This window comes from Canis lupus, chromosome 33 (assembly GCF_003254725.2).
Source record: "Canis lupus dingo isolate Sandy chromosome 33, ASM325472v2, whole genome shotgun sequence".
Taxonomy (NCBI): domain Eukaryota; kingdom Metazoa; phylum Chordata; class Mammalia; order Carnivora; family Canidae; genus Canis; species Canis lupus.
The window spans coordinates 1,666,674-1,737,627 of NC_064275.1; the positions used below are offsets into that span (position 1 = coordinate 1,666,674).

At 41.3% G+C, this 70,954-nt stretch overlaps 1 long non-coding RNA gene across 3 annotated transcripts; it reads right to left on the reverse strand.

Annotated features, from left to right (window-relative positions):
• Positions 1-30,604: 30,604 nt before the first annotated feature.
• On the reverse strand, positions 30,605-60,196 carry LOC112640944 (uncharacterized). 3 transcript variants are annotated; one of them, XR_007407992.1, is made up of 6 exons: positions 59,734-60,196; positions 59,160-59,356; positions 39,550-39,756; positions 34,800-34,896; positions 33,427-33,528; positions 30,605-31,277 (listed from the first exon to the last, which is right to left on the reverse strand). It is a non-coding gene; the product is annotated as an uncharacterized LOC112640944 (long non-coding RNA). The 3 variants fall into 3 exon arrangements; XR_007407993.1 differs by having other exon boundaries at positions 59,738-60,195; XR_003124370.3 differs by lacking the exons at positions 59,160-59,356; positions 59,734-60,196 and adding an exon at positions 42,731-42,838.
• Between the last annotated feature and the right edge of the window lie 10,758 nt (positions 60,197-70,954).

The following is a 70,954-nucleotide window of genomic DNA, read 5'->3' on the forward strand; positions in this document are numbered from 1 at the left end:
TGTAATTTAGTATAATATATATGCACATATTATATAAAGGAGTGACTGAGGTCACCACCCTTGTTAACCAACTTTGGTATTCACTCTGCTTAAAAGTAAAAAGTATTCTGCAAACCACAATCATGCACGCAAGATGAACAATGAATAGTTCCTTCCCAATTCTGAAAGCCAGATTCAGTTATTTTAAACTAAATTTCTAATGCGGTCACTGTGGTGTTAAACTTAACATGAAGTAGAAGAAATAGGAAAGATGTTTATTATGAGAAATATGCATTGGTGTCTTCAAGCTAATGGAAATACCCTCCTCATGGAAAGACATAGAATGTTTCTTTGAGTTTTGTCTGAAAATTAGAGGCATTTTTCTTGACTCAGAACAATTATTCCCTTGATAAGAGGTCCAAATTGTCCCAGTGATTTACAAATCATATGCATTCTCCTTTTTTTATATATATAAAGAAAAAAAAGACAATGGTTCATTATATTTTTGGGTATGCCTACAAAAGTATGTCCATTGGTGTTGAATATTTCTCCAACAAAAATTACTCTGCAGTAAGTCATTCTGGGATATTAGTATTTACTGAGCCCTATTCAGATGAGCTCAAAAACACAATTAGTGTCAACTATACGTGAAGCCTTGTGCTCAGTCCTGGAAAAATAAAGATAGTTAAGACACAGGCCCTGCCTAAGAAGAACTTATGGTACAGTTTGGGGGGAGGGGGGACGTGGGGACAGTGCAGGGAGACCTCACTATCTCCCAGAAGCCAAAGGAAACATGAAAAAACATTGAAACTGGTGTTTGATAAGCCATCCTGGTTATGACGTCACTCTCATTTGGCTCCCAAATCCAGTCATTCCACGAGCAATTGTCATCTTCCATCCCATTCATAAAGGTTTTGGGAAGACCCTGACCTAAGATTCTGCTGTTGTCAGCCATCCTCTTGCTCCTGCACATGGAACTAGATGAAGGCTCTGAATTCACATCAGACACAAGAGAAAGGAGACAGCTAAGGGAAAAGAACAGGCAAGCCATAGGCTGAAATCCTTTGAGAAATGTCCTGTCAAGACTGTAGCTAGAAAATTCAAGCTGCAAGACACTGTATATCACCGTGTGAGTGCCCGAGGAGAGTCTTCGTCCCCCGTGAAAAAGCACTGCATGGAATCAAATCATAACAGGGGCCTAAGACTGGACACGGAGTGATGCACAGACATCTGTTCATGTAGACTGCCCCCGGCCGCAGGAACTGACTGCTGCGGGGAGGACGGTCTCAGGTGAGACTCCCTTTAAAAAAGAGTTCACTCTTCTCCAAAACGTACTGAGACAGACTTTCATAAACATGGGCATTCTAGCTGAGACATGAGGCCTTACTGTCCTCTCTAAAAACTAAATGAACATAATCTACAGAATTTATAACGAAGGAGGAAACAATTTAACAAAGAACAGACCATCTAGAATCACGGGGACTCTTTCCTTTATCAGTAGGTATGTTATTCCACGTCACCTCTGGTATCGTCACCACATGTGTGTCTCTATGAGACAATATTCTCAAAGTCTTCGCGTTTGGTTGTAAATGATTTATAACAGATATTCTTTTCAATTTCCTAATCTTCTTTCTATGCATTTTGACATACCCCAAAACAACCTAGCCAACAATTATGAGCACATTGTTTAAAAAGTAATTTGTAATTTCTTAGTAATAAAAAACTAAAACACATATCATTAACATGTTAACTAAATAAAAATGTAGGGGATCTCTGGGTGGCTCAGGGCACGATCCTGGAGTCCCGGGATCGAGTTCTGCATTGGGCTCCCGGCATGGAGCTTGCTTCTCCCTCTGCCTGTGTCTCTGCCTCTCTCTCTCTATCATGAATAAATAAATAAATAAATCTTTAAAAAATAAATAAATAAATAAAAATGTAAAATCATCCAACAGCACAAGTTAAAATGAAGAGTGACTTATTTCATGTATATTATGTGTTCTTTTTTATAATGAAACAAAAAATTGCATATCAAAATCAAAATTATATTTAGGTTTAAGGAAAGATGAGGAAAAAAGTAAGTAAATGGTCCTATGCATATAAAAGTAGACATGAATGGCCTTTTCTCTACCATCAATATTGAACATAGATTAATTTAGATAATTCTTGTTATAAGTAAGGAATTTGGAAACAAAAGCCACCCTCAGAGGCCAACTAAAAAGTCCCGTATGTATTTTCTTTTTCTTCTAGGTGCTCTTTCTTACATTTCTTTTCATTGGGATCCCATGGGAAAGCTGCAAGAACTTCTCTATGTTGGACAGTTTTTTTTTTTTTCTTTTTGCTTCTCAAAGAGAACTATTTCTATTTTTGGCTTTTCTACTACCCCTGCTAGATAAGTCTTTAAGTTACCTTCGAGGTGGCAGGATGGAGTAGTTACCCAAAGCATGAGTGCCTAAAGACATGCTTGTTGTGTATTCCCACCTTCTTTTAAAAATGGATTTTGCTAACAAATAATCCAGTCAAGAAGTGAGCAGAAGACATGAACAGACATTTCTCCAAAGAAGACCTACACATGGCCAAGAGACACATGGAAAAATGTTCAACATCACTCGGCCTCAGGGAGATACAAATGAAAACCACCATGAGGTCCCACCTTCACCTGTCAGAATGGCTAAAATTAACAGGTCAGGAAATGACAGATGTTGACGAGGATACAGAGAAAGGGGGACTCTCGTGCCCCGTGGGTGGGAACACAAGCTGGTGCAGCCACTCTAGAGAACAGTATGGAAGTTCCTCAAAAGGTTGAAGACAGAAGAGCTACCCTATGACCCAGCAATTGCATTACTGGGGATTTACCCCAAAGATACAGATATAATGATCTGAAGGGGCACCCGCACCCCAATGTTTAAAGCAGCAATGTCCACAATAGCCACACTATGGAAAGAGCCCAGATGTCCATCGACAGACGGATAAAGAAGATATGGGGTATGTATACACACACACACACACACACACACACACACACACACACCCCACATATATATATATATGAATGAATATATGGTATATATATATCATATATATATATGAATATTACTCAGCCATCAATAAAAGAAATCTTGCCATTTGCAATGATGTGGATGGAACTAGAGGGTATCATGCTGAGGGAAATACGTCAATCAGAGAAAGATAATTATCATATGATGTCACTCATGTGGAATTTAAAAAACAAAACAAAACAGAGGATCATAAGGGAAGGGAGGGAAACATAAAACAAGACAAAATCAGAGAAGGAGACAAACCGTAAGAGACTCTTAATCATAGGAAACAGAGTCACTGGAGGGGAGGAGAGGTGGGATAACTAGGTGATGGGCATTAAGGAGGTCACATGATGTCATGAGCACTGGGTCTTATAGAAGACTGAACAATCACCGACCTCTACCTCTGAAACTAATAATACACTATATGTTACCTAATTGAATTTAAATTTTTTAAAAAATGGTTCTTGCTAACCTCATATTAGAAAAAAAAATACCAATGTCATAAATGACAATTTACAGGCCTTGTGGAAATTGTCCCACCATGAGAAACATAGACTATCATGCACTGTAGTTCGTGTAAATAGTAAAGAAACTGTGAACTATATGAAGTATATACCACTGAAAATTTAAATTTAGAAAGTGAGATAAATGTATGCAAATCATTTCTAGAATAGGGAAGTTTACTTAAACTGAATCGGTAAATTCAGGAAATCTTAAGGTCAACCCATCAGGACTTTCCTAAATGATGTGGTTTCTTCTAAACTGTTGATGTCCTGGCAGAGTCATCATCCGTCTTTAGGTTTTCCCTCTTTCTCTACAACCAAAGCCCAGTAACTAAAGAAAGCTAACAAACAGGAAGAGACAAAGTTTTCCTAAAGAAAATAAGGAATTTGGTCAACAATACGTAGACCAAGCAGACAACTACTTGTTCATGGCGCCCCATATCCTTTCCAGAACACCCAGAACATTGTAGAAACTCCAGCTCTGAGGCGTAGCAGTTGTGAGCCTCCCTGTTATTATTTACATGTGAGTAGAGAACCAATTATAGTAAATCTGGGGAGAATGACCCTAACTTGTCTCAGAAGTTGGGGAATTAGTTTCAGATAAATATATATTTTCAGAAAACAGTTTACCACAGACTATGATTTCCAGGTCATTTACACTAAATTGAAATTCATATTCAGACCTTTTTATGCAGCCTGTGTTCTTCTTAAATAACTCTCATCTTCAAATATGCTTTAAAATCTATCCTCCTGGGGCACCTGGTGGCTCAGTCGGTTAAGCATCTGTCTTCAGCTCCAGTCATGATCCTGGGGTCCTTGACCCTGAGGTCCTGGGATCGAGCCCCAAGGCAGGCTCCCAGCTCAGCAGAAAGTCAGCCTCTCCCTCTCCCTTGGCCCCTCCCCTCTGCTTGTGCTCTCTCTCCCTCTGTCTCCAGTAAATAAGTAAAATCTCTTTAAAAGCCTATCTCACTTCAATCCCATGCATACATTTTCCAAGTTTCCTCAAGTTATTGTCAACAACTCGTCCCCTGAACAGTAGGAGCCAACGAGCAAGGAATGGAACTCAACAACCAAAGCCTCTTTATCTTTGAAACTGCTTAGTGACGATCTCGTCTGTTTATCAAAGAAATTTTTTCTCACCCTTCCTGCTCTTCAGCTCTTACACCAGTGTTTTGAGAAGTTCTCAGCACATAAATCTCTACAAATAAATCTGTAATTCAGTTGCAAACACACAAGAGCTAGAGATCATCAATCAAAGAAAAAACACACAAAAGCAAGCGCAAATTCCCGAGTCAGCACAAAAGTAAAATCTTCAGATGCAACAAAGGAGAAGCACTAAAAAGAAGAGGGACTCTAACTCCCATGTCTCAACTGCTGACCTCACTTCAGTATTCTTTTTTGGTTGTTGTCTTAAAAAAAAAAAAAAAAAAAAAAACATGTTTTTCCCTTGTATTCAAGTCATGTCAATGATCGATCACAACAAACAGATCCAGATGGAAAAACCAAAGTTGTTCTCCAATTCACACTACAGCCCGGACCAAAGGTCCGAGGTTTAATATCCACGCCTGCATAAACAAGTCTCCTCGGTACCCTTGCGTTCTCCAGTTTAAAAAAATCTTCAATTTCAACATGTGGAAGATTTAGCCACGTTGGGCTGTTCTTTGTAACAGGTCTTGCCCTTTGTCCCTCCTCGACACTCCACAGGGTGATGAGCAAATGAATTCCCCTTACAGCTACAGAGTTTGGAAATTAAAACGATCTACCCAGAGGTAGGTAAGTAAAATCTCCCTTTATGAAAGCTTTCCAGATGTCTTTACATCCGCTTCTTTCCCTCGAGGTGAAGAGGAAGAACCAAGGAGAGAAACCCCGATACTTGAAATCATTCCTTTTCCCCCGGCGGGCCCCCCGCACACGCCGGGCGTGCGTGTGATGCTGCGCGTGGCCGCCCTGGCCTCCTGTCCCGCGTGGCGCGCACACCGCGGGGACTCCAGCAGCTTGCTTCTTCCCAGCTCACCAACCACCGCGGAATAGAAACACGGTGGCAGGGACGGCGACATCATAACAGGCGGAGAAATTTCCATTAAACAAACCAACGCTCTTTTCCAAACACTCCCGAGGGCCAGGGCCTCAGGATGCGTCAAACATAAACGTCGTTTCAGTCACTCGCAGTGCACGGCTAACACACGCGGCTTGCTCACGTGGTCTTTCTTCCAAGCTGCGTGGCCTGCCCGTAGTACTTGGAGTCCGCAAACACCGTCTGCAAGAGTTGCAGTTTGTTTTATCCACCCTGCGCCGCGCAAGCTTAGGTGGGACACAGGCCGAGGTCACCTTGGGTCACTTTAGGCAACAGCGCTTGGACATCGAGTGGCAACCAGGCCGTGGAGGCAGGAGGGGCTGCAGGACTGCAGGAGAGGGAGAGGGGGCGTGTGAGGTGCTCAGGGGAGAAGGAAGGCGAAGGGGGCCGGAGCCGCACGCTGGAGCGCAAGGAGGGGTGGACAGGCCCACTGCAGCCCCTTTCCCCGAGGACGCTGGTGGCCCGTTGCCCACATGGTGACCCAGACCACCTCAGCAGCAGTCGAAGCTTTGGGGCATGACAACGAGCAATAAATTTAAATCCGACCCTTATTTCCTCTTCACCAAGACTCAGCATGAGGTCTTTCTTAAGGCGCAGAACAAATCCATGTTGTGATCTCCTTTGAACACACCGGCGACTCTTGGGTGCAAAAATCATAGTGACAAACACAATTTACCCAACTTTAAAGCAACCCAGGCCATTGGAGCATACTTTCCCCAGTCCTTCGGTTCCTATAAAGAAAACCGAGACCCAAATGGGGGGCTTGACTTGCTCCAGACGGTTTGAAGAGTAAGAGACAGAATTAAGACTAGAACCTAGGTCCCCCCGTTTTATGTTCTTCCAACTGCTCCACACCGTCACTCATAAACAAAGCCTGCCTCTTGGGGGTTATTATTTCCTCCTTTGTGATATCAGACAGTGAAGAATCAAGGAATAATTAAAAGTGAAACATTTAGAAAGGGGAAAATATCAATAAACACATCCTGACTTTCTGAATACGCTGGAGAAATTCATTCCAATATTTAGGGGCGTTGCTAGTTAGCAGCCCACTACTCTTTATTATAAAACATCACTCCTCCTGATTCTGAAATTTAGACAAGTACAACATTCCACAGACATGAGAGTTGTTACTGGAAACAAAACTTTCTAGGTCATGCTAATTTTGTTTTTTAACTCCTCTATGTCATGTAAGAAATTAGAGACTTTAACCAAATGTTTTGTTTCCAAAGCACAAGTTTCTTCTCATTTTTTTTTTTTTTTAATTTAAGATCTTTGCTAACAGGTGCTTGCATTTGGTTGACTTTCTGGGGGGAAAAACAAGTTGTAAATTTTTATTACAAATTAAGAGTGAGGATTAAAAATATATATATTTGGGACTCGAGCAGACATGAAACAACTTAAAACGTCGGCCGCCCAGCTCGGCCTCTGGAGCTCAGGCTCGTCACCGAGGCTGCCGGCTCCTGTCTCCCCCCGGGGCTCCGGCCTTCTCGGCACCTGCTGCGATCAGAGGGGGGTGCGTGGTGACCTGGGGTGGGGGAGGGGTGCGTGGTGACCTGGGGTCAGAGTGGGGGTGCGTGGTGACCTGGGGGGTGCATGGTGACCGGGACCGCGGCGCCGCTGCCCCCGCCCCTGGACCAGGGCCTTTCCCTGCGCCCCCCTCCTCCTCTTCATCGCCCGGGGCGTCACAGGCTCTGGTGAGGGCCGCGGACCCCGCTAGGCGCTCAGTGCTCCCGGGGCGCCCCTGCCTTCCCCGCACCCTGCGCCCAGGGCTGCAGCACCGTGCGGGGCCCACACGGCCTCGGAGGTCCTGGCCTCGGAGGACACAGGGGGCTGCTGGGGGTCACCCACCTGGGGACACAGGGGGCTGCTCCAGGGGGGTCACCCGGCCCGCGGACACCCCCTCCAGCACCCCCACCCCGCCCCCGGCCTTCCGGTCGTTCCGGGGTACCTGGGGCAGTCCTCGCGTCCGTGGGCCCTGCCAGGCGGCCCGCGTCTCCACTGGTCCTGGCGGGCCGCGGGTTTGCCGCCGGCCCCGGGGCTGCGCCTGCAGGGTGGCCGCCCCCGCCTCCCCCCCCCCCCCCCCGGCCCGGGGCCACCACCCGCAGGTCCCAGGTGCCCCCCCCCCCCGTGCTCTCCCTGACCCCATCCGCTCGCCAGCGCCCCTTCCCTGGTGTCACTGCGGGGGATGACACCGTGTCCCCTGGTCACGTGCCACCATTTTACGGCTCCCAGCCTGTCCTCGAGGTAGCGCCGTCGTTCCCGCCACGGCTCCTGCCCCACGCCCTGTGGTGACCGCGGTGGTGCCCATGGGGGGGGCACTGGGTCTCCGCCTCGCTGGAGACCGCCTCGTGGCGGCCACGGCGGGGGGGGGGGTCACCCAGGCCCGTGGACACAGGGGGCTGCTGGGGGGTCACCCACCTGGGGACACAGGGGGTTGCTGGGGGGGCGTCACCTGGTCCGCGGACACAGGGGGCTGCTGGCGGGGGTCACCCGCCTGCGGACACAGGGGGCTGCCCAGAGCTCGCCGCTGCGTGGCCCCTGCTCCCGCCCAGGCTACCAGGACTCGGCACCGAGGGTCTTAAAAGGCTGTGGGAACAGGGGCGCCTGGTGGCTGCGTGGTTTAGCGCCGCCTTCTGCCCAGGGCGTGACGCCGGGGTCCCTGCATGGAGCCTGCTTCTCCCTGGTCCTGTGTCTCTGTCTCTCTCTGTGTCTCTCCTGAGTAAATAAATAAAATCTTTTAAAAAAAGAAAAGAAAGAAAGATCTGGTTAAATATGAAGTTTTCCGACGGTGACCGTGAGTGTCTGGCCTTGCAATAGATGTTGAATTTAAAATCACATTCAGTACTTGAGCCTTCTAGGTACAGTAGGTGAATTTTATTTTTCAAGAAAACTTGGACTGGTTGTTCCAACATTCATGAATCAAATGCAAATTTTTCTGTTGAGAATACATATGTGAATTTTAGAGACATTATGGTTTCCCTGAGGTACATTTATTATAGCTTTTGAGGCCTAGAAATTTGCAGTGTCTTACATTACAGGGGAAAAGGAGACATCACTGGTTTTATTTCTTACTACTGTGTAAAATAGTTTATTGAGCTCTGTGTAAACACAGGGTATCTTTCTAACACCATATTTTACTTTGACTGATGATGTATTTTGCAAACAAAGCCTTTAAGGATAATAGGTTCTCCAGACTGAGAATGGAAAGCAGGCTTGATATCTAACTTAAAAGTAGCTACGATAAAAGGTCAGCAGACATCATCAATATCTGATGATTTCTCATCAGTGCTTCACAAGGCAATTTCAATCCAACAAATATATATTGACAGCTTACTCCACGGAGTCAAACCCAATTCTGGGTTATTACCAGTTTCTGCTCATATATCCTAATAAACAAATTCCAAAATAGCCCAGTTGCAGAGATACAGAGGAGGGCAGGGTCATGGTAACTCAATCTGACTCCCCACACCAAAATAGGGAGAACGATATAGGCTCTTCCATTTGTAAAGTGTCCTACAGAACAAAGTTGGTTGACTGTCAAAATGCAGGATTATATTATGCTAGTTGGCCAAAAAGTAAAAGATTTTGTTGCGGATTTTTGGCTTCATGTGTTCTTTTGGATGATTGGAAATCACTCACGGTGATAGTGCTTATGAAAAAAACAAAGGTTTCCCTTTCTTCTTAAAAGATTTTACCATGTTCTATATTCTTAAAAAACTCCATTAACACATCAGCAAAAATCCTGCTGTATCCATTGAAAAGACATAAAGGGCTAGTGAGAGTTTCCCTTGTGTGCTCAAAGGTTTTAAAACAAGAATGAGTTTCACAAATGGAAAGAAGAGTGAACAAGAAGAAAGAAACAAAAATGAAACCCAGGAGAGCCTACTCACTCATCTCATGTCAAGTTCTTATTAAGTGAACAATTCATGGAAATGAGAGGTTGGTGGTGGCCAAATTCTCATTGCATAGCAGCTTTTACATGGATACAATGCTGGGTTAATGAAGAGCCTGCTGATAAAAATCATTTGAGCATGAGGCCAACAATGTATTTTGTTGAAATACATTGACTGAACAAATATTAACTAAGATCCTCTCTATGCATGCAGCTGTTAGATACTATTACTAGATGCCCATTTATTAAGGAAATTACCTTAAAAATGGGAGTGAAAACAGTTGAACATGGAACTCAAATTGTAAGTACTGTATAAATATCTCTATGCTTCTGACCTTTTTCTATCAGAAAAAGCCCACAGGAAACAGGATGGAATAAGTAACATGAGCTCATGTTCAAAATTAAACATCAGTTGACCTGTAGGTTCCAGAGATGAAGTACATAACATACTACTTTAGTTTTATACTTATGTGAAGTATTCCTATATTGTCCAATGGCCAATGGTAAGTCAGTTATTTAACATATGATTATTTTTCTAAAAATAATTGCCATCTTACATATTAGATTTTAAAGTGTTTACAGTGAGAATGACTGTCTCTGACATATGAGTCTCTGCTCTGAGTAACAAGCCATAGCTTGGAAAACATGTGAAAGGTAAATAAAATTCTACGTATAATATTCTAATATTTAAATGAATGTTAAAAGAAATAATTTTTTTCCCTTACTTTAATTCTAATCCCAGGCCTTTGGAAATTCCCAATATAGGGCAAATAAATACATTGAATGTAATAAAAAATACATTCTTTTTAATTGTTTCCAAGAAATTTTCTTGAATCTCACCGCCTCACACTATACCACACAAGACCACATTTGATTGAGTGGAACTATAATATTGGAAATCATCATTAAGCCAAATCATAGTCACAAATCAATGAGCCAGATGTGGAATTGTCTCAGTGTGAGATGCCAGAGAAGTTTATCATATGCTCAGTTTTTAAAAAAATATCTGTGGAATACCAATCCTGTGCAAGCCTTTGATTTATGTTCTTTATAAAGTACATAAAAATCAAAGAGAAAAGCTTTGACCTTGAGGACCTTCTGGTTTAATGAGAGGGGTGTGCATAACTGTTAGGAGAACTATATGCTCTGTCATAGAGACAGCTATCACCTGCCCTAGAAGAGGCTGGCCCTTTGTAGAGTATGAAGATCTTGAGATGAATGGTTACAGGAATTGGGGTAAAATTAGCCCAAATGTGGAGGAACCAGAGGCAAAACCTGCATCCCTTGAATGGAACCAGCTTTCAGAGACTACATGTAAATACACGGAGAACATAATGAATGGCAAGTGTGGCCACAGGACAGACACAGTAATAGTTGTGTATGAGCTGGGACATTAAAAAATGTGTTCAGAGATTACATGAAGAAAAGAAAGAGAACCCATCTGATGCCTGCACTCTTCACAGCAAATGGGAAGGCAAGTAGCCAGTATCGATCTCCCAAAGATCTGCCGCCCTGAGGAGAGGTACAAATGGTAGGAAGGAGCTGCTCCCACTTGGAGACTCTGAAAGGGCTTCAAGAGGAAGGTATCATTTTTAACGGAGACTTGATTTAGAGTTTCAGACTGTTGATCATTTTGAGAAGAATATGCAAGTGCCCATAAAAATCAGGTGTGTCAGAAATATATTCTCAGGACAGTGGGTCCGTCGCTGTAGGCCAGTGAAGGGGCAAGGGTGCTGCACAGACTCCTCAGCTGGGAGCTGGAAGCCAAGGAGCTACGTGAGTTGCAGTGTACTAGAGCCGGCAGGTGTAGAGGCTGCCCGTGTGGCTGGGAGATTTATTGTTACAAACTAAATAGTAAATTGAGCAAATAACTGTGTGTGTGTGTGTGTGTGTGTGTGTGTGTGTGTGTGTCTGTGTCTATGGGTGCACAAGTGCATGTGTCTGCAGAAGAGAAACAGAAGGGATCAGGCTTCTCACTGTCAGAGAAGGAATTACACACATGGCCAGAGAAGAAGAGAAAGAATCTTCAGAAGAGTTTAAGTAAGAGGTATTGGGGGCACCTGCACGACTCAGTCTGTTAAGCATCCAACTCTTGATTTTGGCTCAATGATGATGTCAGGTTGTGGGATCGAGCCTCCCATTGGGCTCCATTCTGGGTGTGGAGCCTGCTTAGGATTCTCTCTCAGCCTCCCTCTGCTCCTCCCCTCCACCATGTGCACTCACTCTTTCCCTGTCTCTCTCAAAATAAAATAAGAGATATTCATATGAACTCTTCTTTTTTCTTTTTCTTTTTTTTCAATAATCAGATTCATAAAGATTATACAGAGATGGGTACATATAGGTATACGTGTATATGTACGTGTATTCCCTAGTTCTGTTTTCTGAGAGGCACCCAAGAGAATGCCATCCTGAAAGCTATGACCACAGTAAGTACTCAGACATTGGTTTCTGAATACCATCCTTAGTTAAAAAGAATCAGAGCCTTTTGGGACAATGGCTGATTCCAAGGCTGAGGTGAGGCAAAAACAAGATAAGCCTGAGACATCTTATTACGCCAAATAGTAAGAATATACAAAAAGACATGAGTTAGCTTGAAGGGACCAAATCTATAACAATTTACATGAAAATAAATAACAAGAGGAATGGATTACTAACTCATTGAGTAAAATAGGAATTTGTAAGTCTATGTATGATAAACTAAAAAAATAATAAAGTAAAAATAAAGTCCGTATAATACAAATAATAAATGACTTATAAATAAATAAAAAGGAAAAGCTCTCTCTTACAATGGAATGACAACTAAGAAATGAAGACAATTAGACTATTATTCATTTTGACAACCATTATAGGCTGCTGGCTAATTCAGGAGGAGAAAGTCACCAATAGATGCTAAAGCTGATTGGAGGTTTGATAAGTATCAAGAGAGTCATGTAAGAGAAGAACTTCTCCTAAGAGAAAACTAAAAAATGAGAAAGAGGAAAATAGAGATGCTAAGTACACATGAGTTTACCAGGTGATAAAATGAACCTCACCCATGGGAGGACAACTCTATGTGCCTACATCACCATGAACTGAGAGGAGCACAGCATCGTTTCTATGTTATTCCTTCCCAGAATGCATGGCCTGAGTATGGTTTAGGAGAAAGCATGATTTGGACTCACGTTGAGGATCAGATTATCAAAGTCTTAAGAGACACAGAAACACTGAGGAATTGTTCGAACTGAACAAAACTGCAAGGACATGGCCACTAAATGAAACATGGGTTTGTGGATCAGTGAGGGAAAAGCAACATGGTTGGAAACATTGGTGGAATGCAGGTACTGGCTGTAGACTGGGTGACAGTATCATGTGGTTAATTTCCCAATTTGGAGCTCAGCATGGAAACTATGACAGAGTATCCGTGTTTTGGAGAGGTAGAGCCTGGAATATTCAGGGGTGAGAGGGCATCACAACTGCAACTTGCTCTCAATCGGTTAGATGAATGGCAGTGGGTACGCACCTACAGCAGGAAAGGCTGGCAGATCACAGACTGAATATGGGCAAATCGGATGAGGGACTTCTCTGTACTATTACTGCAACTTTTCTGTAGGTTTGAAATAACTTCAAAACAAAGTTTAAAAAAGAAAGGTGACTTTCTATTCTATGACTCGATTTCACTTCTATGTCGAGCCACATTCTACCAAAATGACAGAAAATGACCCACGGTAACTTCTAGGTTTTCCCTTCTCCAGGGATGTGTGTAACCTGCTGAGAGTGGAAGGGGAGGCAGACATGGGGCCAGGGCATGACCTCTGGGTCTTTGAGTTTTCTCACCAGGCTTGTCTGGACTGAGGAGGCTTTCATCCCCCTCGCTCCCTCAGCTGCCCAGGTGGTGACTGCCTTTGGATGTGCCCCCTGCTGTCTACACATGCCATTCATCTTCTCTGGTTACCCTTCCCTCTCTTTACTATACTCAGTGGACAAGAATCTCTATTCTCCTTCCAAGCTATGGAAGTGAACTCTGTGAGGCTAGACCCTCTCAATACTTTTCCTTTCAGGGTCTACTCTTGTCACTTCCCACAGGTCCCTCCTCACTTTGTTTTCCCTCACCCAGCCCTGATTCCAGGAAAATAATGTTTTCTGAGGGGAGAGAGAAGGTTCAGTCTGGACTCTTACTGTACGTGTTAAGTTTTCCTCAGAAGTAACTGTAGTCTAACTCTCATGGTTTCAGATCTGGGGAGAGATGCATTCCCTTCTATTTTAAGTTATTTCTCATTCATTATAGTAAACACAAAGTCAAGTATCTACTGTGTAAGGTGAGAGAGTAAAGGATATAAGTGGAGAACGTTAGGTAAGTTAACATGTGGGAGTTAGAGTTAACCAAGTGATACTCATTTCAGGACCTCACTTTGAAAACCACTGGCCTAAAGTAGGCCAGAAATCAATTTTCTGGGTTTACTGGTAATGTACAGAAAGTCCATGGTTTTAGAGATTGACTGGATCCAGGCCTTAACTCTTGGCATTGTTTCTTACCAGCTATGTTAACCTAATCAAGTCACATTCCAATAATCCCCTACTTGTACCAAAATTGCCAAAATATAGTTACATAATATGGTGCAATTTTCCTGAGGAATCGAATTTCAGTGTTGTTATGAACTGAGTGTTTGTGTCCCCCAAAATTTATCTGTTGAAATTCTGAACCCTTGTGATGCTGGTGGGGCCCATGAGAGATAATTAGGGTGGAGCCCTTATGAATAAAATTATGCCTTTATCCAAAGACACAAGAGAGCTCACTTCCTCTCTGTGCCCTCCACCCCATGAGGATACAATGAGAAGTTGGCATCTTGAAAGAAGATTCTCACCAGAAACCAACCATGCTGGCACCCCAATCTCATTTTTCCAGGCTTTAGATCTGTGAGAAATACACTTCTATTGTTGATATAAGCCACCCAGTCTAAGATACTTTGTTATAACAGCCTGAACCAACTTACACAAATGTCATGTTTAATAGATTAAACTGAAGTGTTTTATTTTTCATAGTTTTATCATAACAGTGTAGTTTGCTTACTTTGTGATTTTTCAAGATTAGAAAAATAATAAAAGAAATTTCTAACTTACTAGTATATAGATTGAAGCCATAGTGAGAAGTTTACTGGGGAGAAAGTTCATAGTTTCAGTGGACGATGAACTGTGTGAGGCTGTGAGGAGCAGAGGGGTGGTCTGTCCAGTTACCTAGATAGAGCGTCTTACCCAGCAGCCACCTCATTTTCAAATACAGATGTACTGAAACCCAACCTCAAACCACACGGCTGAGCTGTGGATATTAGACACACATCACAGCAGTCAGCCAGGCTGTTTGAAAGTTCTCTGTAAAGGTGCATTTCCCTTCAAGGGAAGGGTTTTTCTGAATCACAAGTCTAGCTATAGCTTCCTTCCTGGAAAAGCAAGAAACCCTAGAAAAAGTCAGTTCAATGAAATAGTCAATTTTAATAAAAAACCCTAGGATATTATGATGTATGCCTTCAGGTTCTCACAGAACCAATTATACATTTATTATACACAAATAGAGTCAGAGAGACAGAGATATAAGGAAAAGAGGACAGAAAGAGACAGATGGACAGATTTCGTTTAAGAAATTTAATTATGTGATTAAATTTAATTATGTGATTTTGAAGCTTGTTAAGTCCAAAATCTAAGGCGGGCAAGCAGATTGAGAACTCAGGCTAGAGTCCTGTGCTACAATCTTGAGGCAGAATTCATTCTTCCCTGGGAAACCGAAATTTCCACTCTTAAAAACTGATTGGAGAGGCTCATCCACATTAGCAATGGCAATCTCCTTTCCTAAAGGCAGCTGATTGTAAATGTCAGTCATATCTGAAAAAGACCTGGATAGCAAGATCCAGACTAATGTTTGACCAAGCAACTGGGCATCATAGCGTAGCCATGTTGACCCATAAGGTAAACTGTCACACTCAGGATCTTTCAAATTTTTTAAATTCTCAAAAACTTATTTTTGAAAAGAGCATGTGAAAACACAAAGACGGTGATACACAAAATTACTACCCAATGATTGCACCTCAGACATGTACAAACATACATTCATGCAAGAATCTAAAACATACCTGAAATTATGCTAAAAAGTTTATTACTTGCTGATGGGACCTGTTCAAATACATATGTATGACTGAGGTTTGCCCAGTTCTGAACTCTGATCCTAGAAGGCTGAAAGGGAGAAGAACGATGATGAGAGGGTTTACAAAAAAGATAGCAAGAGAGATGAAAAGAAAGAAAAGATAAAACAGGCATAAAAATAAAAGCAGACTTTATTCAAATCTGTACAAATAATGACTCCAGCTATATTTGAAAAAAATGGCCAGTTTGGCATAGCTAAAATTAGAGGGAATTCAGCCACAGTATCACAGACAATTAGAACGTGTCCAGACACACTGTTTAAAAATGAAACACCAGGGGATCCCTGGGTGGTGCAGCGTTTTGGCGCCTGCCTTTGGCCCAGGGCGCGATCCTGGAGACCTGGGATCGAGTCCCACGTCAGGCTCCGGGTGCATGGAGCCTGTTTCTCTCTCTGCCTGTGTCTCTACCTCTCTCTCTCTCTCTCTCTATCATAAATAAATAAAAAATTTTTAAAAATTGCATTTAAAAAAAAAATGAAACACCAATTTCACAGGCAATAACAGGAAGAGACCTCATTTGAGTGCCTGGGTGGCCCAGTTGGTTAAGCAACTGACTCTTAGTGTCACTCAGGTCATGGTTTCCAGGTCATGGGGTTGAGCCCTACGTCAGGTTCTACACATTCAGCCCAGCATCTGCTTGGGCTTCTCTCCCTCTGTTTCTACACCCCCCCTTCACATTCTCTCTCTCTCTCTCTCTCTCAAATAAATAAATCTAAAAAAATAATAATAAAAAAAAACATTGCAGGGAACCACCTAATCTAAAAGATCTTATGTATAGAAAAATAAAGGACCCAAACATAATATAAAATTCAAAGAATTTCCCAAAATGGACATAACCTCTTTGTAGAGAAGCACCAATGTAAGTACTGTCACCTTGCAGACCTGCCTCTCTCCTCTCAATCCTTGGTCTTCCTCTAACCCTGTTTATCTCCTTTATATGTGGCATTCACTTTAAAGTTAATGAGGTTGGAAAGAAATCATGCAGTGAGCATTTGAGGAGAAGAAGGTGGGAAGTTTCAGATTAATTCGCCATGAAGATCAGCCATTTTCTCTCCAGAGCCTTATACCTTCCATTCTGGCAAATGGAAAAACATCTTCACTATGTTTTCCACAAATTAATTGGTTTGGCTTAATCCCAGCACAGCACTTGTTCCTTTTAAGTAGGTTCAAGTACTTGAAATTTTAAGCTTTTACAGAATAATTTAAATATTTGACTTGTGGAAATGGCTTTCTCTACAGGTTCACATAATTACATTTTACTAGCAAAAAAGTAAAACAAACAAAACAAAAAAAACCCACAAATATTCCTTGAGATTTTTTCTCCTCAGAATTTAACTTTAAAAGCCAGAAACTGAAGTGTTAAAAAAAGAAATCCTAACAAATTTAGTAATTATTCAAAGAAAAGTTGTAAATGAAAGAGGAGAATAAGGTTATCAGGCATAAATCCAAGCATGATGACTTCCATGGTTTGTCCTCTGGATCTGGTGGTTATGCGATCGAGGGCCCGTGTGATTCAGAGTTTAAAACAGGGCGTAATTGTTTAATAAGCTATTTCCCTATAACATTGGCAGATTATAAATAAAGATAACACTGTCTTGGATGATAACATTGCTCAAAATATGTTTGTCGTCTGACTTACATAACCTCATTATGTTTGTCCCTGTGCAATAGGCTGGACAGGTAGATATTAGCTTCTAGTTTATAAAATTAGGTTAATATTAGTTAGCAAACTAATCACTTCGATTTAGAAACTTATCAGGTATAAGGGTGAGACCAAGATTTTGACTTTTGACTTAAAAATGTTGCTCTTTGCTATACTCTAGGTGCCTCTTGTTTTATGTTGTGCTCACATTCCTGAGGCCATTATGCTGCACAATAATCAGACCAAGACGAACACCGCATGGTACCTCTTCTGTGTGGAGCCTAAAGCAAGACAAGACACAGTGACAAAAGCAGAGACTAAAATGGTGGTTGCGGGGGTGGGGGGATAAGGAATAATGCTTAAGGACGCACACTTACAACCAGGAGGTAACCATGTCCTGGAGACACACACACACAGCACAGTGATTATAGACAATCCAACTGCATTATAAACATTAAACTTGCTAAGATTAGATCTTAATTGTCCCCAACGTTAGAAGAAATGAACGTCACGTGATGTGAAAGAGGTGTGAGCCAACACTGCAATGCAATCATCCCGCAGTATAAATGCATCGAATCGTGTTGTTATGTCAAATATATCTCAATAAAACAATATTATCAAAGTAAAATATTAGAAAAGGGATTACTATGTTCCAGATGCTCTAAATTTAATTCATAGGATTCTCATATCCAGTCCATGAAGGAGACGATATTTGATAGACTAGAGCCCCCCGTCCCTCAGCTCACTAACGTCAGAGCTGAGCTTTGCAAAGCCTCCAAAGGGAGATCAGCGCTACCCAGTTAGGTGTATAGGCTCATTCTTATATTCTTTTCTGAAAAAGCATGCAATCCATAGAAATTGTAGCACAAGCAGAGAGATGTGAAGGAACAGAGTCTAACATGAATTGTCCATATTTTTGGACTAGACGTAGGGCTTTACATTTATTCATCTGATGCATTCAGCATTCAATACTCCACTGGGAGTATTGCACTATTGCACTATTCCGTCTCCTCCTCATGCGTACTCTGTGGGGCAGGCCCTATTCCATTTGACAAGTGAGAAGACTGAGACCCAGGGTTGGTGAATAATTTGCCTAGAACCAGGATTGAACACTAGTTAAATCTGACCCCAAAGTCATACTATTTTCACTTTGGCTTTCCCGCCTAACAGTCCATTCGACTTGGTGGAGTAAATGCAGATGTGAGAGTGTCTGGCACTCCCTGGGCCGCAGATAACTCACAGATAGCTCTGATCATTACAGCAAAATTTGAGGTCGGCCTCAAGGCATTTCATAGCACTTTTTGAAGAGTCAACTTTTATTGAGACTTTTTCCCTGGCCTGGTCTACAGCATTCATACAGATTTTCACCCAATGCTTCTTCGTCTTTCTTTTTCAAAAATTATTCCCTTTGCAATACTGGGACAGATTTTCTCGTATGCCTAACACAGATGAACTCACATTATCTGTTTTTGCCGGCGACCTCTCCTCAGGCCTGTAACTCCAGCTCTGGCAGTAAGCAGAAGCACTTTTAATAAAGAAAGCTGTCTACTACAAGCTTGAAAAAATAGGTCTTGCCAGAGCCCTCCCAGCAGCTCACTGGTCATAGTCTGTCTATAGGATCTGAGGTCACTGGGAGGAGATTCTAATGAAATAGCTGGACATTTCTCACTTACCATCTCTCCCTCTGCATGGTAAGATACCCCTGTATAATAACCGTCAGTTATGTAGGATCCACCTCTGATGCAAGCATCTATCACCGAAAAGGCATTCAATAAACATATATTGAATGAATGTAAAGTAATCCTTAAAATGTCAAATTGGTATTATAATGACTTCACCAGGCTATCGATTTTTCTTGTTAAACTAATATTGATTCTTCTTGTAAATTTATATTTATCACCAAGGGATCAAGGTTCATGTGAGAAGTAGGTTTTCAATTATTGCACAACACAATTAAATATCCAAACCTATGATGAATCAGGCTTACAAGTGGATCTTAAAATGTGAAATATTGGTGTTTCCTGATTGCCAGAACCATAGCATCTCTACTGGGAGTTCGCTGTCTCATTTGTTACATGCAGAATAAAATCACTTGCATAGTTTCCATGTATTACGTATTGAGGAAATCATTTTTGACGCAGGAACCACTCAGTTTCCATGTCTTGAGTCTCATTCAGTTGTTTACTCAAAGCTCTCGATAGGGATAGATCACTCTCATGACTAAATAAGATGTTATATTGACAGCAAGGAAAAACAAGTAGAACCTTCTGTAAGAAACAAGTAGGTCTGCAACAATATTTCTTCAATAATATGTTTTCCTTTTCTGTACCTCAACCCTACATCTTCCTCCACAATGGAGGCTGTATTAACCAATAATATAGCAGGTAACTACAGGGTGAAAAAAGCCCCTAAAAAATACTAAAGCTAAATCATAACACACTTAACCAAAAATATTTCCCAACTCTAATGAATAAATAGAAAGATAAGGAAAATTCCAATCTGCTAGTCCGAGTCTGAGGTTAGCCTAATGTAAATTAATGTGTGTGTTAATTCTATAGTCATATGATAATCAGCATGGTTTGCCAAGTTGAGAGTCTTGGACTTTTAACTATAGCAATTACTTTAAGATGTTTCATTTTTTTGACATCAAATTTTCAGGAAATTGAACTATGATATAGAAAACCACAAAAGGGACAAATCAATGTATTAAATAAAAATAAAATGGTATCTTGAATCTATCGTAATTGTTTTTAAAAACTCTGAGTTGTTCATAGCTGGCAGTTTTGTAGCAGTTGGGAATGAATATATTAAATGAATAATTCTTAAACCTAAACTCCCTTAAAAGTAATTTGCTTAGAAAGAAAGCAAACTATGAACTGAGTGCAAAGAGGATGAAAGAGGATCAGTGGGGCAAGGAAGGACTGACTACCAAGTCTAGCCCTCCCTATTTTCACATGGTGGTGGCAGCAAAGGCAAAAGGGTTCATCTAAGAGGCAGCAACCCTGCATTACCTTTAATGGAGGTAAAAATCAATAGGCTTACTGGTGGAGGGGAAAGGAACGGGAAGAGAGTAAACACGAATTTAATGAGTCTACTATGATCAAGCCCCCATTTCACAACCTGAAAGCTCTGCCACCTTAGGGTGCACAAGAACAGAGGTTCAATAACACTGATCTAGTCCCATTCCTTTATTCTATAGATAAAGATCCTTAACAGTCTTGGAAAGTTCATTATCCAAGAGACAAAGCCACTTAGTAGCTGAATGGGCATTTAAACCCAGGTCTCTTGGTTCCCATATTGTACCTCCTACATCATAATGCTTCAGAGAACAGTTTTCTTAATGTGTCTACAAAATTGAATGAATTTTGCGAAACTGGGTATTTATACTTTCTATTGCTAAATAACTTCCAAATGCTAGTGTCTTTTGTTAGCCATTTTGCTAAACTGATTGGGAGAAAAAGAAAAAAAAGAAAAAAAGAAAAAGAAAAAAAAAGGAAGGAAAGGAAAAAAGGAAAAACAGAAAACCATGAAATGAAAACTGTAGTTCTTCTAGACAATGCTTATTAACTGGAGATAGCATTCTTTAAAGTGGATGGAGACTTTTTATTCTTAAATTTAGAACAATAGCCAATATAAGTCTTTGCCCATATCTAAAACATTTTCTCTTTAAAGTAAAATGTTCTTGTGATCTTTTTTCTTATATATCACCTCCAGCATTTCAGAGACAGCACCTGTACTGTATCTAATGTGATATAATCAGATTTTCACTAATTTGGCCCATTTCAACTTGGTTTTAATGAATAAACAACAGCTTTCTGGGCAAGGAATGAGGATAGAAAGAGTATTCCCTGGAGAAGAAATAACCCAACCAAGTTATGAATGTGGTGAATGGGAGTAAAGATTTATGGAAATTTTGTAAGTCTCATCATATGATGGTCCCGGTAAAAGATGATCTGTAGAGAACAATGACAGTTGGGTAGACCAGAGAGATTAAAGAAATTTCTGGTCTAAACACCTACTGACTTAGGGATGAACTGGATGTGTGTAGTAAGAGAAAATAGAGAGCTACTGAGCATGACATCAAATGTCTACCATGGGAATCTGAGTGGTTAGTGATGCCTTAACTAAAATTTAAAGACTGGAAGAGAAGTGGATTGGGATATATTTGGGCTGTGGTTCTTGAGTGAATCCACATGTGTTTGTTTGGTTCAGCTGAAGACTTAGATTTTAAGGGTCCTTAGCATGTTGTGGTTTTGGTGGGCAGACTTCTAAGATGGCCCCCAGTGATTTCTATCTGCTGGAATTCATATCCTGTGTAATCATCCTTCCCCTTGAGAGTGAGCTGAACCAAGGATTTTCTCCTAACCACTAAGCTATAGCGAAGGTGATAGGATGGCACTTCCATAATTAGGTTAGAAAAATTTCGACTTTGACTTCCACTTAGCTAGTAGATTCCCTCTTTTGCTGGCTTTGATGAAGCATGCTGCCATGTTGGAAAAGCTACATGGCACAAACCGAGGACAGCCTCCAGCCAACGGCTGGTGAGGAACTGAGGCCCTATGTCTAACAACTCTAGAAGAACTGAATCCTGCCAGCAACCATGTGTAATGAGCTTCAAGGAGGATTCTTCTCCAGGAAGCCTCAGGTGAGACCCCAACCCTGGCTGACACCTTAGTTATATTCTTAGGAGATGGTAAAGCCAAAGGCCCAACTAAAATGGAGCCAGATTTCTAACCCACAAAAACTGAGATGGTAAATGTGATGTGCTATTTTAAGCCACCAAGTGCTGAGGCAATTTGTGTCACAGCAGTAGATAATACAATGGTAGTTATAATGACGTGAGCAAATGAGATTTAAAAAAGAGTTGTCCCAGACAAACCTTTGAAGGAAATTGAGAATATCTAATCTATGGGCTCCTGCTCTCTCTTCATTACCATTTCTGGGTTTCCAGATTCTCAGTTCTTCTGTCACCTATTTTCTTGTCAAAAAGAAAATCAATCTGGCAAATTTATTCCCAGTAAAGTGTTATTTCATCATAATGTGCTAATTGGGAGTGCAGAATATTTGTATTTTAAGAGAGAAATCGAGGGGAACTACTGTAATGCTACAATACCAGGCACGGATATTCACAGGGAAGAACTTTGCCCTGACCACACAGCCTCTAAGTCACTCCACGGGGGTGACTGCCTGTCATTCCTGACTTTCCATACAAACTTTTATCTGCCCATGGAAATATTTAAATATAATTTCTGTTTGATTCCAAGTTTAATATTATGGCTTAAGATTCTCAAGGGTGAGCAGAGTTTAAGTTCATATCAAAACAAGGCCTTGAGTAAAACACTTGTGTGAATTATCTTTTACTTTCCAGATTGATTTGGAAACTCGACGTTGAAACTGCCCAAATCATCATAGCAGTGTCAAGTGGCTTCTGCATTCTATCCAAAGGCAGGATGGCATAAATGAATCAGCAGAACAAATGCTTTTTTTTTTTTTTTTGATAAATTTTATTTGGCTGCCTGAAGTGTTTAATCATAATTCTTAGACTATCATATACTATATTTTTTTCATACTATACATTTGGGGGTAGACTTTCCTGGAAATTTTTATTTCTCTGGAAGTAAATCAAAACATATTTCAATATTATGACTCTGTTTAGGGGAATATAAGCCCCAGAAAAGCATCTGAATTGAAAAAGTGAGAACTATGGTTTCCCCACTAACATTACCCTCTTTAGCAATGACACACACTGAGGAATTATGGATACATGTGATACATATTTGATTATCTGCTAAATGACTGCAGTAAAAGGAAATTAAAAGGAAAATCCAAATTACCTAAAGGCATAATGCTTCATTGATTAATAATTTCTCACCAAAATATTGTTAAGAATTTGCCACATTTTTATACATAGAAATATAAAATATTAGGGTAAAACTCTACAGAATAGTTTATTAAAACATCTTTCACAATATTTATGACCTTTCCACCAAATAGGCCCAAATAGTAATGAGTATCACATTATTTATGCTTCCTTGAATGTACCTAGCAATGAAGTAAACCCCTAACAGCTTTCAGGATTATCTGCTGGGCCCTCAAAATTTGGATTTTTAGTGTCTGGACCACAGAGTTTGTGATTTGTAGTATGAGAAGATGTTCTAGGCCTGTGCGTTCTAGGATACCTTTTATGTGATTTTTGTGCACATCCAACGTTGAAAGACTACAGATTATTAGAATTTTCGAATACAATTCTTTGTATGTCAGGAATCAAGGTGTCAGTACTGGAGAGAACAAACACCACAGGAGGTGTGAGAGGATTACACATACACAGATTCTAACAGCTTCTCTGTGACTCTTGAATCTTCTCAATAAATCATGGACCAATGAAAAAGTCCAGAGCAAAGGGCCCACTGGGTGGCTCAGTGGTTGAGCATCTGCCTTTAGCTCAGGTCATGATCCTGGGGTCCTGGGATTGAGTCCTGCATCAGGCTCCCCGCAGGGAGCCTGCTTCTCCCTCTGCCTGTGTCTCTGACTCTCTGTGTGTGGAAAGAAAGAAAGAAAGAAAGAAGAAGGAAGAAGAAGAAGGAAGGAAGGAAAGAAGGAAGGAAGGAAGGAAGGAAGGAAGGAAGGAAGGAAGGAAGGAAGGAAGGAAGGAAGGAAGGAAGGAAGAAGGAAGGAAGGAAGGAAGGAAGGAAGGAAGGAAGGAAGGAGGAAGGAAGGAAGGAAGGAAGGAAGGAAGGAAGGAAGGAAGGAAGGAATCAGAGCATAGAGAAAGAGTAAAGATGTCACACGGAGAATATTGTTGGGAAAAGCTGTTTTCACTCACCCTGATGGAAGATTGTCATTCTCCTCATCTCAAACCTTTCAAGGGGCAACAGGTTTCAAGAGGAGCATTCTGACAGATTTGAAATGTGTGCTCTGTAGTTGAGTAACATAGAGAACAGGTGACATATCATGCCTGAGATTGTTGAACAGATGGCCGCTAGGTTTAACTCCCAGACAACAGAGGGATACAGACAACTGCCTTCGCACAGAATCAGCAGACTGCTGCTATGTGGCCAGTGGACTGCTCTCTCAGTGGTGGTCAAGGCAAAAGGGTCAGCTCGGGTCCTCTCCTACACAGAAATTCTAGGGACAAAAAGACCCCGCCAGATAAGGCTGGATGTGGTAAGCTGGATGCTGGTTTGAGTCTTGATGTCTGCTCAGAAGAGATTAGTGATTCATCTGCTGATGTCAAGGGAAACAAAGGAGGGCACAGAAACCCTCCAAAAGCCCATGAAAGTACACTATGAAGAAAGAATCATCTGCAAGGGGCACCTGGGTGGCTCAGGGGTTGGCCATCTGCCTTCAGCTCAGGTCGTGATCCTAGGATCCTGGGATTGAGTCCTTCATCGGGCTCCCTGCATGGAGCTTGCTTTTCCCTCTGCCTATGTCTCTGCCTCTCTCTGTGTCTCTCATGAATAAATAAATAAAATATTTTTAAAAATCATCTTAGACCAGAAAGCACAGACAGCTAATGATGGTACAATTTCAAGTCAGAACTCTCCAAATCCTTTGCTACCTTTTCTTTGAACCTGCAGGTTAAGAATCAGCAGGTAGTAAATGGAGGGAGCTAACAAATGAGAATGGGTTGATGTTATGGCTCAGTCTTGGAGAAGGAAAGGAGGAAAAACCAGGCATGGCCCCCTTTCTACTCCAGATTTCCATATCTAAGGCTGGCTCAACTTGGAGATGAAGATTTTGACAGTAAATCAAGTTCACACTTTTTATTAATAAGGACCAGACATCCTATTTACCATTTGAGACAATGTTCAACACTTCGTCCATTAACTTTTTAGATTATTTATTTAGTGTGCATATACTTTCTTGAACTGGAAAGAATTTTAAGATGACTCTTATGAGAGACTTTCATAATAAAATAGTAAAACCAAAATAGAAATGTGAGTTCAGTCGAGAGAAAAATAAAGAGAATATAAAGAGAAATTCAACCTGATAGAAAAGGGAAGCTCTCATACAGAGCCCATAACCACATACAGATGGTTAAGAGGCAAACCATTTATATCTCACATTCAGTTTCCTGGAGATGAAGGCCCAAGTAAAACTTACTGTATGATCTTCATTATCAAAAGTAAATGTCACACCATACCATCATGAGCACTAGGTTTTCCTAAGACTGCTCTAAAAGAAAAAGAAAGAAAGAAAGAAAATCTCATTAAATGGGATCTGTAAGTAATGAGATACCAATAGAAGTGAAATAGAAACAAAGGTGCCTGTGGCCCAGCTGTTTACCATCAAAACTTGCATTGTACATGCTCTTAGATAATGAGAGAAATAATATGTATATTGGCTTATGTATTAGTTTCCTGTGGCTGCTGTAACAAATGACCACAGTCTTGGTGGCTAACAATAATGTAAATTTACTCTTTCACACCTCTGGAGGCCAGAAGGCTGAAATCAGTTTCATTGAGCTGAAATCAGGTGTTATCAGGGCCCTCCAGCTTCTGGAAGATCTAGGGAAGAACCCACTCCTTGCTTCGTCCAGCTTTAGGTGGCAGCCCATATTCCTGGGCTTGAGACCACATCACTCTGCCTTTGTTGTCACATTGCATTATTCTCTTCTATCTGTGTAAAATCTCTATCTGCCTTCCTCTTACAAATACACATGTGATTTAGGGCCCACCTGGATGATCTAAAATGATCTCCCCATTTCAATATCCTTAATCACATCTACAAAGACCCTTTTCTCCCCCCCCCCCCCAACATAGAGTAACATGAACAGGTTCCAGTGATTATCTTTTGGGGGATCATTTTGGAGCATATCACAGCACAGAAGCAACAATAGACATAGTATATAACAAGCAGAATAAGATTTGGTTTGCACTCGTACGCGTTAGATAATTAACTCACATTCAAGATCCAGAAGTCACATTGGATTTCAATAACATCTTCATTAATATAATTAATTCTCACATCACTGCTATATGTAGAATTTTAGGTCTTAGCAGTGCGAATAAAGTAGATTTCTGGAAGCAAAAATGTGTTGGCGAAATGGCCTGTGTAAACGTGGGACCAGATTATTGTAAAATTCCATTACTCAAAATGCCTCTAAGAGCTCTACATAAGGAAAGTAAATTTATTGCTATCCCTTTAGGATAGTAAAATCTAAAACAGCTCAATGTGGGCCTTAGCTCACCACAGAATTTTACTCCTAGACAGGATCTCAGCCCATCATCCTTACTTTTTAGATAAGGAAAGTGCCTCAGCCAAGAGCCGGCCCTTTGGCCCTTCCAAGGTTCCCAGAGCTCCCCAGTGGCAGGGATCAGGGCTAAAACCTCCTCATTCCTGCCCCAGGCTCTTTCCTTTGAGCTCTGCAACTGTCTTTTCTGTTTGGTCATTTCCTGAAATAAAGTTGGGCTTTTGCCCCTCTTCTATTCAGGTATCTTCAATCCTCAACACTGAAGCACATTGATTCCAATTTCAGTTTTTACTTAAGTCTTCAGTTCTGGATTTAATAACATAAATACTGCTGCTGACCCCCTAGCAAGGAAAGGCTCATCTGCAAAAGAGGACTTTTAGGGGGACGGCCCTCACTACTTAACAGCCATTAGGTTCATTCAAAGGAGTTGATCTGGTTAAGACTTAATGTAAACAGAAGGAGACAAAACCTGCAAATGCCCACAGTCCAGAACCGTCTACAAGAAGCAGTGAGCAGGACTTGTGACAGCTGGGAAGGCTTCTATCTGCAGAGTAACTTAAAGATGTAGTGAATCACACCGAATAAGTTGGTTTGTGGTTTCCTAAAACTCGCTGGCTCTGTACCACCGTTTCGGGGGGGGGGGGGGGGGGCTCCCTAAAAGGGCGCAGTGTCCTGCTGCTTGATAGTCCTCGCAAATCACCTGCTTTCGAGGTGACCAGGCCAGTTTCCCAAGGAGACGGTTGATTACACGACCTGCCCCGTGTCTCCAACAGGTGCCAGGATGCCCTCTGACAAATCCAGCTTTCAAAACCAGCCCGGGTAGGTGATTTTGAACGGATTTTCTTCCTGTGGTTGTCCCTAACGCAGAACACGGCGACATTACAGCGTGGTCCACCTTTTTTCTCAGAGCGTGAAATGCCGGGCTTGGCGCGCCGCTGTGGTTTGGCCATCACGCCCAGGGAGCTCCGCGCTTCAGGTGAGCCGAGTCACATGCACCCTGGCTTCCCCGAACCCGAGCATGCTCCCTCTCGGAGAGATGTGAAGTTTACCTTATTCCTGGAAGATTGAAAAATCAAATAACAAACAACCTTAGTTAGTGTCTGCAATCCATACCTAGTTCAGTAACCCCTGGAGACTGCTCGGCTCCAGTGCGACTTGCAGTGTTGGGAGCTTTCGGGACTTGAAATCCTTTTTTGCTATCAACTCCCAAGCCGAGATGAGCTGCAGTGGGAGTTGCCTTTATTACTGGCAACTGGGGTCTGAAGAAGTTCTCTGGTTTGTTTTATTTATTTTAAAGCCACGAGCCAATTCAAGGATGATGAATGGTGTCAGTTTGACAGCACCAAAGACTGAAATTCTTCATTTCTTCCAAGGCTTAGCAGGGCAACGGCTGCTATTTCTTTTACAGTTTACCGGGCGAAGTGCATTAACTCTTACCTGGATAAGCTGATTCTGAAAATGTGGTATTGGGATCATGATCTAGCCCGACAATCCTTTTCTCCTGGAAGCCCTTGTATGTGGAAGGGTAGATGTATAAAAAGAGATTCTTTTTACTTTTTAAGAGATTTTTTTTTTCAATTGGAATTGAATAAAGCCTTCTGATTGAATTTATTCAGGTCAGCCCAGTGATTGAAGGATAGAGCTGAGGTGAACCCGACCCCAACAATGACGGCTCCACGGGCCCAATCTCAGATGGGGTTCAGATTTATTGACCTGAATTTGTCCGGATTGAAAGGAAGTCTCTGGGAAAGCTGACCCTTGCATCGTCTACCTTCCTACTTCAACAGAAACGTACTCCGCTCCGTGCTTGGCACCCGCAGTGGCAACACGGGGGAGTGGACATTTGCTGCTGAGGCACAAGGAGAGAAAAAGCTCTGTCCAGGTGGTCATTGCCATCCAGGTAGTAACGACTCTGGCTGCTGATGTACAATCTAGTTTCCAATGAGGATCATTTTGTCTGAAGCAGTTTGTTTGTCACTTATTCTTTCCCATAAGTAATTGGTTAACAGCACTTAAATATTTTCACTGAAATGATTATAGAAATTCAATAAAAGGATAGAAGACGTTATTTCATTATTTCTTATGCATTCTTTTCTTCAACTTTTTAAATATAATATATATGTTTTAAAAGAAAATTATTGATAGGGATTAAGTCTACAAACATAATAGTAAGGACGTTTGAAAAACCAGTATAACAATAAAATTTTGCTGAAATCATGATGCTACTTAAATTCATGCAATAACTTCGATATAACAGTGGTTACTAAAAGCTTTGGCTTAATAATGAAAACATATCCTGTTTCAAGGTATTTACAATCATCCTGAAAAAGCAATATTAATACACTGGAAAAAAAAACAGGTTACAATGTGCAACAAAACCTGAATGTTACCATCAAATACTGCAAATCTTATGAAAATTAACTTCCTTTTATAGTGAATCATTTTAATACATAATTGTTAAATAAGGTGGCATAACTCCAAATACTGATGGAATTCAGATAAAGAAGAAATTAAATGAAATATAGGGTATTCGAATTATGAACTAGTATTTGGTGAACAGAAAGTATATTTTTAAAATAGGATTAAAAATAAAATAAAAATAGGATTGGAGGAGGACATTGCCAATTAGAAAAAAATGCTATCAGATGTTATGAGCAGGGATTATCCTGGACCAATGAGGCCTCATTTCTCTGGTGGATGAAACACACTTTTAAATTACTTTAATGAATATTGTTTTCCCTTCACCCCAAATTTTTAAGAAGTTGAAAGCTGAGTGATTGTTAGGATAATTTCAACTCATGTCAAAAAATAAATTATAGAAAACTAAGTTGGAGAAAAAAATAGACAAAACACAATTTCTTTTCTGAAAGGATTGAATTTTTGTGTTCAGATTTGCTGCTCACAAGCTCGACAGATTTTTGAAAAGTCTCTTTCTTGATTTAAAATGAAAGCTGAGTGAGAAATGTTCTTGAATTCATTAGACTAATATAACACTTCATAGTTTACAAGTATAATGATTTACGTTACTTATTTTATCCTGGACTGGAGAGAGGATAACTGCTTCCAGGGTCACCCCTGTCCATCTGTGTGACTTTGGCCTTTTGTTTTTCTATTTCAAACTTCTTTCGAAGTTTAGTTTTCCGCTATATGGAATGACTTACCACATAGAGTTGTTGTAAATCCTTTGTGCTTGCTATAGAGCTGGCGCTCCAGCTTTAGCCCCCCCCCCCCATGCAGACTAAGCAGGGCCTCCATTTAAATAATGACAAAATTTGGAAAAACTCGAGTAACTTCTTAAAGTCTTCACAGATTGACAACAGACACATAACAGTAGTTTTCAGATTTACCGTCTTGTGATCTTTCTGTTGTGTCGTATAGCTTCAAATACAAATAATTTTTCATATGCTTATATGGATAGATGGGAGAGTCTCTAGGTACATTTTTACCTATATCTAACAAAGCCAATTTGGCTTCTGTATTTTAGTGGTGTACACTTAAATATGCTTCTTAAACTGTGTCCAGGGGGTATGTGTCCCTGTGCCCTTGTTATTCAAAACCACAGACTAAACTTGGAGCATTTTAAAGATGGAGGAAAGGGCAATATTTTATGTCAAAATAAAAAACCACATATAAACCATATGCAATGAGGTAGGCTATTTTTTAATATAAAGCAAGAACTGTGCTTCAGAAGTTTGTTTTAGATCATATCCCAGTCTCTGGTTCATCGGGTCATGTTTTGTGCTGTGCCTGATAGGTTGAAAGGAAGGTTTGACGAGCACTGAACTACCATGTTAAAGATCACAGAGGCACCTGTGTTCACGGAAGTCTACATTTTGCAGAATATAGGTTAGAGATTGGCTGGTCTCTAACCCTGTCCGTACTGGAGTCTCTAAATATTCTTGTATCTACTCTCCAGCATTTCTCCTCCTCCAACTGGAGCGAAGGAGCGCTCAGCAGAGCACAGCCAAGGCAGCCCGAGGGAGGGAACACGGAAGGCCTGCTCTAAACGACGCACAGTGCCTTCCGTATTCTAAAGGGCAGGATTTTTCTGGAGGTGAAATTTAAAAGCCTTTTTTTTTTTTTTTTTTAAGATTTTATTTTTTTATTCATGAGAGACACAGAAAGAGGCAGAGACACAGGCAGAGGGAGAAGCAGGCTCCATGCGGGGACTCGATCCCGGGACCCCGGAGTCACGACCTGGGCCACAGGCAGACGCTCTACCGCTGAGCCACCCAGGCGTCCCTGAAATTTAAATTCTTAATTATATTATATTAAACGCCGTCGTGTCGGGGGCATGCGTGCGTGGTAGTAAATTGTGAATCCAATTTTCTACAGGGCTCTTCGGGGTGCTGCGGCCGAGATTCGTCAAGTCACTGCTGCCGCGTGCCGCTGGCATCCTGGGCCTGTGCCAGCTGGGGTGCTGGAGGGAGGCCGCAGCGCCTCGGGGTGCAGAGACCCGGCCCGCCCCTGCTTCCTGCCCGTGCCCCAGCGGCCGCAGCACACCTCCCTGCCAGTGACACTTGCTCAGTAAGCACGCTTAATTCCTATTTGCAGTTTTTCCCACATTCCCAAAAGTCTGCGTTAAATCGCTGATTTAGGCATTATTTCTTTTAAAATCATTTCCTTAGTGGCATGGTTACTATCACAAACAACAGTGACAGATTTTTGCTTGCTTTCATTTTTTTCTCCAACTTGATCTCTTCCAGAAATCTCCAGAGCAATCATACTATCTCTCATCTCTCCCCCAAGAATTCTAGATGGCTTGGATAATCTCCTTTTGTGATTACTGGAAGGAAAATATTCAAATAATTAAAATTTGTCTCAACACTACAAGCCATGAGACCATGAGATCTTGTTTCAAACCCTGTTTCAATGTGTCCATATAAAATATTATTGAATGAAGTAATTAATTTGGACTTGCAATTAAAAAAAATTCTCTTGAGAGTTTCTGTGGGATTAGGAACCATTTTTTTCATTTCCTTCACAGATGCAGCATAAAAATGCACCAGAAAACTAAACCACTATACTTCTCACATCTGTTTTTCCTACTTTATATATCAAAAGTCTTAATTTTTTTCCCTTTTTTTCCTCTTCTTTGTGTAATGCTCTATAGGGCCTTGTGAAGCAAATATTTTCAGCTTTCTACCATTTCATAGGAAATAAATACCCATAAGAAGATTTTTAAAATAGTTTTAAAGCTTTTATTTTGAAGATTTTTAATCTTTCAGAAAAGTAGAAAGAGTTCAATAATAATTTCTCATATGCCCGTTGTTATGGCTAATTTTATGTGTCTACCTGGCTAGGCCAGAGTGCCCAGATATTTAATCAGTGCTATTCTGGATTTTTCTGTGAAGGTGTATTTGGATGAGATTACCATTTAAAATTGTTGGACTTTGAGTAAAACAGATTACCCTATAAAATGTGGATAAGCCTCATCTAATCAGTTGAAGGCCTAAATAGAATAAGAGACTGATCTCCCCTGAGCAGAAGAGAATTCTCTCAACGGACAGTCTTCACACCTGAACTCCAACAGGGGCTTTTCTCTGATTTTCAGCCCACTGACCCACTCTACAGATTTGGGACTTGCCAGCCTTCATAATCATGGAAACACATTTCTTAAACTATATATATTAATAATTATATAAATATATAAATATTTTATATATATAATTTAAAATAAATTTACTCACACACATACTCACATACATACAATACACACACACATACACACCTTATTGGTTCTACTTCTCTGGAAAACCTTGAAAAATACACCCATTATCGCTGTTAGCAATTGGCAGTTTCTCTATTTTCTTAATCTATTTTTGTTTGCAATTATTTAGAATAAACTCAGACATCATGACATTTCATCCTTAAGTAACCAATACACTACCATTGGTAATCTCTGAAAATAATATTTTCCCACAAAAGATAATACTATTATCACACTTAACAAATTTAATAATTCTTTATATCAGTTAATACTTACTCCATCTTGAAATCCTCCCAACGGTCCAAAAAATGTCTTATTCAAACAAGAAGCCAATTAAGAACCAATCATTGTCTTGGGGTGTGATTAGACATAATACTTTATAGGTGATGCTGTGTAGGGTATAATAAGAAGCACGTAATGTCGGCACTATTAGTGATGCGAACTTTAAACTCTGGTTCTGGAGGATCTGAAAGGAGCCTGACCTCTCCTTTGTAAAATTACATCTTTTTCTTTTTGTTACCTGCAAATAATCTTTGTAACAATATTTTGACATCCCATAAAAATATGTAACAACCTTTTATCTCATGATTTTATCATCCATTAATGATCCTTACATAAAATTACATCAAATATTTTATTACAGTTGCAAAAAAAATGTTAGCAAAATATCCAATGATAATTTATTATAAGATTACAGGAAAGCCAGTTCTATCTTCCATCTCCTAATTTGTTCAACTCTGAAACACACTAGATAGAATTTTGGGTTGTCATGATTGCAATCAGTAAAAGCAAGTAAAAGAATTGCTCGGGATAGACGAAAGCCTACTTTAGGATCTAATTTGTGTAAGATGAGGGGAGTCTAAAAGACTAGTAATGCAAATATTGATCTTCAGGAGTCCCAGCCCCTATATCACTTTTAAAAATTAGTTGGGATATATTATATGAAATATTCTGATAGAATGAGGAGCAGATAATGTATGAGTTATGCTCGACAGTGCAAACCAAGGAGTTATTAGCTTGGAATTTCACACACACATCCCCCAGGTTTATTGAATTATTTTTATAAAGATCTAATCAAATAACTGTATATATAACCTGCTAATTTAACACCGTTGTTACCAATTGTCATGTATTTCCAAATGGTTTCGGCAATTCTTAACCTTTTTTCTTCCCATTTTTTTACATATTCACTTTGAATCATAGGTTCTTAGACTTTGAGTCTTACCTCTTTGGTATCTGATTTTCACCGTTCTTCCTACTACTGTATATCTTCTGCATATATCAATTTTCCTTCAACTTTACTAAGTCAGCAGCAAAGGAACATCCACTGAGGATAAATGGAAAAGATATTAAATTTAAGGGCTATGGGAATTTAGAAATTAACTTTCTGATAGGAACAAGAAGATGCTGAGACAATCCTGGAAAAAAGCCAGTTCTCTCTAAGTTTGTGGTCTGTTCTAGGAGATTGTAGACATTTAATTAAGATCCCCAAAGACTTTGAACACCGAATAGTTATTCAAACTCATTGTAAACCCTTTGAGGTTGACTCATTACTAATATTTTACATTTTAGGGTAAGTTTTTCCCACTGACACTAACCAACACAACCTTAATGTGGGTAAGTGGAATAGGAAGTTCAAGATCACTGAACTCTTGTAAAGTGACCTATCTATTGTTTTTACTTAATTCTTCAGACATGCTTTGTGGCTTTTTAAAGTTATGACTATTAGATTTTTAAGTTCTATTTTCCATCCAGTGGCCCTAATCTTCCTTGGAAAATCTTGAACAACAGGGACAGCTGTTAAAAGAATGAGCTCACCAATTAGTTTCATACTGGAATAATAAATAGTGTAACAAGTAACTCATCTTATTGTTTATTTCTTAAGGGATGGTGTGGAAAATGTCCACTCATGACTCAATTGCAATAAAATAAATAGGATTCGATCTGTATGCTTTGGTTGACAAATTTTCTAAGCGTAGAGCTGTGCCAAATTAAAATGAGAACCTGTCTTCACAAGCTTGGTTGTTATTTGTCAAAGTATTTATTCATCTTTTTAGTCTAAGAAAAAATCAACGATGAACAAATTATTCTCTTAAATCCAGGTGGTGTGCAACAGTTTTCTCCTTAAATTAACTCAGCATTTAGTCTGCATGGTAGTCCATCATGGGAAGTAGTACATGGAACAGTATCTACGGAGAGATGATAGGTTTCTGTAGGTTCTAAATAAGTATCTATACACTGACATCTACTTGTTCTATTTCAGTGATGGGGTTTACTCATTTTACCTACTCTGAGGTGACGCATTACTTTCTTTAAATGTAGATGTCTTTTTTTTTCCTTTATATTTCAATGTCTCCTTTTCCTTCCTTCACCCAAGGACTTATTGGTCTGTTGTGAACTGAATGTTGGTGTCCTCTCAAAATTCATATATGAAGTCCCTACTCCTCCCCCTACCCCTATCCCCAGGGTGCTAGTAATAGGATGTAGGGCTTTTAGAAAACAATCAGGTTAGATGAGATCCCAAGGGCAGATCCCTCACAAATGAATTAGTGACCTTATAGGAGTCGCCAGAGAACTTGCCTCTCTCTGCTCCCTAACCTGTGAAGATACAGCAAGAAGACAGCTATATACACCAGGATGTAGGTTCTACTAGGCACTGGATCTTCAGTCACCATGATCTTGGACTTCTGAGCCTCTGGAATGATGAGAAATAAACAGATGTTTTTTAATCCACCCAGTCAAGGATAATTTGTTACAGCAGCCAGAACTAAAATCGTCTAAACTAAATAATTGCATGTCACATACAAAAATAAAAATATGTTTGAAAAATAATGCTGGTCAACTCCAACATTGCATATGAAACCATTTCACCTCATTTTACGTTTTTACTTCTTACTCAAAAGACAGTGTTCTGCAGTTCACAAACACATCTTTCTGGACAAGCTTAAAATTGAATGTCCATTGGAATTATTATGTGGTCCAACACAACTTTGCTTCTCATTTTTGCCTTCACAAAGCTTGTGAAGTGAAGACAAGCCCAAAGACAGTTCCTATGGGGATGCAAAATGCCGACATTCGTTTCTGTGTGACCACCACAGGCTAAATGGCATCTAACCTGGAGGTCCTCAAGAACACCCAAACTGGGATCCCTGGATGGCTCAGGGATTTAGCACCATGCCTTTGGCCCAGGGCATGATCCTGGAGTCCCGGGATCGAGTCCCATATTGGGCTCCCTGCATGGAGCCTGCTTCTCCCTCTGCCTGTGTCTCTGCCTCTCTTTCTCTCTCTGTGTTTCTCATGAATAAATAAATAAAATCTTTAAAAAAAAAAAAAAAGAACACCCAAACTTTTTTTTTTAAGATTTTATTTATTTATTCATGAGAGACAGAGAGAAAGAGAGAAAGACAGAGACAGAGACACAGGCAGAGGGAGAAGCTGACTTCTCACAGGGAGCCCAATGTGGGACTCGATCCTGGGTCTCCAGGATCACGCCCTGGGCTAAAGGCAGCGCTAAACCACTGAGCCACCTAGGCTGCCCAAGAACACCTAAACACATAGGAATGCCTTCCTATGTATGTCACTTCAATCAGAAAAAAAATTGAGGAGGAAAGTGATATTAGGGGAATTAGTAAGTAAGGGAGAGGTTGGGGAAAAAAAGAAAAAGACAATAGGAAGCATTTATAGTGGCTTTCTGATTTTCTTTGAATGTTCTCTAACAAAGTTCTGGAATAAAAGACCATTATAACATGATGTACAACTGGTAAACTGCAAAAATGGAGAGTTTGACAGAGGCCATTATTAAAGTCATCAAACTGAACAAATCAAAACCAAGTAAAAATAAAATATTTTTATTGAATTTATTATTGTATTAAATGTATTATTAAATTTTAACAAATACTAGAGACACTAACTTCAAGCAGTTAAGTAATATTAACACATTAACTTGAGAAAATGTTTACCTCTGCCTATAATGCTTAATTATAGAATAATTCAGGGGCATTCATTTGCTTTAAGATATTTTCCAAAGCGGTTTATTATACTGTTCCGTTTTCCTCCTGTTTCTTACCAACAACCCCTGTGCAGTTAAAAATAAGTTTTAAAAATTGTCTGTGATAAAACTCTTGCCTTTCTTTATGAGTAGGTACATTATATTAAATATAAATGGCATCAAATAAACCTGCAAATTTCTAAGCCATGCATGAACTCCTGTGGGCTTCTGCCCTGGTCTTTTGGCGATTCTGAAGTTGAGAAACTCTCTCTTTATGGTTAATTACTTGCCCTGACACAGAACTACAGGAGAAGGTAGGACTAGAGGTAAACCCAAGAGAAGATTCCAAATGGCACTCCTCAAAGCTTGTTAACCACATACAGTGCAGCAGAATGTATTTTCAAACAATGATCACAGAAGCATTTCTTGTTCGACAGAATATTTTCAGATCCTTATCATTTCCTCATCAGGAAAGAGAGTCTGTTTTTCCTCCACTTGTCACCGAGTGGAACTTTATGGGTGAAATATACCTCAAGTGACACTGTGTGACTTTGAGGCAGGGTTGTCAGGAAGGTGTGGCTTCTGCTTGGCTCTGTTTCAATCTCTCAGGACACTCACCCTGAGAACCTGACCACCACATAGAACTTTGTAGGTGTTCAACTGACAGCTCCTGCTAAAACCTTAGGTGACTGCCACACGGGTTGCTAGTTACACATATGACTCAATGACTCCAGCTGCCAGGTTGCTGGTTGCCCCTGTTGACGCTGGATGGAGCAGGGACAAGCTGACTGCTGGGCCTTGCCCAGTGGAAAACTTGTCAGCAAAATCAACGTCGTCTTGTTTTTAAGCCACTGAGTGTTGTGGGTTTGTTACTGTTATGGACTGGACGTGGCCCCTCCCCCATCCATAATTTTAAGCTCTAACTCCTAATATGACTGTATTTGGAGGTAGGGCCTTTAAATAAATAATAATGGCTAAATGAGGTCCTACAAGTGGTACTTTAATTCAGTGGGACTGGGGTCCTTATAAGAAGATGGAGAGACACCAGGGCTCACTCTCTCTCTCTCCACTGACACACAAAGACTATGTGTAGACACAGTGAGAAAGTGACCTTCTCTATGCCAGGAGGAAAGGCTTCATGAGAAACTGACCTGCTGGCAACTTGGTCTTGACCTTCTAGCCTCAGAATTGTGAGAAAATAAATTTGCTGGTGTGTAAGCCACTTCCTCGGAGGTATTTTGTTATGGCAATCTGCGTAGATTTTGGAAGCATGAAGTAGAGTACTGCTATGAAAAATATCTAAAAATGGGACAGAAACACTGCCAGCTGGGACTGAAGGGGACCGAGAAAATAGGACAGAATGAAGCAAGGCTGTTGGAATTCAGGTGTTGTATAGGATGGGGCGCCACAGCTCTCCAACTTTGAACAGGCCTTCTCCCTCAAGAAAAGCTAACAATGACTCTGAAGGCAATTCAGACACCATGGAGGATGCCACTCCCACCTCACAGCCAGGGGGCAAGGATGTTTCAGGAAGGTTGCAGAGGGCAAGGCTACCCACAGAGCTGAGGGGGTGGGGCTCCCAGGTGGGACTGAGGAGGGACAACACTACCCTGGGCCTCAGAGGCAGAGCCTCCAGCCAGAGATTATTCTCAAGCTTTAAGACCTAGTAGCATTTTTCCCTCCTTGGGATCTGTCCCTCCTTTTGTATTTCCATTTTCTCCTTTGGGAACAGGAATGTCTATCCTCTGCCTGTCCCATCGTTGTACTTTGGAAGCACATAACTTGTCCAGTTTCACCGGTCCTCAGCTGGTGAGGAATTTTGAGTCTGGAAAAATCATAGCTCAAGTCTCACCCATACTCAATTTAGATGAAATTTAGATGAGACTTTGGAGCGGATGGTGGAATGGGTTATGATTTGGGAAGGGCTTCTGGCATGGGGTGAATTCTGCACAGGAGAAGGACAGGCGTTTGGGGGGCGAGAGGGTGGAATGTTAATGACTGAATTGTGTTCCTCTCCATTCACTTGTTGAGGCCCTAACCCCCCGTGGGACTATATTTGGAGATAGGGCATTTACAGGAGGTATTTCAGATTAAATGAGGTCATAAGGGTGGGACCCTAATCCAATATCCTTAGAAGAAGGTGTCCTTAGAAGAAGAAGAAAAAGAACATGCCCACACACAAGAAAGGCTCCAGGAGAACACAGAAGCAGCTCAGTGTTAAAATCTTCAAATATAATTGCATATTTGTCTATTTATCCTTTTATTTTTGCCAGTTTGGGGTTTCATGATTTGAAGCTCTGTCATTAAGAGCATACATATTCAGAATTCATGAATTTTCTGGATGAAAAGACCCCTTGACCATTATGCAATAGCTTTCTATATCCCTGAAAATAGTCCTTATCTGAGGTTTACTTATCCTGACATTAATATCATCACACCCATTTCCTTATGGTTAATGTTTACCTTGTTCATCTTTTTTCCATCATGTAACTTCTAACACAGCTATATTTTTATGTTTATAATGAGTTCCTTGTAGACAACATATAAATGGGTTTGCTTTTTCATCCTGATAATTATTTTTTTTAAGATTTTATTTATTGATTTTAGAGATCAAGAAAAAGCAAGCAGGGAGAAGAGCAGAGAGGGAAGGAGAAAGAATCTCAAGTGGGGACTCTGAGCTCAGCTCCATCTCATGACCCTGCTATCATGACCTGAGCTGAAACCAAAAGTTGGTGCTTGACCAGGCCCACTGAGCCTCCCTGGTGCCCACACACACACACAAAACTCTATCTTTAATTAGGGTGCTTATACTATTTACACATAGTACAGATTTCTTGCGTATTGTTCCGAATGTTGGCTTTGCAAGCAAGTATAACAAATAGGAAATTAATTGTAAAGTAAATTTATACAAATAGAATCTCACTTCTATCTGTTGAGTAGTTGGGAATTCTGACCAAGATAGTTTTGAAGGCAAAAAAAAAAAAAAAAAAAAAAATTGGGGGATCCCTGGGTGGTTCAGTCGTTGAGCATCTGCCTTCGGCCCAGGGCGTGATCATGGAGCCCCGGGATCGAGTCCCACTTCGGGCTCCCTGCATGGAGCCTGCTTCTCCTTCTGCCTGTGTCTCTGCCTCTCTCTGTGTCTCTCAGGAATAAATAAATAAAATCTTAAAAAAAAATATTCTGACACCAAAATTATCTTCAAGCTATAGATGATCTTGCATTGATTGATTATTAGCTTTTGGTCAAGTGCTTTTGTTTTGAGTGATCTAAACTAAGCGTCTTAGCACATGCCCAGTGGACTTTCATTTCCATAATTTCATATCTGTAATGATATGGGTCACTGTTTATCACTCATGTTACCGGTACCACAGTGCAGTGCAACTGCAGAGCTGATTCTGTCGCCGTCTGCTAGTTCTTCCATGATCATACACCTTTGAAACTTTGAGTTTTGCTAAAATAAAAAATCAAAGGAAAGGAACTGTTTTCTCATAAACTTTGCACTTTGCTTCTCTCCAGAGGTATGTATTGACTTTGCCACCTTATCAGTCGAGGCTTCCATCCTAATACCTAGAATATGAAAATAATAATATCATTAATATTAATATTAATTATTAATATCATAATAATATTTTCTCCAAAAGAATTTAGAAAATATGGTCACATTCTCTTACACCATACACAAAGATAAACTCAAAATGGATGAAAGATCTAAATGTGAGACAAGATTCCATCAAAATCCTAGAGAAGAACACAGGCAACACCCTTTTTGAACTCGGCCACAGTAACTTCTTGCAAGATACATCCACGAAGGCAAAAGAAACAAAAGCAAAAATGAACTATTGGGACTTCATCAAGATAAGAAGCTTTTGCACAGCAAAGGATACAGTCAACAAAACTCAAAGACAACCTACAGATGGGAGAAGATATTTGCAAATGACGTATCAGATAAAGGGCTAGTTTCCAAGATCTATAAAGAACTTATTAAACTCAACACCAAAGAAACAAACAATCCAATCATGAAATGGGCAAAAGACATGAAGAGAAATCTCACAGAGGAAGACATAGACATGGCCAACACGCACATGAGAAAATGCTCTGGATCACTTGCCATCAGGGAAATACAAATCAAAACCACAATGAGATACCACCTCACACCAGTGAGCATGGGGAACATTAACAAGGCAGGAAACAACAAATGTTGGAGAGGATGTGGAGAAAAGGGAACCCTCTTGCACTGTTGGTGGGAATGTGAACTGGTGCAGTCGCTCCGGAAAACTGTGTGGAGGTTCCTCAAAGAGTTAAAAATAGACCTGCCCTACGACCCAGCAATTGCACTGCTGGGGATTTACCCCAAAGATACAGATGCAGTGAAACGCCGGGACACCTGCACCCCGATGTTTCTAGCAGCAATGGCCACAATAGCCAAACTGTGGAAGGAGCCTTGGTGTCCATCGAAAGATGATGGATAGAGAAGCTGTGGTCTGTGTATACAGTGGGATATTACTCAGCCCTTAGAAACGACAAATACCCACCATTTGCTTCGATGTGGATGGAACTGGAGGGTATTATGTTGAGTGAAATAAGTCAATTGGAAAAGGACACATTATATGGTCTCATTCATTTGGGGAATATAAAAATTAGTGAAAGGGAATAAAGGGAAAGGAGAGAAAATGAGTGAAAATATCGGTGAGGGTGACAAAACATGAGACACCTAACTCTGGGAAATGAACAAGGGGTAGTGGAAGGGGAGGTGGGCAGGCGGTTGGGGTGACTGAGTGATGGGCATTGAGGGGGGCACTTGGCAGGATGAGCACTGGGTGTTATGCTAAATGTTGGCAAATTGAACTCCAATTTAAAAAATTTAAAAAAAAAAGAAAAGAAAATATGGTCACAAGAGAAAAAGCGGTATTTCCAAAGATTTCCCTTATGTCTGTGTCTCTGGATGCAAATCTTTCCTTTTTATTGCTCCCTCTCCTGAAAAGGCATCCATAGTATAGATAAGACAGTCTTCTCTCTTCTCTTTTGCTTAGTACATTTAACTGATGAAAAGCAGAATGCTGATATTATCCAGAGACAGCCAAATTGCCCTTAAGGGAAGGTGTCTGAATCACTTGCTGGGCTATAAAAGGGATTGCTAAAAATTCAAATGATAACAAACTGTTGTAACAAAAACCATCATTTTTAAGGATTCTATCTCATTTTTCAACTTGGTGTTAGCTAGAAAAGAACAAGTAGAAGGAAATAATGCATGGAAAATAACAGAAGTTCACTTGCCTTTAATTGAATGAATGTGACTCAAATTTGAACTCCTGGTGTGCCCTGAAAAATTCCCTTATTTAGTTATATATTAAAAATGGAGAACTTCAGTGGAAGATTTCAGTATACCAAATCATAAGCTAACTCCACAGAGAATACCATAAATACTGATTTTTCTCAAACTGTATAAAAGAAAAAAAGATAAAATTCTGTTATAGCTATCAGAAATTTCTTTGGGACAATTATGAGTCTAGAGAAATCATATCAACTCTATAAAATCTAGTTATGTCTACTAAGTCTGTATTTTACATTGAATATGTTCTGCTATATAACAATAAAGAGAAATATTATAAAGTTGAGAAGTAAAACCTTCACTACTTTAGAAACTTAATCTTGTTTCCTTAATCTCTAAAATTAAATAACCTGGGATCCCTGGGTGGCTCAGCGGTTTGGCGCCTGCCTTTGGCCCAGGGAGCGATCCTGGAGTCCTGGGATCGAGTCCCCTGTCGGGCTCCCAGCATGGAGCCTGCTTCTCCCTCCTCCTGTGTCTCTGCCTCTCTCTCTCTATGTCTATCATAAATAAATAAATAAATCTTTAAAAAAAATAAAATAAATTAAATTAAATTAAATAACCTAACCTTAAAAATGTAGATGGCAAATCGCTTACACATAACTGCTTTGTTTTTTTGTTTTTGTTTTTTTTTTTTTTTAGAGAGTGAGCACAAGTGGGGAAGGGGCAGCAGGAGAGAAAGAGAGAGAATCCTATGGAGGTTCCATGCTCAGTACGAAGCCTGATGCAGAGCTCAATCTCAGGACACTTAAATCATGACCTGAACCAAAATCAAGAGCTGGACACTTAACCAACTGAGCCACCCAGGCACCCCACACAGATCCACATTAAAAAAAAAAAAATCAGCTTGCATAAAAAGCTGAACCTAAATTTACAGAAGAGCTGAAAAAAATGTTAACATTTAGAGATCATTTTAAATGGATCTGAATCTAGAGCTCTTAATTTACATAATTAATTATAGAGTTTTTAACACATCTAAGCTGCTACTTTTTTAAGATTTTATTTATCTATTTGAGAGAGAGAGCACAAGCAAGGGGAGGGGGAGAGGGAGAGGGAGAGGGAGAAGCAGACTCCCCACTGAGTACGGAGCCCAACTTGAGCCAAAGGCAGATGCTGCACCCACTGAGCCACCTGGGAGCCCCTATGATGCAGCATGTTTATTTGAACTTTAAAAAAAAATAGCATTTTGAAATATGAAGAGACAGTAGAGATTACCTAGTGTAATTATATTCCTTTTAGAATGGAGAAGATTTGGGTTAAGAAAAGATGAAACACTTGCCCCAAATCTCCCTGCTAGTTAGTTTGCCACAGGGGAATTAGAACTCACATCTAATGACTTAGAATAGTAACAATACTAAGTTAGAACAGGAAATTACATCACAGTTAGAAAATCTTTACTTCCAAGTAAATATCATTTTACCTAACTCTCTTTCTACCACATCCACTATTTTTGTCCTTCGATTTGGTTTCTACTGTTCATTCTATGTACCTGTATGATTTTGCTTGGGAATAACAAACTATCTCACTTTTCCTTTTACTTAGTGTAGAACAGCTCATCTTCTAAAAATGAAAGCCATTCTTCTATCTTAAGCAAGACGATTTCTTCCATGGCGACTAGTAGCATTCAGATTTACTGACCCTGACAAATGAGAAGAGTAAGTTTTTAAGTGAATATTCTACCACTGAAATGTTTCTTGACTAACAAATGATTTCCTCTGCTCGTTTGGCCTACGCTGAAGTTCAACCACTCATCTGTATGAAATCCCTCAATGTGTATAATTACTTTTTTCCCTTAAGTACTTATCATTGGGTATGAAATGATCTTAGAAATGTTTTCTAACATACTACAATGGCAGAAAATAGAAGGCTAAATCACTTTATTCTATTTTATGAATTGTTCGCTATTCTGCTTTCTTAAGCATCTTCTTCTAAGCTTCTATTATGTAAAATGTTGACAGTCATATCTTGAGAGAAAATAGAATTGAAATTGTAATGAATGTCTCTAATGGAGATCAGGGTATAAAAAAAGAAATGTGTTATTTTTGAATAACAGGTGGAATGTGGTGACACTCAAACCCATAATTTAAACATTTGAGGGGAACTACCAAAGAGAGATAGATATGCTGAAAATAGAAAAAAGAGCACATTATTCAGAAGCACAATATTAAATTGTTTTATACATTTGTTTCTATCTATAAGGTGCCACAATATTGGACTATATCCTCAAATCTGATCGATCTGCAAATAAATTTGAGTTTATGTATATAAGCATAAAATGTGGATATAAAGAAAACTCCCAGGGCATCTGGGTGGCTTGGTCAGTTAAGTGTCTGCCTTGGGCTGGGATCATCCCCGTGTCAGTCTCACCTCTCACTCTTCTTCTGCCCATCCCCCTGCCATGCTCTCTCTCTCTCTCTCTCTGTCTCTCTCTATCTCTCCCTTTCTCTTTCTTTCAAGTAAACAAATAAAAAAAAACACTTAAAAAAAAACACTCCCTATATTGGACTTATATTTATGTTTGTCTATGTTTATTTACTTCCTCTTCACATTAAAACTGTGATCTTTGAAGTTTCTGTATTAATAAGATAAGCAGAATAATTTAATTCCATATCTCAGGTATGATTTATTTCTCTTCCCTTTTGGGGAAATGAGCTAATTCCCATGGATTATCCAGCATTATATATGGTTTCATTATCTTTGTTTATTCAGATAGCATTCAGTTGCCAACTTGATGGTGACTGTAAGACACAAGCTAACAAAAAAAGAGTTTTTCATTTTGATACCAAGAAGTCATTAGGATTAACAAGTTAATGTTTATCAAATTACCCTAAACACTCAAGTGCTTGTTTTTGCATTAGTACAAAGGATTATCTGGTAAACCAGATTAATAGCAGTGAACAGTGTGATAAAACAAGAATCATCTGCTTTAAGGAATTAAGTAATTATATATAATTAATGGAAAGGAATAATAATTAGTGAATACATAATACTTATACAATAATCAGTTAACACTTAGAAAATAATTAACTTTCCTAATGACCATTTTCAACAAAATTAATGTATTTTGCATGAGTAACTAGTGACAAGTAAAATACTAATAGCTCCTCATTACAGCACCGCCAGAGGGGGTAGAAAGAATATGGTGAGAGCAAACCTTCATGTTTTTCATTAGTATACTCATGGTTCTTTTCCTGAAAAGTAACAACCAGATCCTAATATTGTGCTTCTTAATCTCCATTCAAAGAATAACAATGGTTCCCCACTACTTACAAGATTAAACCTCAGTACTACAGCCTGACACTTAATCTGATTAAAATCCAACCCAGGTTCTTCCCCAAATTTTACTTCACTCTTCTATTTCTGCTTTTTAAATAGTTCTTGAATGTATAAAATGACTACCCTTATTTTCTTGAAGTTAAGAATTTGGATAATTGATGGCAAGGTGATCAAAATTCAAAGTACTTTAGCTTGGCAGATATTATAATGATCTTTCAAATGATGCTGAACTTCCTCATTAAGATCAGTATTCAGAAAAATAATAACCAGTCATCACCAGAAAAAGAACTAAGTCCTGCTTAACGAAATAATGAAATAAAACTTCCATTGGGACTACACCTGCTTCCAAATGCTCTGCAGTTATTGTCAACTCTTCTAGGACATGGTATATGCTGTAGGAATTTCCCTTATTTTTCCATCCTTGACTTTTGAACATTTGCCTCGGTATCTAATCAGTTGGGCGGCCCAAGATTTGCCCATCTTAGACACCTACCTGCTGTTCTTGGCAAAATATCCACTGGGAGTCTTTTTGAAACATGAAGCTGAACTACAGGGGGAAAAAAGATACACAAGAGACTAACTTAGCCCACAATATTGTTTAAAGGCTAGCAGGAGCATGACGGAAGGAGATCACATTAAGAAGAGACGGAAACAAAAAAATAAGAAGAGACAGGTCTTCTGAGAAGGCAAAAAAGACACAAAGACATAGGGAATTCAACATCATGTGGCCTTATCCGAGAGATGTGTAAAGATTATTCAGTCTGGACACCTTATTTTGGGAACAAGGACCAAAGATACGGAGTGGTTGATACAGTAATCTCCAGTCAGTAAGTGCGATATAATTTAAAAATGAGTCTTCTGATTGATAGCTGGTGTACAATTTTTCTGCTCATCTATGCTCTAGATCAGGGAGTGCACCCAAAGTGGAGTGCACCTACCTTAGAAGATGAATAAGCCAAACCACTGTACCGGGTATAGAAAATGTTAGCATTTCTGATTATATTGACTTTTTACATTTCAGAGAGAAAAAGAGATATGTAATTATGCTTTCCAAGATTTTAATGTATAGATTGACACTAGTCGCCACATTAGGGTGATATATATGTAGATGTTCATGTCACCTACAGTGCGCAGCCCTGAGAAAAGAGTGAGACATCTACAATTAGGAAAAAATGGGATACAAGTTCGTTTACTTATGCATTTGCTTTCATCTATTGATACATATCATAGTCTATATTTACATTGCCCCAGAAAGTGAATTTATAGATTACATTTCCCAGTTCTTTTTCTGGTTTTTTTTTTAAGACTTTAAAAATTTATTTATTATGAGACACACAGAGATTGACAGAGACACAGGCAGAGGAAGAAGCAGTTTCCCTGCGGTGAGCCTGATGAGGGACTCAACCCAGTACCCAAAGGTGGATGCTCAACCACTGAGCCACCCAGTTTCCCAACATTCTTCAGTTTTAATCAACAAGTGAATTTACAAATTGCATTATCTAGTTTCAATGAAATGAAACCTGCATAAAAAGGGGAAGTGGCTAAAATTAAATTGTTGCTAATCCTAATAGGACAGCTTTACTGGCTGCATTACAAAATAAAATCAATGAAAGTCTAATCAGATCTGATACAATATCAGCAAAAATATTAAAATCATCAAGAAAGTGACCAAAAATATGAATAATATATATATACACACACACACATTGTCAGTAATGGCAACTCTCACTCTAAATGTATATTTTGTGTTGAGGTATCAGTTAATGAAAATTATATTTGTATAATGAACAAGTAAATAAATAAATGGCCAGTGTATAACCAAAAATATTTTGAGACCGCTGCTCAAAGGGACCAGATATCAAATAACAATAGATGAGCCCAAAACTGGAGACACCCCATTTGTCCATCAGCAGAAGAGTGGATGAGCAGGCTGTGGTCTGTTGACACCAGGGCAGGACGCTGCAACGGAAAGGAGGGGGTCATGGAGATAACCAACAGCTCGAATGAATCCTCAAAGCACGTGCTGAGAGCAAGAAGCGAGACCAAACAAGAGAAAAGGGACGTACCAAGGGATTTCATTAGTATGCAGCTCAAGTTGAAACTCTACAGTGAGTGCCAAAAATTAAAACAATGTCCCCAGGGATGGAAGACAAATGACATGGGGCGCGCGGACCTCCCGGGATGCGGAGAGTGTCCCTCCCGGTTTGGGAGCCCGGGCACCTCCCGTGTGCGCACGAACCAGGTGACACGTGCGTCCCATCTGAGCACGCGGCACTTACGACGTCCGTCCCTCCCCGGGCCCCGCGGCCACCTCCCTGAAGGAAACGCCGAGCTCGCTCTCGTTCGGGTCCTGGTGTCTCCACTGTGCGCCGCGGGGCCCCCTCCCCCCTGCTGGACCCCCTCCCCCCCCCCGCAGGGCCCTCCACCCGCAGGGCCCCCATCCTCCCCGGTAGGGACCCCCCCTCCCCTCCTCCCTGCAGGGCACCCCTCCCCCCGCAGGGCACCCCTCCTCCCGCAAGGCCCCCTCCTCCCCCAGGCCCTCCCCCCCCCGCAGGGCCCCCTCCTCCCCAGGGCCCCCCTCCCCCCGCAGGGGCCCCTCCTCCCCCCAGGGCCCCCCGCCCCGCAGGGCCGCCCCCCCCGCAGGGCCCCATCCCTCCCACAGGGCCCCCCTCCTCCCCGCAGGGCCCTCCCCCTTCCCCCCTCCCACCCACCCCCCCCCCCCGGCCGGCGCTGTCCAAGGCGGGGGCTGCTGAGCAAAGGAGAGGCGCCCCTCTCGTGCAAGCCGTTTGCTCTCCCCTGAACTCCCGAGCAGTTCTCCTGTCAGCCCTGGAGGAAGCTTCTCCTTGTTCCTGGACCAGCAGTGGATAAAACGTTCCAAGTCCCCGCAGGCCTCGGGCTTCAAACCCGTGGGTTCGGAACCAGCTGCGGGCGGACCCGCGCTCCCCGCGGGCTCCTGGGCGGCCCAGGCAGCTCCCCCGGGCCTGGGGCTGGGCGCTCGGCGACCTACGCACCCGCACGCGCTCGGCCAAGGCCCACCCCGAGGCTGAGAGCGCGGCCGGCAGCAGGGCCCCGCGCCCGGGGGCAGCCTCATCCCCACTCGTGGGACCAACAGGCCGAGTCTCCCGGGGCCTCTGCTCCGCTCCGCCTCGCGACCCGCGTTGGGCGCCTCGCCCTGTGCCCGCCCGGCCCAGGCCGCCAGGCCCTGCTGCCCCCTCTGCAGGGCGGCGGGCTGGGTCGCCGGAATTGCTCAGCGCCACACCTCTGGGGGCTGGGGTGGCAGAAACCTCTTTTAAACCCACTAGAGGGATCCCTGGGTGGCGCAGCGGTTTGGCGCCTGCCTTTGGCCCAGGGCGCGATCCTGGAGACCCGGGATCGAATCCCACGTCGGGCTCCCGGTGCGTGGAGCCTGCTTCTCCCTCTGCCTGTGTCTCTGAGCCTCTCTCTCTCTCTGTGACTATCATGAATAAATAAATAAAATCTTTAAAAAAAAAAAAATAAAAAAATAAACCCACTAGAAACTTCCTCCCAGAGCACACCAAAACGCTTTTAGGATGTGACAACTGAATTCAACAGCTCCTTGTAGAATTCCGTTTTATGAGCCTGCTGAACCGTCGAAGGAGCTTCTTTTTCCTTCCACTTACTGTTTTACTGCCAGCCTCACCCTAGCCTGTCAGTTGTTTCCTGCTAACTGCCTCATAAGGCATCCCCTTAAAAAAGCAAAAACCTGTGGGGGGGAAGCCAGCAGTTATATTTGTTCTATTTACAGCAATAAAACTGAACTCTAAACTTCGGGAGGGTTTCTCTGGACTCACAACCCAGGAGCTAGCATTTGAAGTTCACAAGCCTCTGACAAGTCCTGGTCTCCGTACTCCAGGCATTTCACAGCTAAGCCTGCAGATCATGGTTGTAATAAGCCCTGAAATTTTAACTTTATGAAACAATACCTCCCAGCTCCTTCACAAATGCAATACACTCAAATTTAATGTATGTGATTTCAAGGAAGAAAGGTATGAAATTGGAAACTAGTCTCTTGATAAGACATTTAGATGTTAGCACTTTAACACAGAATAATTTTTTTTCTGAAAACTTCCATTCTCACCACATCTTCTAACTAATTTAAATAAGAAAACAATTATTTTAATAATTAAGTTACCTAATTTAATTAGGAGAGATAATCTTTATTTCACAGAATGGTACTTTTACTAGACCTGCTGGAGGGAGATCCATGTAACCTCAGGTGACAGCCAAGCCCACAGCATCCTCCTAAGGAAAGTGGCCAGAACTGGTTCTTTCTTGAATATTATGCTTTCAAATGTATAGTGAGTGACATCAACCTCAGTCCTTTGATCACAACTGATTGCAAAAATAATCAGGGCACGAGTCAAAGACAACTACAGTGGAGCAGGTCAAAAGTGAGGCCAACCATCTCTGAAAAGCTTTGGCCGGAAACTCTACTCAAGGAACTTGCCCCATATTGAAAGATGATAAAACAAGCCAATCAAAGATTCATTTTTAGAAATGTTAAATGAAAAGATATCTCATATTCCTATTAGATCCTTGGTGATAGTGTCACAGTTTCAGTTCTCCAAAGGGGGTAGTACTCGCTTAGAAGAACTTTCAACCCAGTATTTCTATAAAAGCTTAATTAGTTCCCTTCGCCAAAGGTAATTCCTATGTGCCTCTCTCCCTCAGTATTAAAGAATCTGACTAAATAACAAACACCAGCGCTGGGAATAATGCATTTGTTTTTATGTGCATGACAGAGTAAGTCAATAAAACAAAGCCTCATCATTGACATCATAGATCATATTTCTTACTTGCAGCTTTCCTCACCACTGGGAACATGTTTAAAGGGAATATAATTTGGAGGAACAAAAGGAATTAATTTAGCCAAGCAGTTGACTGTGAAAATTGTATTATTGAGAGAAGAATACTAATTGCAAATAAATAGGTGGACTGGTTCATTGTACTAAATTCCCACTTTCCTCAGGCCGTGCCTCGGTTAAAAGTAGAGCTTCTGTTTTAAAATAAAAAGTTGGCAAATACCAAGTATATAATGAAAATTCTCCCCAGTTTATACTGCAAACCAACTTCAATCATCACTGACTTTCCACTGACAAAAGCGGCCAACCAAAAATAAGGTCAGCACAAATGTTACCCAACCAAAAATTTTTAAAAACACCAAATTATAGCTAAACATATAAAAAATTCTTACACTACAGTTTGGATCTTATCAATACTTCAGGTGGGTGGTAATTAGATATAGAGGGGTCTTTATTTTAGCATGGTTAATCATTATTCCTCCCATAATTTTGCCTTCTCAATAATATAAACCCTGATGCAGTTTGCACAAATTTTGCATATTTTCCATAATATATACATTCTTATTTATAATGCAAATCTAATTATAGTCGGTCATAAAAAGGTAAATGATATTTTGCTACTCATAATTGGTTTTAGGAGCAACAAAGCTATTATCACTCAATTTCTGCTAAGGGCACTCTATCTTCATATGTGCCAGGTACCAGTGAAACTAAGCATTTTTCCACGTTTTAGTCCATTTTTTTTAAGATATTATTTACCGAAGAGAAATGGGGAGAGAGAGTACACATGAGGGCAGGGAGGGGCAGAGAGAGAGGGAGAAACAGGCCTCTGCTGAGCAGAGAGCCCCATGACATGACCTGGGGCTCCATCCCAAGACCCCATGATCACAACCTGAGCCGAAGGCAGACACTTAACTGAGCCCTCCAGGTGCCCTTCCATGTTTTAGTCTTATCTTTCTGAATTTAACCTTCCTTTTTTTTCCCAATAATTTGAAGGCATTAATGTGCTTCACTACTCCAACCTTCATATTCCATCTTCTATAAACCTCTTTTTTTTTTTTTTTTTTATAAACCTCTTTTTTTTGTACTTCTCTTGAACGATGACCCCCAACCAGATTTCTTTGGTGACTTCCTTCCCCCCTTTTCTAGTGACTTCCTTGTCCATATCCAATCACTGTCCTACTTTGTCTTCCATTTTCTTTGATCTTATTTTAACCCTAGCCCAGAAATTTTGTGCACATGTTTGTTAAGTTTTGGTTTAGAGAGTTTGAATTGGTTTTTTGAGGATGGTCTAGTCAAATAACTAATTGAACTAATTAGTCTTAGGTGGCAGAGAGGAGCCAAATTTTTTAAAAGATTTTATTTATTTATTTATTTATTTATTTATTTATTTATTTATTCATGAGAGACACAGAGAGAGAGGCAGAGACACAGGCAGAGACACAGGCAGGCTTCCCTCAAGGAGCCTGATACGGGACTTAATCCTGGGACTCTGGGATCATGACCTGAGTCAAAGGCAGACGCTCAACCACTGAGCCACTCAGGTTCCCCAAGGAGCCAAATGTATCAGAAGAGAGCCAAGTAGCAAAAGACCAGGATCAAAATCTTAGTTTCTGAAAAAAATATTGAGTTTAAATAGCTCTCAGTTTTACTTGAGATTAACAACATAAATTAAACTATTTGAAGGCATCTGCCTAGAATCTGGCATAATAGTAGATTGTAAATTCGAAAGCAAGTTTATAGAAAGTTGGCCCACTTTCTCAAAATGGCAGGGTAAGTGTAGTTTGGATAGTGGGTATAATTATTCTTCATCTACCCACCAATTGTTATCAGAGGACAATTTAATTCAATCAGACTTATCAAACATTTACTGGTGTTCTAAGAGTGTTGGTCATCCATGCTAGATACTATTAAAGATGGAATAATTTCAATATAAAAAAAAGTTCCTCCCTGTGCAAAAGGAGACAAAAGAAAGCCTGCAACTTGATACTAGATACTAAGCATTCCAGCGACTTTGCAAATTTAAATTAAACCATCCTTTCATGAAGAAGCATTGGATTTTAAACCTAGGTAATGAAAGTTATTCTAAATATGAATAATACTGGGAGTTCCTTGTACTTTCTAGTGGTGAGAGATACAAAGAGAAGTTTAACTTCAAAGTCCACAGAGGGCAATGGAGGTACCCATTAGTCCTTGTTCTCCACACAAATCGTCCACAGAAGAGGGTGTCTTTTGAAACTCTAAGGCCATGAAGAAGATAAAACTAAACTTAAAGAGTTTGCCTCTGCAATTCAGAGTTCAAGATGCATCAGAATTTCATTATTCAAATGCACCCTTTCAGTAACATCAGATGAGATTCGATCTTTGGCTCAGAAGCTCAGGCTAGGGTGACGGAGAATCTGGAGGATCTCTCCTAGGTCTGTAACAGTGATGTATGTGATTTGATTGGTTGGTTCATATTCATGATTTATCAAACACTCTCTAGGTCAGTAGTTCTAGAATTCATAGAACCTTAGAGCAGAAAGGAACCATACGAAATCACTCTCAAATAAATGACTCAGTGATGGGTGTTTAAAAAAAAAGACAACCAGCCCAAAATTGAGTCTCTTATGCTAAGCCTCATGTCAGCAAAACAATACTTAATACCTAACATAATTGCAGATTCACCCTCTCCCAGGTATGTAACCTTTAACCAGTCAGTTTAGAATTACTAGGTCAGCACAGTGGGGTAATCCACTCAGTGGACCTCCTCTGTCCCCAATAGGAAGATGACTGTGAAACAATCCTCTCTTTCCTACAAATTTTCTTGACTCCTTCTGTCCATAAAAGCCTTTCATTTTGTACAGCTCTTCAGAACTCCTTTCTGTTAGATGGAATAGTGTCCAATTCATGAATCATTGAATAAAATCTATAAGATCTTTAAAATCTCGTTGCATTTGTCTTTTAACATGGGAAGGTGAATCCTGTGGTAGTTAGGGGAGAGAGAGCATTAAAACCAATTTTTCTGCCTTTTGGAGCACTGTTTCATTCTACTAACACAAATACAGAGAAAAAAAGCTTTAGTCCACTGGTTAGTTTCATTTTTCTTCTATCTTTTAGTTCTTAAAACCTTTTGCACTCTAACCCTGCTTTCCATAAATCTCTAGGCTCTGCTGAGGTGATTCTTCAACATTTTCTGCTGTAATTGCTATTTATTTAAGCAAAAGAATAATTCTAATGGACTCTTTTTTTGGCTTGCATCTCATAAGAAAATGCGAAATCTCACCCCTAAGCTATTCTTTCAAATAATAAATACTTTATTTTTATTTGAACTAAAATTACATTTTGTAAGCATGTTCCAAATTACTGTTCTAGAAAACTCAAAATGCTATATGAGGCCAAAAGGAAATACTTTTCTTTTTGCTATAAGAGTTCTTATCTAAAAGAGCAAGGGATCCAACTAATTCAATACCATTTTACACCAACTCAATTCTAAATAGTCTGAAAATATGCTCATAATTTTAAGCAGAGTGCATAACTCTCCTTAATCAATCAATCATTTTATGTGCTGGCAAGAACTCATTCAAATGGAGTTGAGTGAAAAACAAAACAAAACAAAAGACCCAACATGCAAGAAAAAGAAAGGAAACACAACAATGTGAAGTCTAAGGTTGGTGTAAGAGGTTTTTATTCATACAAAAGAAAAAGGTGAATATGGATTTCAGGAGCCAAAAATCATCAAGGTAAGTTTTGATGACAGAGGAGGGGTGGACTGACAAGAAATAAGAAAGAGATACCAGAATTTTTCTAAGACTCTAATTCTCTCTTTGACATGTGTACGTTTGTCTGTAGGTCCACTTAATGTTGTCATGTCCATGACGGAGTAAGAAATCAACCGGGAGCAAGATATACCAAAAACACTTCTCCTTAGCCAAAGTTTAGGAAAGAAATTTATAGGATCTGGAAATTGAGGGGAGGAATGCACAAATGGAATGGTAGCTGGATGAAAAGAGGCCCAGCCGGGCTTTTTGATCATGTCCAGTAATGACTAGTCACGGCTGGGCCTGCAAAGTTTCCAGCCCTGCTGGGGAACCATCTGAGCATTGAACTAAATGACCCTCCATGATTCTCAAATACTCTAGTAGATCAATCGCATTTTAACATTTGCACAGCTGGTTATTTGGTTAAATGTGGGCAATTCCCCAAGTCCTCATTCGATTTTGGAATGTATCTGTTCACTTAGAGCACGCTGTAATGTGCTGCGTCCGCTCATGTATCTGTACCCGGGGAATTAGCTCAGCAATCCTGTGCTCCCACAAACCAAACATCCCTCCTGGAGAGACGGTAGAGGGCTTTCTGAATTCATTGGTCATAGCCCTAAATGCACACTATCCAATAATGGCTATTTTAAAACAAAGAAGTTATTAAGATTAGCTAAAGAATCAAAAGCTAAAAAGAAAGAAGAAAAGAAAAGAAAGAAAAGAAAAGAAAAAAATAAAAGAAGAAAAGAAAAGAAAGAAAAGAAAGAAAAGAAAAGAAAAGAAAAGAAAAGAAAAGAAAAGAAAAGAAAAAAGGCCCAGTGGCAAAATTAATCCCCAGATGATTTATGATCGATCTACAATCTATCGATGTTGCTAAATTTCAGTACAATTAAAAAGCAACTCCCTCGAACAATGGGTCACAAAATACCAGAAAAATTGCCCATGGACTCTAAAAATTTAGCAGGCAAGATTTTGAGATTCATGACTAGTAACTGCTGATTATGGCATTTTAAGTTTACCACTGAACTTTTACTTCTTTTTATCATAAAAATGTATATTCTTCATACCTATTATATGGAGATTTTTCTCCTACCATCAAGGAGGGAAGCAGAGACAATCTGTTCTTCCTCTCTTGGAAGGGAAAAGAGGTGAGCTTATTGGATGAATGTGATCCCGGCAGCCTTCCATTGCTACTCCCAACAGGCTTTGCTGCTGCCCTGTACCAGCCAGGCCCCCCTGAGCCCACTTCTCAGATTCTTTCCCATAAAGCAACACTTATGGTTGCACAGTCTTCTTCCTCAGTGACTTTAGCTTTAGGACTTCTGCTTGGAGAAAAACACTTAGATATTTCATTTGTCCAATTACTTCTCAAGAGAAACCTGCCCAGATGATGTTTCTACCCAACCCCTCTCGGTGTCTCCCTCTATAAAGGAGAATGATCGAAACATCTATCTCAGAAGGTTTTGTGAGAAATAAAAGTGCAAATGCATGTAAAGTCTCTGCTACTGGACCTGGCAGTTAGAACACGTGGTGTGAATGTTAGCTCTCATGGTCAAGCATCCTACTACAAGGCAAAAAGGCACTTTCAAAAATCTTAAAAAGAATTTGTAGCTTAATATGTAAGTTGGAAAGAGGGGAAATAATAGTAAAAGAGGACACAGAAAAATACCAAAGGCAAAAGACACTTTAATTCACTTCAGTTTAATTCATGGAGCTACATCTGCTTTGAGCTTAACCTAGATGCAAAAAAGGATGTCAGTTGAATTGTTCTTCATTCCATTCATTTTGTGGATTTTTTTTCCTTTACAGAACATTCCATCTACTTCAAACAGAGGCTGTAGAAACATCCATTTCTGAACATAATGGAGATTGTGAATGCTATGATATTTTTATTTATGTCTTGGGCATTTAAAATAGCATGTGCGGGGAAGGAGTGGGATGTTCTAGGTAGTCAAGAGTGGGCTCTCAGTAGTGAAAAATCTTACAGGTTCAACAAAGCTATACCCACAATATATCCAAAACACAATCTGAAATACATAGGAATATGTGCATCCATGAAACTTTTGTATTTTTAGATGCTTCAGAGTTCATTTCTCTTAAAAGTGAATGAGAATGAGCACCTATATGGTTGCATGAGTTATGAAATTAAGAAAAATGAAAGTCAAAAAAGCCCTTTCTAGAATCACTCAGCATTGTCATTTACCCCCATGTGATAGGTTTAATTATTTTTGTCCTTATACATTTCTAAGAAGTGCTCAAAAATAAAGTTTGGTTTCTTTTGCCAAGAACTGAGAAGGTTCAGAAAGCAGGGAAGCAGGAACTGACCTCAAAGGGTTAATGAGGGTAGAAGCAGTGGAAGGGAGACTGGGCGAGGTAGTTGGTGCAGCTGGGGATTGTTAATAGCAATCAAGGGCCACTATAAACAAATCAGCAGGAAATAGAGAGACTCTACATTTTCCTGGCTTGGTAGCAGGAGCCAGCTGGACAGAGGGAATTTGGCTTAAAACTCTCATAAGGAAACTTGGCCTTTTTCTTTTTCAACCATTCCAGCATGGTAGGTCACTGAAGGAAACGAACTGAACCTGCTTACATGATAACAGATTAAATGACTATCACAAAATATAAAATCCACAACAGATGATGACTAATGTAACACAACAACATAGGAACAATTTCACAGCTAGGGAAAAGTGGGTACAGTTTTAAGAGTAGCCAGGGAAACTCAAACAAAGAAAACAGAGAAAAGAAGAAAAAGTTATTAATTTATAATATATATATTATAAATATATTCATATATAAATTATATAATATATATATTATATTTATATATATAAATATATATATATATAAATAATATTCCCCAGAGTTTAAAAAAAGAAATCATTTGTTTGATAGCATCCAAACCAACAGAACTGGTCACCATGATCAAGTCTGCTTGAAAACATCCCATAGGCAGTCCTTAGGCAGCTGCTATTGAGGATCAAAGGAAAAAACAATCTGGAAAAAAGAGAGCCTGAAAGGCTTTCTCTCTCAAAAAAAATAAATAAAATAAGAATAAAAATAAAGGAATGATCACAATTGAGAAAAAGAAGCAAATGTTTTCTTCCAAGACCTTCCTGTCTGGACACTGTCTGTGCAAACCTCCATCATCTCTGCCAAAATTTCAAACGTTTACTACACCCAGACCCAACTCCAACAAATCTCCATTGTTGTTGCTACTGGTGCTTTGTGGTCCTTGGCCTAGCATTGGCTTTCCTGCTCCGTGGCTCCCTTTGTTTCTACCCACAGGGTGCACACTTCACTGTCCAGGGGACAGACAGGACGCCAAGGGATTCTCCAACCATGCATCAGCAAGGCGAATTCACTCTCTCCTGACTTCCTTTCTCTGTGTCAATTGTCTGCTCTATAAAGCTGACTTTCTCAGTCTGTCTAGCCAGAGCGTTGACTTCGGAACTCAGATCAAGTAGAGACCCTACATTTACCATGACTTGGTGTTTTCTTCTTTTGGCTATGACAAACTGGATGCTAAAAAGTTGCTATGAAATCACTATTGCTATCAATTGGGCAGCTGAATCCTAAGGGGTACCCTGAAGATGTCTAACCCCATGGAGGTGAGTTAACACAGCCAGAAAAGGCTGACCGCACCTGCTATTAGGCCTGCGTCCAAGCGATGGCCTCCATGCACAGCAATGTGCTTGGTAGTTAAGAGGCCCACTCAGGGCAGAGTCTCCATCCTATCACCTAGCAGCTATACCTACGGTAACCAGGAAAGGTACACACCTCGTTGAGATCCAGTTTTCTCATTTGCAAAATGGAGAAAATAGTATCCAAAGCACAGTGTTGCTGGAGGATCTAGCATCTGAATGTGTGCAAAGTCCATACCATGGCGCCAGGCACAAAGAACAGGCTTTTGGAAAAAAATAGGCCAACTCTCATTACTTTTTCTAGGAACCGTTTTTGAAAAATTTTATGACTTTCCTCCATTTGAGGCAGACTCATTTAACTCATACCCAATGGTGAAATTATAAATATTTTGCTATGAATAGTTTTACCTCTCCTTTGTCATTTTTTTTTTTGTCAAGTGCATTATGTGCACACAATTTCCACCAAATAAAGGCAGAAACAATTTCTTAGGATTTTGCTTTTCTCTCCTGGGCAGCAATTATAATTTGCTTGGAACATAGTTTATTGTAAGTCATCAAATACATTTCCCTAAGGTGTCATTGCATACCACCTATCTAAATATTTTTTCTGCTGATTTACTTATTTATTCTTCAGAACAAAAATAAAGAAAGCCCTATGACAAAAAAAATATAATTTACTTATCCAAGGGTCTTACAAAAAAGCGTGTACAACTTTAATACACTGACCCTCTATTTACAATGAAGATCTCCAGCATCATAGTTTTTAACCTAATTCTGTGCTTTCCAAAAATTCTTAGTTTGAACTTACACACAGAAGAGATTTACACTGAGCAAAGACTATATATTTGAAAAAGGAAAACCCAGTTATAAGTCCAGACATCATGGAATCGGGTTTTTTTGTTTTGTTTTCAGTCACCAAGTTAACAAACATATAGAGCTCTTAGACGTGCCCACACTCCACTCGGCCGACAGTATGATAGTGAAAAATAGTCTTGCCCTAACAGGGCTTGAACTGTGGTATGGAAGGTAGAAAATAAACAGATAGTGCGTCTGCTGCGTTACTTCGTGGTCAGTGGCAAGAAGAAGATAATGTGGGCAGGGAGGACCCGAAACGGGAGGTTGAGGTTGCACACGTGGACTGGGGCGGCTCGCGGTGAAGCTGAATTTTGATGAAAACCTGGAAAGCGCAAAGGAACTAACTCTACAATGTCTGAAGGAGCAGCACTTGACGGAGGAGCAGCAGCCAGTGCCAAGGGCCCGAGTTGGGAGTGTGCTCGGCTGTTTGGGGAGGAGCAAGGAGGATCAGAGCTGGCATGGAGGAAATGAAAGGAAGAGAAATTTAAAGAAGGGGCGCGAGCTTGCAGGGTCTTACCCTTGTACATTCTTTGAATTGGTAATAAATACTGCCTCGAAAATAATTAGAAGTTTTATGATCCTATAAAATAGCTACTCCAGGTGAAGGTACTCTAAATAGAATATCTTAAAGAAGGAAATATAGGTATTATAATATATGCACTAGAATAGAAATAGGATTTTATTCAGATATATATGTAAGGATAGATACATATGTATAGATATATAAATAAGGACGATTACTTATCAGACTTTAAGGTTAATTTACTTGGAAGTGACTTTTTTTTAAAGATTTTATTCATTTATTCATGATAGACATAGAGAGAGAGAGGCAGAGACACAGGCAGAGGGAGAAGCAGGCTCCATGCAGGGAGCCTGACGCAGGACTGATCCCTGGACTCCAGAATCACACCCTGGACCAAAGGCAGGCACTAAACCGCTGAGCCACCTAGGGATCCCCAGAAGTGAATTTTTGATACTCAAAGTCCTTGGCTGCGTGTGTACTACATATAGTGAGTCTTTTCTATACTTCATTTTTTTTTTAAGATTTATTTACTTTAGAAAGAGCACACACAAGCCAGAGGAGGGGCAGAGGGAGAGAGAGAGAGAGAACCCCAAGCTGACTCTCTACTAGGCTCAGAGCCCAGGCGGTTCATTCTCAAGATCCTGAGACCATAACCCGACCCAGTAACAAGAGCCGGAGGCCTAACAGACTGGGCCACCCGGCCGCCCCTCCTTTAAATCTGAAGCTAAAGATATGTATTAGAGAAAATTCAATGACCATTGAATTGGGTTTTTTTGTTTTTACCTTTTGAGATAAATCACAGGGTTGATCGTTTATGCTTAGTTTAAAAATATGGCAGAGATTAAATCAAGATGGTTTATAAACAGGACTGGCCTCCAGTAGCAGGTAAGCAGCTCCGCCCAGCGAAAGGACCGTTGACTCTGCAAGGCTCAGGGCTCCAAATCCCTCGTGCGCAGCGAAGAAGATTCCTTCAGACGCTCCTTGAATCCAAGGTAGGAGAAAATTATGAGCAGCAGAGCACTGCACGTGTGTACACGATCCTATTCCTTTACAACCTTCCGACCCAGAAAATGCCCAGAGGCGGCAGGAGAGCGAGGCCGAGGAGGACGCAGGGCGCGACCCGAGGCCGCAGCCGCCCCCCCCCGCCCCCGCCCCTGCCCCCGTAGAGGAGCCACGCGGTCCTGAGAAAACTAACAAAAAATGAATTTTAGGACCGAAATGAAACCAAAGGTTTACAGCACCATTTTTATAATTTCAAATATAAATTTGCTGAGATAGAAGGGAAATCTTTAACCCCAACTAGGACACGTGAAACATCTACACCTCATTCCATTCCTCTAAGCAACACTGTGCTTACCCACCAGGGAGAAGAAAACATGTTATATTTCAAGTACGTTTGTCTCCAAAATCCTGAAACTAACGGCCCGTGTCGCTAAGACGGTAAACCAGGGGCGCGGCTGCCCCTGTGCTCGAGCTTCGGCGCGGCCTCCCCGGCGGCCGCTGAGTCCCCGCAGTCGCGGCCCGCGCCGAGCCCGTGGCAGCCGGCAGTGTGGCCGGCCCGGTCCGGGTCGAGTTGGCGCGTTGCCCGGGGAACCCGGGGGGCCCACTGCCCCCCTACCGGGTAGCGGGACTTGCTCCCAGTTATCTTTACGTCCCTGCACCAACAGGACGGATGGAGGCCGGGAAAACTGCTGCCGAGCCCCACCCGCACCACGCAGTGTGACTTCCCAGCGTCTCCCGGGCCGCGTGCCATCCACGTGCGGGTCCCCTCCGAGGTCTAAGAAAGCAGGCGTCGGGAGCGCCTCCGCGTGAGCCCCCTGGCGGCCTGCTCGGGCCCAGCGCACCGGCCTACCCCGCGCCCCACGCACCGCGGCCTCCGCACCTCCCGCTGAGTGCATGACCACCCCCCCGCGTGCCCCCCACACCCGGCCTCCGCACCTCCCCCCGAGTGCACGCACCCCCCGCGCCCCACGCACCCGGCCTCCGCACCTCCCCCCGAGTGCACGCACCCCTGCGTCGCACGCACCCGGCCTCCGCACCTCCCCCCGAGTGCACGCTCCCCCGCGCCCCACGCACCCGGCCTCCGCACCTCCCCCCGAGTGCACGCCCCCCCGCGCCCCACGCACCCGGCCTCCGCACCTCCCCCCGAGTGCACGCACCCCTGCGTCGCACGCACCCGGCCTCCGCACCTCCCCCCGAGTGCACGCTCCCCCGCGCCCCACGCACCCGGCCTCCGCACCTCCCCCCGAGTGCACGCCCCCCCGCGCCCCACGCACCCGGCCTCCGCACCTCCCCCCGAGTGCACGCTCCCCCGCGCCCCACGCACCCGGCCTCCGCACCTCCCCCCGAGTGCACGCCCCCCCCGCGCCCCACGCACCCGGCCTCGGGGCCTCCTCCCCCCCCCGGTGATAAAATCCCGGGCAGGCTAGCGCGACCCGACTTTGTCCGCGGCCCCTTCTGTGCAGCGCGACTCGCCTCACGCCTTAGGATGGTTTCCAGGACGCTCCTGACGAAGACGGAGACCTGTCCCCAGGTTCGCTCGCACCCACGGCCCGGTTGGGGTCCTCACCGCCCGACTCCGCACTCCCCCCGCAGGTTCCCCCCCGCAGCCCCCCCAGCACCCAGCACCCAGGGCGCGGAGAGGCTGGCCCGTCCCGCCGCGCGAGGCCCCACGGTCGTCCCTCTGCCCTGTTCATCCGGTCACTACTGCTCCAGCCTTTCACACACGTCAGCAATTTCAAGTTCTTCTCCAATCCATTAGTTACCTTCTATATTTTTTTAAAAAGACGTTATTTATTTATTCCTGAGACACCGAGAGAGGCCGAGGCCCAGGCAGCGGGAGAGGCAGGCTCCCCGCGGGGCCGACGCGGGACCGATCCGGGATCCGGGGTCACGCCCTGGGCCGAAGGCGGCGCTAAACCGCTGAGCCCCCGGGGATCCCCTTTTTAATATTTTTAAAGCCTATGCAGCTGTGTAGTCTGTTCCAGCGCACTGAAAACTTTATTGTCACAAAGACAATGCGGTCTGATTCAAACTATATTTGAATTTTTTTTAGTTTTTATTAATCCTTAGGAGCTAATGCGTTCAGAGGGCTAAGTGGGACAGTGCCACACGAAATGCTAATGCACAAGGGAAAAAAGACCAGGAAGAGACAAGAGAAATGTGATGAAGCTGTATAAATAATATATATTGGCTGAGATTTTCTTTAGGAAATTCATCACCTCCTTTCAGAGTTGTCTACTGCCTCAAACCACCGCTGAAAGATTATATTAATATTCTAGTCCCTTTAAATGGATTACTTGCTTTGTCAGCGATATTTGTGGGTTTTCTTTCCCTCAGAAACTAGAATATACTCAAATGTGAAAGTTGTGTTGCTGTTTACAGTGTACTTTTACATGTTATCTCGTTTGACTATATCAGCAATGACCTCTTCCTTTTCCTTGACGAGGAGTAAGTAAAGGTGGCGTAAAATGTGAGAACGAATTTCTTAAGAAAACCTTTATTTTTAAAAGGAAAAGCAGCTCCCCCATGACATACATACATCCTCCCTCGTCCCAAGAACTAAATACCTATGGTAACCGATGCGAAGCTTTATGATACGGCTGCAGAATCAGCATTTTTGGTCAGCTTCTATTAACTGATCGTCATGGCAGATGAATGAGAAGGGTTGAGAGCCAGTGTCAACTGGCACGCAGACCTAAGGAGCGTCCAATTCTTTCTTAACTGTGCTCTTAACGTTTTATGAGACATACACATGGCTAAGTCACCACATGTTGAAAAGCTCGCTCTCGCTCTCGCTCTCATACAGACACACACACATAAACACACATAAATATAAAAAATGATTTTATTAATGCATTAATGTGTAAAGTTCTTTTATGAATGTTTTCATCTAGTAACAGCTGATAGAAAATAAATAGGTGGTCTCTTATCTAGAGTTATTTACTCCCATTTCACAGAAAATGTGTTAGGTTCAACGAAACAGTTGCAGCTAAGCTAATTATAAGAGTGAATTTACTGTGTATATATTATACCTCCTTGGATTCTTACTGTTTGGGGGGAAATTTTATACTTTTTAGATTGTTTTTATATTTCATACTTTTAAGGGCATTCTTCCACTGAATTCACAATAACAATAACTTAAAGATTTTTTACTAGTCAGCAAATAACCATAGATGAAGTTAAGAGCCTCGTTAAGGAGAAGATCAGTAATGCTATTCTTTATTCTGCAGCCAATAATTTTATAATTAACAGGAAATAGGCCAGTTGTTTCTCCAGTATAGACGGTTTCATAGGAATTCTTGTGATGTGATTGCCAAGAATAGATTTCTGTGTCTGCTTAATGGTCATTGAAGAAATGACACATTTTCCAAGTTAACTGATCAATTTCTTCGGCAGCTCTCTTATTCAATATAATAAAAACAAAGCATATAACCAAGGATTCTAAAGCACATAAAGAATGTTCAAAAGTCTGGCTTTTACACCCATAACATAAATAAGCACCAAGTATATCTCTAAGCTGAGAAAAAGTTATTATTCTCTCTGAGCAAGAGACTAAACCACTAGATAGGATGTACACCAAGCTTCGTGTCTGTGAGTCTGCTTTCACAGAAAGGGAAGTACTCAGCACATTTTTACCACCCAGCAGCACAGAGAGCCCACAATTATGTTTAAGACAAATCCATATTGTGGGCTCGAACAATCACTGCTATATTAAAAATCTCAAGTAACACAAAGATCGTGTTAACACACAAAATCAATCAGATAGATGTTTGAAGTCCACAAAGAAGTCACTGTAGCTATTCTTCAACTATTCCTTTGATTTCTTTTTCCTTTCTTTTTTTTCTTCTTTTTTCTTTTTTACTTCCTTCCCAAAAATCAGACCCTGATACTGGCAAGTTGAATTAAAAACCTGTCATAAGACATCTGTAAATGATTCTGTAACCAATGGCCATGGCCAGACCCCAAATTTAATTATGTGTAAAATGACAAATAAAACAGAAAAAGTTCCAAACGTAATTAACATGGCGAACATTAAATAGATTCAATGGATATTATATTTAGAAAGTCCCAGCATTGAACAGGCGCCTAGCGCAAAGGCAGTATTTTTCTTCGCATCACACACAGCACTAGTCATGAACGAGAGCATGCAACAATTGATTTAAAACCTTTCTGAAACTGTGGGTGTTTTTCTCCACACAAATACATCATTGAAAACACGACACAGCTCCATGAACAAAGAGGCTAGGCCCATCCATGCCAGACGAGTAGCATGAACAGAGAGGACAGTTGCTTCCTTGTCGCCAGCCCTCCGCTGGGCTAAACACAAAAAACTTTCATGTCATTCAGATTTCATTTCTAGTTTGAGATGTTTTCCAGGAGTCTATTTTGGTTCAAGTGCTTGAGGGATTGGTAATGTGCCCTGGTCTTGGGCGAGCAGCGTCATGCCTGTGCAGCCAAGTTTAAGAACCACTAATGGATGTTCCTTCTGACCTAGATGGAATACATGTAAAAACTACAGAGTGAGGTTGGATTCCCAAGGTTCCCTGTGGCCTGTGACAATTGCTCCTCATCTTTAGTGTGCATTAGAATTATTGGGAGGACGTATTAAGATAAAGATTGCTAGCCACACCACAGAGTTTCTGAATCCGAAGGTCTGGGACAAGGTCAGGATTCGCATTTCTATCAGATTCCCCTGGAATGCTCATGTTGCAGGCCCGGTGACCAGGAATTAGGGCAGATAAGCCCACAGTACCCAACGTGCTTTTCACATGTGAAGTGAAAGTGACTAAGCCTGGGTTAGTCGGGATTGTCTAGAAAACGGAGCCAACAAGGTGTGTGTGTGTGAAATGCCTTTGACCGATTGGATGAGACCCACCTGCATTATGTGCGGTGCTCTGCTTTACACCTTCACAGAAACATCCAGAGTAATGTTCAACCAGATATCTGGACACCGTGATCCAGTCAAGTTGACACACAAAGCAAACGACACATGTTCCCATCCACCCACAAATGTAAATACAACATTAAAAAGAAATAACTTCTCATTTCCAAATCTCTTTATTATTGCAAGTTACCAGGGGTACAGTTCACATTAATCAGACGGTGATAGAAACAATAAGAAAGTTGAATGATCCAAAAGTGATTGAGTTTGGCCATAGTCAGTGACAAAACCCTCAGTGTATTTAGTGACCCAGCAGGTACAGCTTTCTATGTGATATTTTAGGATGCTTATGAAAAACAGACCCGGGACTCACTCAAGGTACAATTATGAAGCCGACCCTTCCCCTTTCCAGTGCTCCTGTGCTGGGTGACAGGGCTCCACGGTGTCTGACGCCCTCGAGATTGCCCGTTCCCTCCATCAAAACCTCTATGTCCTATGCTCCTGTCCCCAAAATCTCCTAACCTCAGCTGTAAACATTATGACAAACGAATATGCTGTGAAGTGCAGAGATAATTTGATGACACTGACTGATTTTTATGTGGCTCAATAAAGCCAACCCCTGCCAACATTATTTTTCTGAAATTGCAGGTGGAGAGCAAAGCTAAGCACGTAAAGGAACTTATTTTTCACACTGGGGTCTATGACAAGGCGAGCCTTAGCGGGAGAGCTTTTTCAAAACATTCGCTGTGTCACTAGTATGCAGGCCACATTAACGCGCCTGGGGATGGGTTGGTTCCAGAAAATTCGAGTAAAGCCCCTCCTCCCGCATCAGTAGTTCTCAATCCTAATGATGTATTACATCACCTGGTGGGTTTTCACTGTGTCCAGATGCCAGGGCCCCTCCCTAATCCAGTTATGAAAGAGCGTCTAGGATGGTGGGGCCACGGACCTGCTCTCCCGGCCCCCCTGGTGCCGACGGGCCTTCCATTTCCAAGCGACGTCAACCACGAGGTCACTGAGCTTGTAAGGAAAGCAGGCTACGTTACCCATCATAAACAAAATCTTTGTGGTATCAGTTTTACCATCTATAGTTACAGACTTTGTACCTCGAGTCAGCTGAAGTGAGAAACAGCCTCGTATGGGAAGAAGTCTGGGGGGAACATGGACCTCTGCACCTCCTAACTTCTCGTTCTCTCAGCTTTCTCTCTGTTACCCTTTGAAAAATTCTCCCTTTCTGGAAATTACCACCGTAGGTATGGGGCATTCCAGGTACTTAGGCAGAACAACAGGGTTTTAAATAGAATGATGATTAAAAATAGAGCATTTTCCCCCCTGATGGGGCTTTTCGTTTGCTAGTCTAATGAGCTTGAAAGACAAATGGCCTGCAACCACCCTGAAGTTTCTTGTAACATTTGATCAACCGGAGCAGGGGCAGGTCCTCAATCAACTGAGGCCGCTCGGCGGCTCCAGCCCAGACAGGAGCTCAATGAGTCTTATTGATTGGCTGACAGAGGATGAATTGTTCTCACCGTTTATTTCAGTTTTTAAGGTATTTCAAACACACATCTTTTAGTGCATATTTTAAAATAAGATACATACTTCCTTTTTTTAAAATTTATTTTATTTATCTATGTGAGAGAGCGTGAGAGAGAGGAAAGGCAGATGGAGAGGGAGAGGCAGACACCCCGCTGAACAGGGAGCCTGACGTGGGACTCGATCCCAGGACCCGGAGATCATGACCAGAGCTGAAGGCACAGGCTCAACCGCTGAGCCCCCCAGGCGCCCCAAGATACGGACTTAAATATTTCAATTTTAGAAAAGCAACGTAAACCTTCAGAAAACATTCATACTGAAAAAGTTTCTGTTGGCCTCGAAGAGGTAACTCTGAGAAAGAAGAAAGGACCAATGCTCGCGTAGAAGCGCTGAAGAACTGTCCCCAAAGTGTTTTTTCAGATTTTGGACTTAAGAGAATTTTAGGCACGTGGGGGGCAAAACATTCTCGCTGTTACAAATCCTTACACAAAGGAGACACCCACCCTCCAAACAAAACCTCACCGTCTGTGACTGCCCGTGGGTAGGCCCACATCTACACGGTGACCCCTCGGCCCCCCGACTGCAAGGGCGCCGCGTTGGAGAGCTGTAGGCGGCCTCGGGGGTACCCCATGCCCCGGAGGAAGCTCAGGTCCCCCGAACCCAAGCCTCTCGGCCGCCTCTGCACCTAGCACCTGCTGTGAGGAGCGGGATTAGGGGCTGCCGGCCGCCCCCAGCATCTTCATCAGCTTCTCAGAAACCGGAACGTGAGGCCTACCTCAGATCAGCCTCTGTCTCTGAAAGGATCCGAATAGCACCGTGGAGCTCTGGAAAGCTGGGCTCGCTTTGGTAAATTAGACATCTCTGAACACAATCTTTATAGCTGGAAAATCGGAAAATCGACGATTTCTCCTATAACTCCAAATGTAAAAGGACATAGAGAAGATGTTTGACAAGGGGCGCCTGGGTGGCTCTGTTGTTGGGCGACAGACTCTTGATTTTGGCTCAGGTGGTGATCTCAGGGCTGCGGCTCCGGCCTCGGGTACCTTGCTGGGATCCACGCAGGCCCTGCTTGGGATGCTCCCCCCTCAACCCCGCCCCACCACTCATGCTCAGGCTCTCTCTCTCTCTCTTTAAAAAAAAAAAAAAAAAAAAAAAAAAACCAAAAGATTCTCTCCCTCTTCCTCTGCCCCCACTACTCTCATGTGCCGCACTCTCTAAAACAAAAAAAAAAAAAAAAGAAAGAAAGAAAAGAAAAGAAAGAAAAAGAAAAAAAGAAAATGTTTGGCAAGAACAGTGTACTGAGTGAACGTGAGCGAAGACATCAGGGTAATTAATTTGTTAACAGCAAAAAGAAAATTTTCAAAGACGACCAGAATGCCCGGGGCTAGTCTACAGTAAATATGAGCACCACTTTTACATTATTTCAATACATTTTAAGATACACGGATCATTAGTATGCAGTTTTCAAGTGGGTAAGGTTGGTGATGTTTTTAATGGTGCATTTTGTTGTATTCATCTTTATTCATTTAACTTTTCAGTAATGTCTCATTTTGTTTGCAATTGTGCCACAAAATAGTTGCACCCGTATTTGCAAATAGGAAAAGAATGAATGAGGTCGTAAATATAATTATTAATTTGCATAATATTTATAATTATTATATTTATGTAAGATTTATATAATTTGTAATAACATTTATTTTATATATACAATTACAGATAATGATTATATCACAATATTAGTGATACTGTTCATAATCAAATTAAAATACTAAATATTTTAAATGCACAAAATTAAAGTATTTGGCTATATTATATGTATGTATTATTTGTACAAGTCAGTTTTGATGTTAATATTCTAACACCACTTCCTTCCTAGCCTTACAATACAAGTTTTTGTTTTATTTTTAAAAATGACTAAGAAAAGTTGCATTCAAATATGAAATTCAGTAGATCTCTTTAGAAGTAAAACTCAACTGTCATGGAAAACTTATGTTAATTGGATCTATTTTAGAGATACATGCTAGAATGGTAATTGCGTTTAAACACATAATTAATAAATAAAACATGAATTATTATGACTCAAAGAAAGTTTTCAAATTTTAAGTCTCTTACTGTTCACAATTTCAGTAAAGCAAAAATACATATGAACCTCCGTGAGAAGTCCCATTGTTGCTTAGTCAGCATTAATATGCTCATCACTGTCTACTTGGTGCTGGCCTTGTTATCAGCAAGTTTCTAATATCTCAAACTAAGATATTTTTGAAAGAATGAGAAATGCCATTTGTCAGGCAAATCCCTTCACTGATTTCATTGCAAGATTTAGGAGGCACAGAGTCAGAAGAGAACTTTTTAACCTAGTTTATTCTTTGAAATGTTGTTTTTACCTTACAACAAATACTGCTGTCGCAGAGATAAGAATAAGAAAAATCCCGATAATTTTCAGGATTACACAGGACACACCCAACGTATTTGATACAGTTGCTTTGGGCTACCCTTCAACCACCTGGATACTCATCACGCTCTTCAGCTTGAAGGAGAACCTATTTTGCTCATTGAAGTGTCAACTGCATCTCTTACCCTGCACAGCGCAACTAAAACTTTGCTTCTTTGGTTAAATTCAACAGGTAATGAGACCTTATTATGAACCTGGCACTTTAATATACATTCAAAGAAATACTCGAGGATAAGACACAATAATTGAGGAAAGAAAGAGAGAACTGTAACTTTTATAGCTCACAAACTCACAAACTCAATGAGCAAATAGTGCAGATGCACACGAAATAATGCATTTTAGTAAACCACACAATAGTTCCCAAAAGTGATGAAATAATTACTAGTCCCACACGGGAAAGGGAGACAGGCCCGAACACGGGAGGGAGGAGTGGACAGTAGTACTCTAAGACAAGAGACTTACTTTTGTTCTTAGAAGAATGGATAGAGAGGAAGGGGCCACGCTTCCACATTTAGAAGAACAACTTGAGTAAAATTGTGTCACTGGCAATAATCAAGGTCTGAGAGACATTAAAAGGAAGAAATTACTGGTCATGAAATGCTGGACAAGGATGAAGACAAAAAGAAATGATTATTTTTAAGGTCCAAATCCAGGAGACCAAGAGAGCAAAGTGAACGTAAATGTGAAGGGACCTTTCACAAGAGAAAAGCTTGAGTTGGGTTTGTGTATGTTGAATATTCAGCCATTCCCGGGACAATCAGGAGAAAATTAAAAGTGGTACCAAAGCTTGACCAACATGAGATGTAGTCACTGCCACCATTTCTGCTACAAGGAAAAGCATAATAACTAAAACTTTTAATTATTTTGATCATAGCGTCTCTTCCTTCAATATGAAACACAGAGCAGCGGATATTTTCAGTAAAGGTTTTAGAGGGATCCCTAGAACTCCTGAATTTTCAGCATCTCTGAGGAAATGAAGTTCAACTCAGGGCCATTTCAGCCCCTTCTATGGCTTTTCTTATAGGCTCACTTCCCCACACTCATCAAAAGTTTTCCTATTTCTTCTAACAGTCTTCTAATTCATTAACTCGAACTTTGCTCTGAGAATATGAGAAAACTATGTGTCTGGAGTATCAAGGTGAAGAATAAGTAGCATGATCATACTTCCATCCTCTCACTCCCTAGACAGATGGCATGGTGCAAGCTCCCCACCAGGAAATAAGCAAACTGACCATAAGCTTTTTCCATGTTTGGCAACATGATGTTTTCTAGAAACAGAGAGTAATGATCCAGGCTCAGCTCAGATTTTTGGTCCAAGAAATACAATAGTGTAACCAGAAAAAATTCAAAAATATTCAAATTGGGGTGCCTTACTCAGTTGAGTATCTGACCCTTGATTTTGGCTCAGATCATGGTCTCAGGGTTACAAGACAGAGCCCCTCATTGGGCTCCAGGGAGTCTGCTTTGGACTCTCTCTCTCCTGTCCCTCTGCCCTTCCCCTCACCTCTCTCTCTAAAAAACAAAAACAAAAAAATAAGACATTCAAATCATTTAAAAATGTCCTCTTAAAAATGGTGACAAGATGGAAATAGACTTTAAAAACCGCAAATCATCTGAAATATTCATTCTCCCCATCTTTACAACTCTTAACATTCCCCATATGGAAGGCAGCAGCTCCTAAAAGTCTTCCTCTCTGATGCTCTCAAGGCCCCACCACCATCCCGTGAGAGGCTCGCCTTTCCTTCTAATGCTATTCTTTTTTCTCTTCCCAAAGTAAATACTCTGTCTTCCCTTTTTCAGTTTTTTTTTATTATTATTATTTTCTAGTTCATTGCCTCAAAACAGCACCAAAGTAACATGGGAATTGAAAGAACTTTCCTTGGAGGTCAGAGGGAAGAAGAAAATCCGGAGGGGTAAGCAGCACATATTGACGTTTGCAGTTCCCATCACATATGGATGCCTAGTTTCAGGGTCGTTTACTTTTAATGTGTCTTATTTTGTCCTCAAATCTAGGCTCTTCAGCGGACAATTCAAATTCTCAGGAGATTTCTGGGCTTTTGGAATCAGGGCGAGACTGAGTTGAAACCTCCATTGTGCAGTCAGCTCACCCGGGAGGCGCCACTGTCTTCAGTGCTTCTGGGCCAGGGGAGTGAGGGCCTCAGCGCTGGGCCCAGGCGGTGCCAGGGTCTCGCTGGCCTCGGGCTCCCACAGTGCCCCCCAGAAGGCAGGCACGGGGTGCAGTCTGCTCCAAGAGCTAGCGCAACATTCACATGTTGCCTGTTTTCCTCACACACACTGGGTTTCTGTCTTATTTTGTTTTTAAGGAGTCAGAAGTTGGAGAATATGATTTATCAAATTGTATTTAGTTTTTTAAGTGTAAGTGTACTACCGAGAAAGAAAAAACTCTATATAGATTGCTTTTCTTTTTCTATGTATATTTTATTTATTTGAGAGAGAGAGATGGGATGCCTGGGTGGCTCAGTGGTTGAGCATCTACCTTTGGCTCGGGGCGAGATCCTGGAGTCCCGGGGTCGAGTCCCGCTTCGGGCTCCCTGCATGGAGCCTGCTCTTTCCTCTGCCTGTGTCTCTGCCTCTCTGTGTGTGTCTCTCGTGAATAAATAAATAAAATCTTTAGAGAGAGAGAGAGAGAGAGAGAGAGCAGGAGGGAGAAGCAGACTCCCCACTGAGCAGGAAGCCTGATGAGGGACA